This window comes from Ochotona princeps, chromosome 8 (genome assembly GCF_030435755.1).
Source record: "Ochotona princeps isolate mOchPri1 chromosome 8, mOchPri1.hap1, whole genome shotgun sequence".
NCBI classification, from domain to species: domain Eukaryota; kingdom Metazoa; phylum Chordata; class Mammalia; order Lagomorpha; family Ochotonidae; genus Ochotona; species Ochotona princeps.
Window position 1 is genome coordinate 63,956,384 of NC_080839.1, and position 57,762 is coordinate 64,014,145.

The 57,762-nt window shown below is 55.0% G+C and overlaps 1 protein-coding gene across 2 annotated transcripts; it reads right to left on the reverse strand.

Moving 5' to 3' along the window:
* Positions 1-4,953: 4,953 nt before the first annotated feature.
* On the reverse strand, positions 4,954-40,644 carry KCNK3 (potassium two pore domain channel subfamily K member 3). Of its 2 annotated transcripts, XM_058668161.1 has the most exons (3): positions 40,204-40,644; positions 7,771-8,294; positions 4,954-7,557 (listed from the first exon to the last, which is right to left on the reverse strand). In XM_058668161.1, the coding sequence occupies exons 1-3, from the start codon at positions 40,484-40,486 to the stop codon at positions 7,294-7,296; spliced, it is 1,071 nt and encodes a 356-aa protein (XP_058524144.1). In that variant the 5' UTR covers positions 40,487-40,644; the 3' UTR covers positions 4,954-7,293. The 2 variants fall into 2 exon arrangements, with proteins under 2 accessions (XP_058524144.1, XP_004582716.1); XM_004582659.2 differs by having other exon boundaries at positions 4,954-8,294.
* Between the last annotated feature and the right edge of the window lie 17,118 nt (positions 40,645-57,762).

Sequence of the window (57,762 nt, forward strand, 5' to 3'; positions counted from 1 at the left end):
AAGTCAGAGCTACACTTGTACTGGAGTAAAAGGAGCAGAGCAGCCACAGCAGGTGCACAGGCCACAGCTTCGTGCTGGCTATGCCAAGGCGACACACCAGTCAGGGCACACAGATGGGGGGAGGGTAACTCAAGGCCCCTCTAGGCTGCTGCAAACCCAGGGGATGTGGGCTAAAGGCACTGGGGATTGAGAGCCCTTAGATGAGGCTGGGTCCTTGTTAGGTTGTTGGCGATGGTGCCCTTTCCCCTTCAGGGGTACGCCCATGGAGACAGATCAGGATCTAGAACTGGAAGCTGTCCTTGTCTCAATAGAAGGTAGGCATTTATCTGTTGGTGCTGCTACTCCACACGAGGGGATGCCTCGAAATGCGGGGGTCGCGTAAGCAAAGGTAGCCCCCTGCCCGCTCAATGAGGAAAGCTGTTGAGGCAATTCTAGCTCTGGGAGGGGGCTGGGTAGGTGTTTCCCAAGCATGGAGCATAACGGAGGGGTAGGTGTGTTACACCCAGAGGGTCCAAGATGAGCACGGCTTTGGAAGAAAGCTGGCAAGGAGCCAGCTGCATGGTGGCCTGTGGTGGCCAAAAGTGTCCTTGGAGCTTTTTCAGTCCTGGAATTAGGATTAGAATTAGAATTAGGGCAGAATGGGAATTTCTTCTACAAAACATAGGAGAGTACCCAAGTGAAGGCAGAGTACAGCCCCATGCCAGTCTGCTTGCCTCAGTGGTGCATCCCAGGTCTCCCCAGCTGCACCTGGGCCAGTCAGAGCGACCATGTCTCACTCCTTAATGCCAGACGTGGAGCGAGCCAGAGTCTCAGACCAGGTTATTTTGTGATCAGAGATGCCCTTGTGTCCTCCCCCAGGGAAGGGACACAATGAAGGCATCAGTGTGAGGGGTCAGCTGGGGTCGGTGGTGTGATCTTTCCCCCAGGAACCTTCATCTGGAGGTCAGAGGTTGCCCTTACTCCAATGTCCAGGGCTCTGGCAGACCCTGCCTGGGACACAAGTGAAGTGGAGGAAGTCCTGTTTCGTAACGATCTGTGAAGTGTGCATTGCTGTTCTCTGATACAGGGACAGTGTGATACCTGCCTGCTCCCAGGGTTTTGGGCTCTCTGAGCTATCGTCCTGTCCACTGTAAAGCGGAGGTGTTTGTGCCCGCCAGGATCTGTGCTGTCTTGAAGGGTCAAAGGCAAAGTGCTGTTGGAGTGCATTCTTGGCTGGGGTGGAGGTTCCAGAGGTCAACTCCCTCATAATCCCTGCCAGACGGGTGGTGTCTCCCATAAGACCCCATTCCCTGACCAACCCCCCCAACAGCTGGGAGACCAGGACAGGAGTGGCTCCCAGGCTCTGGCAGATGTGGACGTGGTAAATTTCCAGCCTCGAGAGTGACTCAACTCGAGATTAGCGGCTTTCATCTGAAATTAGAGGCAGAGGAGTCAGAGAAGGCTGGGCTCTGACTCCTACGCGTGTGCATGCATGGGTGCCGGGAAGCTGGGAGGTGTGGGTGCCTGTGCCAGCTACCCCGTGATCTTACTCTGTGACCTTGGGCATGCCTGTTCCTCTCTAGGAACTCAAGTTTTTTTTTTTTTTTTTTTCCCATGGAAGAGCTAGGCCAGTGATCTACCAAGTGTGTGTGTGTGACACCCTGCAAATGTGAAGGTGGTGCTGGGGGCTGTGGCCCCAGCCGGGCTTTGCAGGGACCACAGGGAACAGTCTTTGAACCTGAACCCAGCTTTGGGATACAGAGGAAGCTCCTGCTTTGGGCTGCTCCGTCAGAAGCCGTCATGTGTGACGGGTTCCCAGCATCCCCTGCTGCCAGGCCCTTCTGCTCCACTGCTGAGAGACTGTGCACTGCCTCCCTGAGTTCATTCGACCAGTGGAACCTTCCCTGGGGGCAGGACACAGGACAGGTTCTTGGAGACAGCTGCTTCTGCACCCCTCTTTTCCTCCTGGTGGAACAGAAGCCCTGTCTCCTGCCCAACCCTGGGGTGGGTGCAAGACCAGGAGGTGCTGTGTATCTGGGAGCTGGCCTGCTGTTTCTCTTTACTGTCCTGGAGCATGAAAGCTTCAGGTTCTGAGAGGATGCCAACAGATTGAGGGGTCAGCATCTCCCAAAGGTCAATAGCCCAAGGGCTGGACCAATGGTTGGGCTGAGCCCCCAGGGGCTGTGGGCAGACATTGGGTGTGGCTCTTTGCTGTGTTCCGAACTGTTTACCCCTGTAGGGACAGCAATAAACATCAAACACCTCCCTGGGGGATTCCTTGGAGTCTGTTTGTGTGACTTTGCTCCAGGCCATGGATGAGGAAATGAGGGCAAGTGTCAATGCTGGTGTGGCCTTGCTTTACAAACACCACTTGAGAAAGTGAAAGTCACCTTGAACTGGCCGCTGCTGACCCCAGATGTGCTAATGTCTATTAAGGTGGCTTCCAGCTGTTCTGAGAATGGCAGAGGAGGTTGGGCCATGGCCTGTAAGGTCTGGACTTGATTGAGGGGGCCTTAGACATGGTGAACCAATGGGAGCTAAGGCTCAGTTCTGCCCACGACTGTGACCCACAACCTGGAACTCACCTGCAGTGGCAGGAAGTAGCTGGGGTGGGGGAACTGTCACCAGGAGGTGGCCTGAGTCCTGCCCCTGGAGTGAGAGGATGGGTGCCACCATTTCTTGGAAGCTTGACCCTTCGGTCACGGATCCCTCTCGTTTCTTTCAGTTGGCCCACATGGATAGTGTAGTGAGGTAGGCAGTTAGTTCAGGGTCACCAGCTTGGAAGCCACTACCCCCCACCACCTAGGTGTTCCCTCCTGCCCACCTGTGACTCTCATCTATCACTGGCACCTGAAAGGGGGAGGTATTGCATTGTTGTGTAATCACTCCACTCGCAAGCCCCTATAAAGGCTTGTGATAGGGAGAGGCTCACTCACTTGGTCATGTGCCTCCTTCACTCTGGCACTCTTGACTCTTGGCCTCCCCAACACTTGCTTGTTTTCTGGCTTCCCACGGACAGATTCTGAGGACAGGTGGCCCTTGAGCATGGCCCCTGTATGTCTGTATTCCTCACCCGTTCACTGCTTGGGTGGGACAGTGAAGATGTTAATGGTAAGATGCTTGGAATTTCTAATGTGTGCACCTTCAAGTGTTCCAGAAGAGGTGAGGGCCCATCTGGAATGTGGGCAGAAAAGCCAGGGAAAGGTAAATGTCTGGAGCTTTGTAAGTGTGCCCAGGTTACTCATTGCATGTCTCCTAAGATAACTTGTGTTGTTGGGGAAGCTGGAACATAGATCTTCAGCTTAATGGATGGACTTCATTCAGCATAATGACCATTTGTTCCTCCTGTGGTTATGATTAACTGGATTGCCATATAGATTTGTGATTTGCTATTTCTAGTGGGCCCTGTTATCACCAAGCTTGGATAATAAAGACTCATTAATAAACCTTAGATATGTCTGGTGCGATCTTGCTCGCACCCCGCAACAGTAGGAAAGTAGAGAACTGGTCTGCATCTTAGTCTCTAGGCAGCAAACTGTTCGTGGGTCAAGAGCTGAAGTGAAACATGACAAGCCTTGAATAGCAGGGAAGAGAAGGCCACAGGGCTATGGGTGATTTCTCGCATGGTAGATGGGTAGCTAGGTGATGTGCAGACACAGCTGGCTGCTGAGTTGGGGTGTATGATGTGGGTTGACGCTGTGGAGTATGGACGCCTCTGGCTCTCTGACTTGGGGTACAAGGGTCAGCAGTGTGGCTCTCCTGTCTGGCTCTATCCTGGTCTCGCAGGGACATCTCTATATGCTTCAGGTCGCTGAGCTGGGGGCCCCCACTGGGACAGAGGAGGGTGTCCGAGTACTGGCCAACAGGGAGAAGCCTTGTCAGCAGGATTGGGAAGTAGAGTGTGTGTGTGTGTTCTTTCGGATCCCCAGGTCTGGTTCTCGTCCTAGGTCTGCCACTCACAGTATCATCACATGACTCCACCCTCTCTGGGCCTCAGTGAACTGGGCGAGGGGTATAGGAGGTTTCCAGGGATTTCTCAGGTCCTTCTGTCCTGATCAGTTTCAGGGAAGATGTTAAGAAAGTGAATCTTCGGGCCCAACGCAGTAGCCTAGCAGCTAAAGTCCTCGCCTTACACTCGCTAGGATCCCATATGGGCAGTGATTTGTGTCCTGTTGGCTCTTGCTTCCCATCCAGCTCCTTGCCAATGGTCTGGGAAAGCAATGGAGGATGACCCAAAGCCTTAAGACCCTGCACCCACATGGGAGTCTTAGAAGAAACTCATGACTCCTGGCTTCAGATTGGCTTAGCTCTGGCCATTGCAACCACTTGAGAGTGAATCCATAGATGGAAGATCTTTCTCTCTATCTCTCCTCTGTGTACATCTGATTTTCCAATTAAAAAAAAAAAAAGAAGGAAAGAAAATGAATCTTCTGGGCCTGGCCTTATGGCTGAATGGCTAAATACTCACCTTGCAAGCGCTGGCATCCCATACGGGCACTGGTTCATGTCCTGCGTGCCCCACTTCCCATCCAGCTCCCTGCTTGTGGCCTGGGAAAGCAGTGGAGGACAGCCCAAAGCCTTGGGACCCTGCACCCGAGTGGGAGACCTGGAAGAAGCTCCTGGCTCCTGGCTTCAGACAGGCTCAACTCTGGGTGTTGTGACCATTTTGGGAGTAAACCAGCAGATGGAAGATCTTTCTGTCTCTCCTTTTGTCTGTAAATCTGATCTGCCTTTCAAAAAAAATAATCTTTGGCAGATGTCCATGTTGGTCTGCAGGCTTGTCCTGAAGGCCCTAGCTGTAGAGTCTAGCTGGCCGTGAGAGTGTGAGTGAGCCCTCTGGAGTACCTGCAGGCCCCTGGCTGGTGTGGGATGGGGGACAGTATGGATGCCTAGCCCCCGATCCCCCTATCCTCTCCTCTCCCCACCCCAGGCTGCACCATGGGCAGACAGAGACAGAAGCAGCTGAAGCCAGAGCCTGGTCTCCAAGGACAGCATTTATTAGGCGCCATTCTCAATGTGAAGACAGATAGGCAGGGGGAGCTGAGGGGAGGCCGTGGCTGCCACAGCCTAGGGGGCCCAAGGGGCTGCCCGGGTGTGGGTGTGGGGTGTGTCACCCACACATATTGCATATTCTGTGGCAGTGTGCCCAGGCATAAGGCATCGGGGAAGCAGAAAGGCTGCCGGCGATGGGACAGGGTGAGAAGGGGAAGCAGCGGCAGCAGCCTCCCAGGGTCCTGGGGGAGAGCCGGCTGGAACCCGGCCACCTGCCGTGCTCATCCCGGGCTGCTCTGCCTCCTCCTCACCGTCTCTCTGCAACTTTGGTAGTGGCTCCCTCGGGACTGACTGACAGGACTGGACCCCTCGAGGGCAGGGTCACACACAGGACAGAGGTGGTCACACTGCCCACACCCCAACATAAACGAAGGTCCCAGGCACATGAACATTCCCCCGCTCCAGCTCCTCCACACGGAGACAAGACTCACAAGTGTAGGTGGGACAGCTTCCCTCCATGCGGTCCCCCCAAGACTGTAGGACACACACATGGCCAGGGCTGGGACTGGGGCCAGGCCTGGGGCTGGGGAGGGGACAGTGGCTGGAGACCAATCATCTGAGCACCCTGGCCCATGTCCTGCCTGGATGCTAGGGCTAGCCTTGTTCAGAAGCAACCAGGGTTTGATGAGCGGGGCACAGCACTGGGAAGGTGGTCTTGAGGGAGGAAGAGGGGTCCCAGACCACCCTTGGTGCTATCCTGGTCACTGCACCTGATCCAGCTGCACACATTCCTGACCCATCTGCTGTGTTCCCAGGAGGAGCTGCTGATGGGTGAACGGCATCCACGTTCAAACTTCCCACCTGCGTGCAGCTGCACCTTCCTTCCCTAACCCCTTGGCTGGCTGTGGCACCAGGTTGCTGTTCCAGGAGGATATACCCACTGGTTCTCATGGCTGTTCTATTCAGTTCCCAAACACGCAGGGTTCCCCGCTGCCAGCCATTTCCTCTGTAAGATGCAGCCCTGCTAGCCTTGGTCCCTAGGCAGAGCCTCAGAAGCAGCCCAGACCTGGCTTCTGCTTTGGGCAGGTGAAGAGGGAGGCTGCCCCATGATGCCAGGTGCACAGGGTCAGAATTCTGCTTTGAAGAACAGGTCAAACTGGGGGTGGAACACGCTGGTGGCTGGGAACAAGAAGGCTGGGCCAGGTTCCCTTCTGTCTTTTAGGCTACGTAGTTTGCCTTGGGCAGGTCATTCTACCCACCTGGGCCTCAGTGTCCTTATGTGTAAAATGGGGATAAGGACTCCTCCCCTGGAGACTCAATGGGGTTGTGGTGAGTAGGCAGTACAGGGGTTTTGAAAGCTCAAAGTCACTCTGCAGATGTGTTGGGGTCACGGTCAGTAAGTCTGCAGTTTTTGGTTCCAGAATCCTTGGGCAGCATTTGGAAGGCTGCAGTGCCTGTGCCCCCTCAGGAGCATGTGGTGGAGGTCAGGTGCCCATGCCTCCTCCTGCCCTGCTTGGTGTGCCCCCTGGCTGCCTGCCTTCTGTTTGCCCTCTGAGGACCAGCGTCTGGGGCTGTTGGGTTTCCACTTTCTCCTTAATGGGCAAAGCCATGCAAACCTCACAGAGGGGGAGACTGGGAGATGCAGCTGGGGCAGAGGAAAAGGGAGGGGGAAGGGAGGGGGCCCACTGGGACCAGGTTGGGGTGGCCTGGGCAAAAGACACCCTGGCTTTTGGAGCCCAGGAGAGGTGGGAGACCTGGCAGGGCAGAGGTATAAATAGAGATGCAAATGGACTCAGGAACTTGGAGGTCCCTGGGGAGGCAGGGACGGGGTATGGGTGTAGGGGTGGGTCTGGGTACCAGCAGGTGCTGGCTGAGGACTGGGGAGCCTCTTGGTAGATTTCCACAGAAGCAGGCTCTCAGCTACTGCTTCTTCTCCCCAATCCTCCCCACCCCACCCCACCCCACCCCACCCCCCACTCCCAAGCTTCACATTTCTCGGAATCTGCAGGGCTCCCTGCCCTGGCCTTCTGCCAGCAGCCTGGTGCAAGCAGGCACAGTCAAGAGATGAGGGCAGGGGGACAGTGGGGAGGGGGGCACTGCGGGCATCCCACCGAGCCAAGGGCGGCTTGTGAGTGTGTGTGTGTGAGTGTGTGTGTGTGTGTGAGAGTGTGTGTGTGTGTGTGTGTGTAGCTCCTCCCTAGCTTGGAGCCGCTCATGCTTGCCCGCAGGGGACACCCACTCTCCCCCATCTCCACCCTCCAGCCCTGGCCTGCGCTCCCCTGGGTGCTGCCCAGCGCTGCTGCTGCCACCGCCACTGGGCATTCACACCGAGCTCCTGCGCTTCATGAGACTGCGGAAGGTGGACAGGCTGTGCAGGCCGGTAGACACGGAGCTGATGGCGGAGCGCTGCGTGCCGCTGCACAGGCAGCGGTGCGAGGGCGTGTCGCTGTAGCGGCCGCCCATCCCTGGTGACGAATGGCTCTGCTCCACGCACGTGTCGGACGTGGAGAGGTCCCGCGGGATGATCATGGGGATGGAGTACTGCAGCTTCTCGCGACTCTTGTACCACAGGCATGAGCACATGGACTGAAAGTGCAGCACCTCAGCGTACACATTGCGGAAGCCGCCGCCTCCGCCGCCACCGCCCGCAGCTGCCGCTGCCGCCGCCACCGGGGAGGAGGCGGTGTCCATGGTGTGCACGCTGCCACCGCCGCCGCTGCTGCTCCCGCAGCCGCCACCCCCCGCGCCGCCGCCCAAACCTAAGCCCACGCCACCCAGGCAGCCGCCCAGCCCGCCCACCTGCCCGTTGCGCGTGAGCAGCGCGCGGTGCTCGGCGTCGCGCTTCTCGTCCTCGGCGTTCATGGTCATGAAGCGCAGCACCACGAGGTTGAGGAAGGCGCCGATGACCGTAAGGCCCGTGAGGATGTAGACGAAGCTGAAGGCCACGTACTGCGGCTGCGTCTGCAGCGCCTGGTCCTTCTGCAGCGCCACGTAGTCGCCGAAGCCGATGGTGGTGAGCGTGATGAAGCAGTAGTAGTAGGCCTGGAAGAAGGTCCAGCGCTCGTAGTAGGAGAAGGCGGCGGCGCCAATGCACAGCGTGCTCATGCAGGAGAAGAAGCCGATGAGCACCATGTTGGCCATGGACACGTCAGCGCGCCGCATACCCAGCCCCTTCTTGGCGCGGTGCAGCAGGTGGCGCACGAACGTGTTGATGCGCTCGCCCAGGCTCTGGAACATGACCAGCGTGAGTGGGATGCCCAGCAGCGCGTAGAACATGCAGAACACTTTGCCGCCATCCGTACTGGGCGCTGCGTGGCCGTAACCTGCGTGGGAGGAGGGGGGAATGCGGGTGCAAGAGAGAAAAGGAGCACTGAGTGGTTGCCTGTCCCATACCTGTCCAGCCTGGCCACCTTCCCTGCCCCACCCCAGATCTGTCCCCAAGGACACTGGGTTCTTGGGACAACTCCCAAAGGTAGGAAACAAGGAGCAGGGAGGGCTGAGGGCCTGGCCAGAGGCCATGCTGGTTTACAAACAGAGCAAGCCTGTGTTTGAACTTGAGTTTATGGCTGCTCAGACTGAATCATGGGGCTGTTGGGAACTTGGTACAGAGACACAGAGAGCAGGGGAAGGACCCAGAGTCAGCTCGAAGACATGCTTTCCGGCTCAGGGTTGGTTCTGGGCACATCCCCTCTCGCCGCCTGATCTCAGTTTTCTTGACTATAAGGGACGATGTTTGCACTGAGTGGGTTTGGATTTCCAGTGATTTCTCCTGGAGGGAAAAGCAGTGAGGCGGGATGCCAGCCAAGACTCAAGGGGATGATTGGCAGCTGGAGGCCTTGGAGACTGCTTGGGATGCTCCCCAGTGGGAGGGATCGGTGCCTCAGAGTCCTCACTGGCCCTGAGGCTGGGGTCCTGGGCCTGCCCGCATGGGGAGGTGGCATGATGCTGGACAAAGCAAGACCCCTCCTGGTGTTGTCACTGCCATCGGCCTATCTGTTTTCCCTTGTGAGTCAGGCCAGTCACTCAGTGACCTCACATAGCAAGAGTTCAGCAGATGACCCTCGCTGGGAACTCGGAAGCCCTGGGTACAAGCTCTGGTACCATCTGAAGTGGCTGGGTGAGTTTCGGCAAAGCACTTCCCCTTGCTGAACATATGAAGACAATAATGCTGACAGTCTTCCCAATTTCCTTCTTTTCTAAGCCTTATCAAATCTTCACCAAAAGCTGCCTCTCTTGGGCAGTCTTCCTGGGTTTCTCACAGGAAGTCCTCTCTGCCTTGGCTGTGTGGCACTTTGAACCACCAGGGCCAATTTTAGCCCTAGCCCCAGCCCAGACAGCTGAATACTAGTTTGGGGCAGGGGTGGGGTGGGGTGGATACAGTGCTGGATTGTGTCACATTCCCCTCTAGCTTCTTCTTCCACATTGCCAGCCACTCCCAGTTGGGGCATGGGGGACCCAAAACTATGCTTGATGACTTAATTGCAGGGCAGGATGCCCTGTGCTTTGGTGTCTGACCTGAGTTTGGATCCTGGCTTGCCACCATCCAACCATACACATGTTATGCATGTGTGTGTGATTGGGGTGTGTGTGTGTATGTGGATCCTCTCTGCATCTTAGTTCCCAGGTGAGATTAATAGGTAGCACCTGCTTCCCAGCACTCCTGGGGCAGAGCAAGGGAGATGATGTGTGTAAAGCGCTTAGCTAGGGTACATAACAAGTACTCAATCATGCCTCACCATGATTACTAATGGATGGGGTGCCAGGATACTGCTGTGTTTCCAAGAGAGCACCCAGGCACGGGGGCAGCTCAGTTCCAATAAAGCTGGTGTCTCCACCAGCCCAGGGGCATTTGGATCTGGGGACAGCTGTTCAAGGCATGGCAGGCTGCAGACTGCCCTGCCTGTCCCCACAGCGTCCAGCCAGTGGTTGTGCCGCCCTTTACCAGGGGGGCCTGACACAGCTGAGCCATTGAGTCCCTGTGTGTGGGCTGTCTGTGCCCCAGAAGGGTGAGAACAGATTGTACCCACCAGTTCTACCCACCAGCCAGGCCACAACTCACCTCGACAGCTGGGCAGGCCCTGAGCCAGAGTTTGTTTCTTATCCTGTCCTTCTCTGTCCCCAAAGTATGGTCCCTTGGGACTAGGGTTGGGCAGGGTGTAGGGAACGTTGCGGACCTGGCCACAATGACCCTGCATGCTGTGTGGCTTTGGGCAAATCCCTTTCCCTCTCTGGGGGCCTGCTCTATCTGCACTCTGGGGACTGAACTGTGTTAATCCCCACCCTGGCTGCCTGCCAGTGCAGAGCAAGGAAAGACTGGAGGGGCAGAGCGTGGGGAGCCAGTGGGATGGTCAAGGACTTTCCCTGGGATGGGGGAGTGGTCAAGTGGCCATATCCACCATTAGGGCATGGAATTCCTCTCCACCACTGTCAGCACCTTGTACTGTGTGCATGGTAAGCAGAAAACTTCTCTGGGACCCACTACTTCAGGCCTGCCTGCCTCACAGCCCCGTGCCAACTGTGCACTGCCCACAAAGTCCCTGGTTGCTGGCACTCCCATCCATAGATCTGATCGGGCCTGCCCTGATGGATCCCCTAGTGGCTACCATACTGTCCCTCCCTCGCCATGCCTCAGATGTACCTACCACCCTCTTTCCACTGTATTTTCCTTACCACTCTCCTTCTTCCTCTTCTGTCTGGGGCCTGGGCACCCATGGGACCCAGCTTCAGCTGCAAGTGACAGCTGCAGCCCCTGCCCTCCTCCTGCTGAATTCAGAGACTTTTCAAGCCAGTGACACATCCAGGTTTTACCAAAGGCCCTGAACAGAGCCACCGTCTCAGCAGGAATGGAGAAGGTACCTCTGGAGGTCAGCTGTCCCCTAGGATTTGTCCCCTCCTGCCCCCCTCCATGGGCAGAGGCTTAGGAATGATAAGCCAGTGCCCTTCAGAGACGCACTGACGTCATCCCAGGGCCATTGTTATGACTATCCTTGCTTCATAGTTGGGGCCTGAAGCTGGGATTGGGGGAGGGGTGTGCGGGTGGCCAAGGCCACCGGGCCTGTCTGACTCAGAGTTGGCTCCAGTGCCTCAGAGCACGTGCATCACCCTGGAAGGGCAACCAGGGTGGGAAGCTGAGACCCCGAGAGGACAGGCCCCCCCAACTCTGGACACTGTGCCTAAAGCAGAAATAGGACAGCTATGGCCCCAGGGAAGTAGCCCCTCCCCTGTTCACTTCCCCCATAGTGTCACTGGGTGAAAGGGCATGAGGACTTGAGGTACTGCTGACATGGGCACCCAGCCTGCAGGGGCGCCTGCCCGGGTGGAGCTGGTCTCAGGGGGCCCAGGAACTTCTGGGAAGTGAGTGGGACTTTGACAAGAGTTGTTTGCCTGGCCCTCACCACGCAGGGCCTGGGGTTACAAGCAGGAGGACCAAAAGGTTGTGCCTGACTTCTCTGAGTTCGGTCCTGCCTGATCTGCTTGCTCACCCTCTGGAGGAGCGTCTCCAGCAGTAACTGCTTCTCTAACCCCCAACACAGACTTTCTGCTGTCAGTGTTGCAGAGGCAGGCCCCTCATGGCCATGTGGTCCAGTCCTTGCATGGCTCAGATAAAGAAGCAGAGGTCTTGAGGCCGTCTGCTCGAGGCCACAGGGCTGGCAAGTGGCAGAACAAGATGGTCACCCAGGATCGTTGGGCCCAGGGCCAAGGGGCTTAGGTGTACCCAGAGCTGCATCTGTTCAAATCAGGGTTAGCAGCTCCTTCTCCGGAGCCGCTCAGTCAAGGGATGCACTGGCTCTGAGACACCCAGCGTTCACCTGTAGAGGCCAGGTGGATGCAGCTGGATATTCATTATATCAGACCAGCAAGAAAACTGAGGGATGGGACAGGGACCCCTGAATCCTGGCTCCTCTTCCTCCTGGGATCCAGCCATTGCCTGCCAGGGAGCTGTGGGTCTGGGAAGTTCTGGCCTTCCTGCTGACTGGATTTTGTCCTTCCTGGTCAACACACCTACCCGTCCTGAGGCATTCTGTAATGGCTTGGGCTGGCCTGCCTGTTTCCCATTTGTCTCACAGGCCTGCTGATCTCCTGCCCCTGGCCTAGCTGGCCACAGGCTAGTGGAGGAGCTTGGAGGAGCAGGAGAGCTAGGGATCTGCCTTGACCCTGACCCTGATCTTAATTGGCTTTGGGTCTTGGCTAGTCCCTGTCCCCTGTCTGGCTCAGAGGTGTGGCAAGGCTGAGCAGGACAGCAGGACTTTCCTTTCCTCCCACCGCTCTGCAGGCCTTGTGCGATCCTCCCCGTCTCTCCTCCCACTAGCGGTCAACATTTTCAAAGGTTTTCATATGAAGTATGAGAGGTTGATGGATACAGAGTGATTATTACATAGAGCTGGCACTAACCAGATCATTGCTAAAGCCACAATTCATTTACATCCTTATCAGAATTAAGAATACATCTGCTGATCAGAACTGCTGATTAGCATAGCACAATCAATTTTGTGAGTGAATTAAGTTACTGTTGGACGTGGGAAACCCTGAAAACAGAAGGGAATATCTGCAGTTGAAGAGCGTAGATCAGGCCATAGGCTCCTAAGCAGCTCTTCTTGGAACAGATCCTTTATTCCCCCTGTGCCTCAGTTTCCGCAGGGATATACTCACTTCACTCAGTTGCTATGGGATTTGATGAGTTGGCAGATTTAAAAGGCTTTGTGGGGCTGGCATTGTGGTGCAGCTGGTTAAGCAGCTGTTGCAATGCTGGCATCCTTTAGGGACGCTGGTTCAAGTCCCATCTGTTCCACTTCCCATCCAGCACCCTGCTAACAAGCCTGGGAAAGCAGCAGAAGACAACCCAAGCGCTTGGTCCCCTGCCATCCACATGGGAGATCTGGAAGAAGCTTCTGGCTCCTGGCTTTGGCCTGATCCAGCCCAGCAACCATTTGGGGAGTGAGCCAGCAGCTGGAAGATCTTTATCTTTTCCTCTCTCTTTGTAATGCTGCCTTTCAAGGAAATAAAATGAATTTTTAGGAAGGATCAGCTTTTGGATTTAAAAAAGGCTTTGGTCATTGTGATCAATAAATATTTATAATTAACATGAACATTTGGGGGACATTCCAGTGGAGATGTTAATTGAAATCCCTTTCAGCAGGGACATTCTGCTATCAGTGTTTCCCAGGCTTGGTGTCTTGGGGTTCTGGCCAGCTGCATAGAATATAACTTACTGTGGAGTGAGGAAAGGGTTGCTTGCTTGAAGTAAACTGAGAAAAGGCTGCCGTCCACAGGGTTCACTATGTGACAGAAGCATAAACTTTCTCAGGCAGCCACAGGCAAGGCCGGGCAAAGCTGGGAGCTGGTTGGACCATCAGCCCCCTTCCTCACATTGTTGGGGCAGTACTCCTGTGTATCCTTCTGGCCTCCCAGGCCACCCTCCCGGGTCTCACACCTGGCCCTGCTGCACACCCTTGTCTCCCCATAGACCCGTTATCTAGTGTAAACATGGCCTGGCTAATATTTGTCCTGGGGGGAGGATGCAGGAGGCGACCTGTGACCCGAGGCACCCACAGGTGGTGAGCTTCCTGCTGATGAAGGGGGGAGTCTGGCCTTGGGGTGCTGCCTGGGCCTTGGAGGTGCAGTCAGAGAGGAGTGTGGGCTCCAGTGAGAGGCTGCAAAATGCAGTCACTCTAAGAGGAGGCCGAGAGCTCCTATTATGGGGTAAAAGGTGGGCAGGTGTGAACCGCGGACCCCTTCGGGTCTGAGGGGCCTGAGGCAACGGCAGGGGGCAGAGGGGAGGGAGGCTTGAGATGTGGGACCAGTGGCTCTGGCCAGCCCTGCTGTGGCACTGAAGGCTGATGGGTGGAAGGAAGCTGTAGCCTGTGTCCGCGTCCCCTGGGAGGGGGTGCCACCAGCCTGGCAGAGCTGGGAAGATGGCATAGATTCTCTTCATCCATCCTGGGAGGTCCATGCAGACACTGCCTGCTCCAACAGGCTCGCTCCCACATGCATCTCTCCAGACCTCCTGCCATGCTCTGAACCCCTGGAAGTGGAGTCCCCTCCCATGTGTTGTCCAAGGCCTGGTGGGGTGACTGTGACTATGATGAGAAAAACATGCCCTCAGATACCACCATCAATACTAGAGCCCTTGGCATGGCCTTGTGGCCCCTTGCAAATGAGATCCACTTTCGAGGCCCCAGAAGGGATCCCCCGGCCCCCCGACCTGGCCAAGCCTAGAGCTAGGCCTGGGAAACCATGCGGGGGCCCATGGAGCTGGGCTGGGGGTGGGGCCAGCATGAAGAATCGTCTGGAGTTTGTCCCCTGCAGGCCAGAGCTGTGGGGAAGGACAGCTCCGAAGGCTGGACCCACCCGCCTCTGTCCTTCTTCTTTTCCAAGCCTCTCTTCCCATCTCCCCCTCTTTTTTCTCTTCCCTACATCTCACCTCAGCCCTACCCTCATGAGCTCCTACTTTCCCCCTCTAGCCTCTCCCTCAGAACTGCCTCCCACCCACAGGTGCCCTAGTGGAAGGCTGGCCCCAGCACGCCCCTCCCTCACTCTCCCCAGGCCTGCGTGGGATGGGAGCTGGAGGGGAGGGTGCTGGTGTCATGGAAAATCCCCACGGCAGCCAAGGTCAGTGTTTGCAGATGGGGTCTGGCCTGGAGCCAGGCCTGCCTCCCCGGCCAGCTCCCTCCGGCCGGCTCCCTCTGGCCTGTCTCAGAGGCCAGCTTTGTGCAGAGGCCCTGGGGGGCACCCTGGGCTGCTGGGGGTGGGCTGGGGTGGGGGTGGGCTGGGAGCTGGGGCCGCAGGAGCCTTCCATCCAGGAATTCCAGGGGCAGATGTTGTTCAAGTCACTCATTGTACGGATGGGCAAACCGAGGCCCAGAGAGGCACAGACGGGACTGGAATCCAGCACCTTCTGGGCTCAGTCACGTTTACTGCCTCCTGCTGTGGATGGGCGCATCCTACCCCCATTCTGATTGGCCAAGGAGTAGTGGAGGCAAGTTATACCCTTTTGTTCAATCCAGAGCTGGCTGGAGCCTGGGCTAGACTTGAGCTTGGTGCAGTGACCAGGAGAAGCAGACCCAGATGTGCAAAACTAAGGTCCCTGCCCTCCAAACCTTTTCTGTTTGGGAGTAAATCAGATGGGCTTGATCAGTGGAAGCCTGAGGACTTTAATGCCCCATTCTAAAGAAAAGGTTATTTTTACCCGGATGAGTCAAATGCAAGGTAAAGGTGACACATGCGTTAGGTTGAAAAAGGGTTGGAGGGAACTTCAGCTGCGGTATCAGGGAGGACTTCTCAGAGGAGGTGACAACACTTTCCCTGAGCATTGCAGCTCAGGGTTCTGATGAGGGGGGAGTTGCCAGTCAGGATACCATGCTAGAAAGACACCTGGGACATTAGGGGCAGAGGAAGCAGATGACATTGGGTGGCAGTGGGGACCAACAGATGTGCCAGAAGTGCATTGAGAGGTGCCTGTCCCCCCTGAGTCTGCTGTGCCACTTCTGGGAACGTGTGCTGGGAAAACCTCAGGGGTGCGAACAAAGGTTTCTGGACAAGGATGTCTACAGCAGTATTGTCATTGTGAAAAGTTGAAAATGGTCCAAGTGATCACCAAGCAGGGCTGGGTGACACAGGCTACCATGACAGTACTGTTCTTGGGGAACCCCTCAGTAGCAGGGAAAAGCACCACGTGGTGTAAAATTAAGGGGTTTGGCATAGTACTTCCTGTAAATGCATGCATACAGGACCAGCATGGTGGCATCAGCAGGTTAATCCTCCACATGTCAGTGCCAGCATCCCGTGTGGGTACCTGTTTTGTCCCGATTGCTACACTTCCTGATCCAGCTCTCTGCTGTGGCCTGTGAGAGCAGCAGGGATTGGCCTGGGTCCTTGGCCCCTGCAAGAATGGGAGGCCTGGAAGAAGGTCCTGGCTCCTGGCTTTGGAATGGTCCAGCCCTGGTCTATGTGGCCATCTGGGGAGTGAACCAGCAGGGAGAAGATCTCCCTATCTCCCCCCGGCCTTCTAACTTTCCAAGTAAGATGAATAAATCCTTTTTTAAAAATGTGTGTAAATCACACACATGTATATAGCAGGAAAGACACTAGAAAGTGCCCGAAGTTAGTTTCTCTGTAGTTTTTGTTTTTCTTTTCATAAAACCTGTAACACTCAATAAAACAATCTATGTCTACTGTAAGTAGAAAATGATGACATGACAAACTTCCCCCCACTCCAAAAATCCCAGTGTTCTTGAACCAGAAAGCTCAACTGAAGTGCAATGGAGGTTGGGAAGATGGACAAGGGCTAAATTCTGAGAGGATTTGGGGGTAAGCTTAGAAGTAAACATCCTCTGTGAGGGGCAGTGGGAAGCCACTGGAAGGGCCTAATAAGGGAGGACCAGCTCAAAAGGGCATGGAGCTGTCCCAGCTGCCCTGGGCAGAGGGGATGGCAGTGGGAGGTGGGAGGCAGGTCTGTCCATCCAGGGGCGTGGGGATGGTCAGGCCTGAAGAAGGGAGAAGTGGAGAATTCAAGAGTTCAGGAGGGCAGGGGGTGGGCAGGGTGCATGCACAGTGCACCTGCAAAAACTATTGCTTTTGTGGGTGAAACCAGGTCATGCAGAGCAGGGTTTTTGCCCCTTTTTCTTCTTAAATATGTCCCCCATGGTCAGAAAGGTGCTTGGCAAAGAACTGGGGCATAAGAAATCCCTATGGAAGGAGCAAATTAAGAAGAGGGGTGCATTCACGTGAATCTGAGGCTCGAATGGAGTGGAGCAAGAGAGGAAGGCTGTGATGGAGGGTGAGGCCTGGCTGGCGGTAGCTCTGCTGTGGGTAGGGGTAACCCTGACCCAGATCCAGTGGTTTCTGTTTCAGGCCCCAGGTGCCAGGTGAGTCTAGTGCCAGGACCCAGGCACGTAAGGATTTTTGTGTCTTCAGAACAGCTGGAGAGGGTGCCCAGGAACTGGGAATACCCAGCCAAAAGGGTTTGGTGGAGTTTTAATTAAGTGAATCCTCCCCTACCCCCCAAGGGCAGCCTGGCATTGAAAGTGGACACGGCCCTCCTGGTGGAAGACTGGAGTACCCACCCACCCTGCCACTCCCTGGCTTTTAAGGGATGCATCTGTAACGCTAGCCTGGGACTGGGCCCCCCTCTTGCTCTGTCTCCTCCCTTTATGGCCATGGAGGAAAGACAAGGCAGAGCTGGGTTGGTGCTTCCTTGGTGGGTTCCCCAGAGGAGGACCAACTGCTGTCTGTTGGTCCTGTCATGTCTCAGTGGCCAGGCCAGATGTAGGTCCACAGCCTGGCTGTGCCAGATCCCATCTTGCAGGCAATGCTACAGGGACGGGATGGGGTCCAGGGGCTTGCAGGTGCACAAGCAGAAAGAACATCTGACCAGGAGTGCAGAGTTCTAGCTCCCAACCCAGCTCCAGGTCAGGGGGTCAGCAAAAATGCTTTGTCAAGGACCACACGGTTCAATATTTAAGGCTTCCTAGGTCTTAGGATAGTCTTCTGCAACTACTCAGCTCTGAAATGAAACCAAGAAAACAGCCACAGGTTTCCCATAAACAAATAAACATAGCTATGTTCCAAACTTTATTGGTAAAATTGGTGGGCTAAATTTAATCAGTAGACTCTAGGTCTTTTTCATTTTCTTTCTTTCTTTCTTTCTTTCTTTCTTTCTTTCTTTCTTTCTTTCTTTCTTTCTTTCTTTCTCTCCTCCTTCCTTTCTTTTTTTTTTTTAAGATTTACTTTATTTTTATTGGAAAGTCAGATATACAGAGAGGAGGAGAGACAGAGAGAAAGATCTTCTATCTGCTGATTCACTCCCCAAGCAGCCGCAATGACTGGAGCTGTGCCTATCCGAAGCCAGGAGCCCGGAGCCTCTTCTGGTGCAAGGTCCTAAGGCTTTGGGCCATCCTCTACTGCTTTTCCAGGCCACAAGAAGGGAGCTGGATGGGAAGCAGGGTGCTGTGATTAGAACTGGCGTCCATGTGGGATTCTGGTGCTTGCAAGGCAAGGATTTTAGTTGTGATGCCTCTATGCCGCGCCGGGCCCACTAGGTCTTTCTTTAAACCGTGTATGCTTCCTGAGACTAGATTTTGTTGTCCATCAAATGTGATGCTATAAGGTACTCAGGGGACTAGTGTGGTGGTGGTCAACAGGCTAATCCTCCATACTGCAGCACGAGGATCCTATACGGGCACCAGTTTGTGTCCTAGCTGCTCCACTTCCTATCCACCTCTCTGCTTATGGCCTGGGAAAATTGTAAAGGATGGCCCAAGTCCTTGGGACCCTGCACACACGTGGGAGACATGGAAGAAGTTCCTGGTTCATGGCTTCAGATCGGCTCAGCTCTGGCTGTTGCATCTCTTTGGGGAGTGAGCCAGTAGATGGAAGATCCTCTCTCTCTCTCTCTCCTTCTGTCTGTAAATCTGAATGTCAAATAAAAAATTAAATAAATCTTAAAAAAAAAAAGTTCCCTGTCCTTCTTTGGAAAGTTCTGTTTTGGGATCTGATCCATCCCTAGCTCCTCCCCCTGTTTCATGCGCCATGCACACATAGGCCTTGAGGGGAGGGCTGCATTTGGTGTAGGCCCAGGCCCTCACCTGCCTGTAGAATTGGGAGGGCCCATTTCCACGTTTATGTGGAATTACTCATTTATTTTTCCTGCCCGACAGGTTTCTGCTTCTCCATTAAAACCCATCTGCAATCACCTCTTCTCTGAAGCCTTCCCTGATTTCACCCACCTACAGAAAGCAAGGGTTCCCAGGCCCTTTTGTTCAGTCCTCCATCTTCAGACCCTCAGCTGTGAGATCAGCAGATGTGCTGAGCCCTTACTATAATCTCTGCTCTAAGTTCTCAAATAATAATATTCATTCTTGTTATTTTATATATCACTTAAAATATCTGTGAATTCGATTGTTTGAGCTTACACACAATCTTGTAGAGGCAGGGCTACTGTTATTCCAGATTAACAGATGTGGAAACTGAGGCACAAGATATAGTTCATCTTAGTCCTTTAGTTCTAGACTAGAAATTCTGAGGCAGTTTTCTTTCCACTGTACTTGGTCTGGGTGGGAGTCAGAAGACCTGGGGGTGGGATACTGTGGTGACATCAGCCAAGACCCTGCCTCTCTCTGGAGGCCATTCATGGCCTTCTAGGAGGCTGGGCCTTTGGGGGTGGGTCCCTGTCCCCCTGCCCCAGGAACAAGTGGAGAGAGCAGGATTTTCAGTGGTAGCCCAGAGACAAAGGGTCCCCAGGGGACTGCCAGATGCCCTGGACAAAGCTCTGGGCCTTGAGTGCTCATGGGACCGCAGTCCTGCCGGCACCTAGCACATTGAGCAGAAAGGCACTGGCCTGGCAGGAGGGTGAGGACCCTAGTCCACTTACTCCTGAGCGGTACAGAGCTTTCAGCTGAAGTGCTGGGGTAGTCGGAGCCAACTCTGCAGAGATAAAATTCTGCCCCATCCCCATCCCCACCCCAGGCACCTTCCTGCCCCCAGGGCCCTGTGGAGTCAGGGAGTGGCAGGATCCACATGCTGACTGCTGAGCCCTAAGGAGCCCCTCACACCCCTTCCTCCACCCAATCTTGGAGTCTAGCTTCTGCGGCCTCAAGTGCCTGCTTTGTTGTGCCGCCTTGCAGCTGCTTCCTCATTCTGGTCCTGTTTGTCCTCCCCTGCTTCTCTGTGCACTCCGAGGCTCCTGAGGACAGAGGGCCTGGCACACAGCGGGTGACAGTGAGGCTGTGGCTGCCACCAGCAGTCACAGTACATAGCATCTGTGCGCCAGGAGCCGTTCTAGAGGCCCTGTCCACATGATTGTAGGTAATCGTCACGACCATTTTAGGAGACAATTTTCATCTCCATCTCAGAGAAGGGAAAACGGAGACATAAAAGCTCTGTTAGCTCATCCAAGTGCCCGCAGTTGGTCAACAGCTGAGTCTGGATCCAAGTTCAGGTCTATCACCTTGCAGAGCCCAAGCAATGGTAGCAGAGCAGACGCTGAATTCTGGTGGCCAGGTGCCCTAGGGAGGCTGAGCAGAGAGGATGGGGGATTTGGTCCAGGTCACAATGGTATGTGGCAGAGCTGGGCCTTCTGAGCTCATGTCCTCTTGTCTTCCTTCCTCCTCCTGGGGACCATCAGGATCTCTGGACTGGGGTTAGGGAATCAGGGTCCATGATCCTTCAAAGCAGAACCTGGTGAGTTACTTGTACCTTTGCAGGTTGTTCTGGGGAAGTGGTGGTGTGGGGGAGAGCAGGTGGACAGGTACTCATCCCAGCTACAGGTCTTCCTCCTCCTGGCATGGCATGACTATACACTGGATCTCCATGGGGGGACGCTGTTCCTTCCACTTGCCTGAGCCAGCTAGAGGTCAGCCAGGTCCAGAAGTGGATAGGCACTTGCCCTGGCAGAGGGGACTGTGTGCTTTGGGGAGCCTGAGTCAGAGGCAGGGGCCCTTTGAGACTGCAGCACTTGGCAGATCTCAAGAATTTCAGCTGAAAAATCAGGAAGCAAAGAGGGCTTCATTCCCTCTTAGCTTGTCTTCATTAATTAATTAACTGAGCCAACATTGCTTAAGCATCTACTCCCCCATGCCAAGACCTGGGCTGAGTGCTAGGAGCTGCTGCTGAGATGTAGTAGCTGGACTTCACCTTCTGGGGACAGAGAGAGCCTGGCAGGCTGGTGGACAAGAGCTAAGGCCATGCCAGGGGCCATCCAGTGAAGGTAGCACTGTGGGACCCCTCTCCCCAAGACCCAGGACAGGGAGTTGGAAGGTACAGCAAGGGTGCCAATCGCTTGGCTGGGAGCTGGATGTTCACTGCTCCCAACCCTTGACACTGGGACGTGGAGTTCAAGGTTGGTGTAAGCAGGAGGCTGGTGTGCAGGGCCACTACACCCTGATGGTCACCATGGATTGTTCAAGGTTCATGTCCAAGGCCATCCTCTCTCGCTGCCTCTTTCCTGTCATTTGGTTTGTCTGTGCTGCCCTTTTGTTAGTTTTTTAAAAAATCAACTTGATTTTAGAACAGTTTTAGATATATAGAAATGTTGTGGGGAGCTCCCTTTTCTGAGCTCAGCTCCTGTTCCATGAGGAGGTCACACCAGCCTTAGTGTTACCTCCCTTCCTCCTCCAACTGCCTTCTCCCAAGGAGCCTGCCTCCTGTTCTGGGCTGGGAACACGCACTTCTGCAGCCACGTGACCTCTCTGGCAGATGCTGGCTGTGCACAGTGAAATTTGGTGAGCAATGTTCCTTCTGTTGCATCTGCCTGTGCAGTGTGGGGAGTTGAGGGCTGTTAGCATGGGGCAGCTGGGCCATGGACAAGCCTTTTGAGAGTGACCAGGACGCAGGTCTGGTCTCCTAAGGGGGAGGTCCTGGCCTCCTATCCTTTCACCCACGCAGTTGAGGCTGGGGCTGCAGGTGGGAGTCTGAGGACAGTGTCAGAAGGAAAGAAAGAGGAGGACATGCCCCCCACTCCAGAGCCAGGCCTGGGCCTTCTCTGCTCTTTCCGTCTCTGCTGACCATGGTCATGGCATCAGGTGACCCTGCCACCACCCTCACATGGACTGGCTTCTCTCCCGACTGTGACCCTCAAAATGAAAATCTGAGCATCCAGGCATCCCTGGGACTATTCCATCTGTCGAAAGAGTGTGACAGAAGCTTAGTGGGTATCATGCAAGACCACCACAAGCCCCTCAGGGCAGTCTCCAGCCTTATAACCAGTACTGCTCAGCATACTGGTGAGGGTGAAGGTGTTGTCTCCAGAGGCCAGCCCTTGCTTTTAGCCAGGGTGATGGTGGTAGAGGGGGCAGCCCCGGAGGTTCCCTGTAGGGACTTCTGAGCACTGGAGGCCCATCAGGTGTGGTCGTGGCTGGGTGTCTACCCCTTTCCTTCTCTCTGCAACAAACCCAGTTGAGGCTGGGCATGGGCCAAACCAGTCAGGTTTTCTCTGCTAGGAGCTGGGCTAAAGGTTGAAGTGTGGGGTCAGCTTGGGGCAGCTGAGTAGCAAGGTTGCAAAGAGTAGGGTCCTGGCGAGGAGCAACATGAGTCATAGTCACGTTCACACCAGAGTTCTGGGGAACAGAAGCAGACAGGGATGGGGCAATGCAGAGACAGAGATACCAGGGAGGAGAGGTCTGGCCTTCTGCCTGCTGGTCTCTGGCACTGGCTGGTTAGTGTCATTCCATTTCTGGGATTCTATCTTCCTGCCCTCGTCCAAAGGGGCATCATGTCCTAGGTAAGCTCCTACGTATCCTATCCTAGAGGTGTCCAACCTCTGGTTGCAGGAGAGATGTGTCTGGAGAGTTAATTCCAGCTGCAGCCCCATGTAGATCCCTAAGTGGTGGTGAGGCCCTTGACAACTGGAAATGATGGAGCCTGAACAAGCTGGGATACACCTCAGTTCTGGGCTCCTCTTCCCAGACGTATGTCTTCTTCTACCTTCCTGAGATCAGGAACCAGAACCTGTGGGTGTGTGGTCTAGCCTGTGTGCACACGATCTATGATCAGACCACCTACATTGCTGACTCCTGTGCAAAAAAAAAAAAAAAAAGCCAAAAACTCCACAGAGTAATGATGGAGATGTGGGGGACATGACCACTGGCTCTGAGAGTTCTGAAGCAAGAATAGGCAGGCCCTACACCCCTAATCAGCAAGATGTAACTGCAGAAGATGTGATGAATCTGCACCCCTCAGCAACCTTTAGAGTAAGAGTCTGAAATCTTGGAGAGGGGAATGAAATGGGACAGGTAAGTAGCTAGCTTAGGATTATGAGCTGAAAGCCACATCTGCCTGTTCCTTATAAATCCCACCTGCCTATCTGCCTATCAAATGATGTCCTGCTCCTCACCTGGAACTTTGGGGCATGATCATGAAACCATTTCCCTTCCCAGGCTCCTATGAAGTTTGGTAATGCAGAGGGGACAATCTCTGTCTTCCCACACACACACAGGATAGAAGGCAGAAACATTTTTCTTCCTCCCAACTTTCCCATCCCATGCCACTCCCTCCCAAATATGCCCCACATGTATCTCTGATCTCCTCACCTTCAAAATAAACTTTAATAATAATAATAATAATAATAATAATAATAACAATAATAAATACATGGTGACAAAGCACTTCATACATATTGGGCACATGGAGAGTCTCAGAAAGCAGGAGCTGACTCTCATAGTGCAAAAACATTTTTGAATCCCACGCATCATACTTTTCATAATAAGCATTTTCTATAAAATTCTTGCAGATCTCTTATATGTACAGATCTCAACAACTTTTGGCCACAAAATCAACCTAGTTTTTAGTTCCATTTGCCACAAACTTTTGGATGTCCTCTGTTAGTTTCAGAGGTGTGGCTCTGGGCTGGCACTCTCCCGTTAGCACTCTTCTTGCTTGGTTCCTGGAGCCCATACCTGCTGGCTGATCATCCTCAACCTGACCTGCTTACAACCCGACTATCCTTTCCTGTGTGCCAAAGTGTCCCAGGACCTTACCTCTAAGCACCTCCTTATGGGTCTGTGGCTACCTGGAGTGCTCTCCCTCATCTTTCCTGTCTGCCCCTAATAGCTTGTCTGCTTGCCTTGAGTTACTCTCCCTCTCCTCTGACTAAAAGGATGGCCTTTTTTCTGCCCTCACCACCCTGAACTTGGTCTATTCCTTTGTAACACTGACCCACTTTGTCCACTGCCCACCCAACACACACTGAAGCCAGAGCCTCAACGGGCCACTCGGCCCACTGGCCCTGGTCCATCACCTGCTCCCATACTGCTTCCTGGTCATGGCTCATGGCTTAGACAGCTCTGGGCTACAGGGAATTTGGAAGCAGCTGCTGGCAGATATGTGCTGGCAGATACGACACAAAGCTTTGCTTAGGCACAGCACCCTCCCCAGGGCTGAGGGGCTCAGATGGTGGCACTTGGAGAAGGACATCAGGTTACAGGGACTTCAGCCTGGGGGCCGCTGCTGTGAGTTCCTCTCCCTCTGAGTGAGCTTGGGGACATGTCCCTCCCCTGCCCTTCCAACACACACACGTGCGTACTCTGACCAACACCAACCTTGGCTATCCTCAACAGCGGACTTTTGGCATGGCTCTCTTCAAGGCGGGACTGTTCCCTAGAAGGTCCAATAAGCACAAAAAACCCCTCCCCAGCCCTGCTCTCCTTCCCTCCCTTGTGGAATGAGCTGTCGACTGCAATAGTGGTCACAGTCCCTGACAGGCTGCACGCAGGTGGACAGAACAGGGAGGCTGGAGAGTCGGCCTCAATAAGGGAGCTGTTCCCTGTTGTTCCCACAAGTCTTGCCCTTAGGCCAGCCACAGGATGAGTTCTCCCCACTTCCATCTTCGCTCCCTCCAGCCCAAGTGGATACAGACTGCTCATGGAGACTCAAGTTGCAGTGCTCTCCATGGAAACTCTGCTGGAAATGATCCCTGGGCAAAGGGAAGTGACTGACACCTCTGCTGCATCTTCTGTGTCTGTCCGCTGGGAGGGTCAGCACCCAGCTGCTTCCATCCTCAGGGACATGGCCCTCCCGTGGAGGAGAGAGACAGTTGCCTGTGCCCAGACCTGGCTGGCCCTCCTCTCCTGACCTCTAACCTGCCAACCTTCCCATTGATTCCCACATGCTCCTGACCCTTCTGTCCAGTTCGCTGTGACAGTGGCTGGGCCAGGGTCTAATGAGAGAGTGACGTGCTGGCTCACGTGGCCTGTAGAGGGTGCCTAGCTATGCACTGGTGTCTCAAGCTTTCTTTTTATGGTGCCAATAGCTCCAGGCTGGGCAGCGTCCCCAGGGCCCAGGCAATCTCCTTCAGGGGCCCAGCTCTTTCCAGCTGCTGCCTAGGGTGGTGTTGTGCCCCTCCTGGCCCTCCCCGTGCCACCGCCCCCCCCTCCCCCCGCCCCGCCACAGGCCCCAGGCGGATTTAGGCAGCCTGGCTTGGTCTGCACTTGACTTTATTCAGATGATTAAGTACTTCTGTCACCCTCCTTCTCTCCAGTTCAAAACAATACTCGCTGACATTTATACACGCTTACTACGTGCCCGGCGCTGCTCTGAGCGGGCTAATATATGTACTGTGTTGAACACTCTAACAGCCCTGTTCAGTGCAGACTATTATTAACCCCATTTACAGATGCAGGAGCTGAGCCACAAAGAGGTCAAGTGCTTGTTCAAGGTCACACAGCAAGTACATGTAGAGTGGGGTTTTCCACTGCTCCCCCGGTGCAACTGAGCCTGGGGCAGTCATTTCCCTCAGCTCCACAGTCCAGCCAGATAATGGGAAGGTAGGTGGGCAGGGGACAGGAGATGAGGGCAGAGGAGCCTCTCAAAGACTGAGGTGGGGGTCTTGGCTCCAAGTGTGGGGTTCCCCTGGAGCAACTCACAATAGTCCTTGATGTGTGTGTGCTGACAGTGAAAGAGGCAAGTTACTATCGTTCACAGACAGGGGTGGCCTGGCCAAGGTCATGGGAGGATGTGGGAAAGGCCTAGCTGGGAAGTAGGAATCTCCTGGGGGACTTCCTGGTCCACCTGCTCATCCAGGCCGGACCCTAGCTTTCTCTGCCGCAGGAACCGCACCCACTTGCCTTCAGGCATCCAGGGAGGGGGTTGCTGAATGCTTGCTCTCAGCGGGGGCACCATGGGAGGTGCAGTTTGTCCCACTCCTCTCCTGTCTCACACTGGCACTGGCACCTGGGAAGGGCAGCCGGCCGGCCTTGTGCCAGAGTTACTTTAAAAATAAACCAGGGAAGAAGGAGGCATAAAAATATCCTCCGGGGTTGTGTAAGGTGCTAATTACTACTCCAACCCCTGTCAGGGGCCCCCGTGGTATCTGGATGCGGGGTCCCCTCATCTCCTGCTGCTGCCTGCTGGGAAATGGTTACCAGGATCTGCCTCTGGGGGCAGACAGGCCTTCAGAATCCTGAGAATCCAGGCTGGAGGTGGCTGTGAGGACCCTGGGTGCCTGGATGGAGAGGCAGAACAGGAAAGGGGCATCCAGGTTGGGCAGAGCAGGGGTTTGGTCTGGCAGGCAGGGGATGGTTCAGGTGCTCTAGCTGCTTCCGCAGGTGCCCTCTCCACCCTACCTTGTCTCTAAGTCCTGCTCATGACTTCCCGCCAGAATAATCCTGGTCCACTGCCTTCTCCAAAGTGTGTGAGCTGGGGGCGACAGCCAGACAGATGACCTTGCCACTTCTGACACCCCATCCAGGACTCCTGCCCACCGGGTCTTGTCTATACCGTGCCTGGAGGAACAATGTGGAGGTGATTCTTGACCCATCAGGTGTGTGTGGTCCTCCTGGCCGCCCCCTCTTGACTGTCTCCTGGGCATCCCTAGACCCTCCAGGCAGGGCTACATTTCAATCCTCTTGGAAGCTCTTGCAGCCACCCCTTCCCCCCTCCCTCTGGGGAAGGGGGTGGGAGAAGATCCCACAGAGACAGCGAGGGAGAGAGGGAGAGGCATGGGCCAAGCCCAGGATGGAGCTGAGGACAGAGGAGCAGGGATCAAAGAGAAGAACTTTCCCAGAGGAAGGCGGCAGAGGCCACAAGCGGTGGGAGAGAACACATCAAAGAACTAGGATGAAGGGGGTTGGGTGGGCGGGGAAGGAGCTGTGGACCGGGAGGTGGGTGGGACTGATGGTTGCAGGGGTCAGGGGAGCTGCTAGAGCAAGAGTCACATGGACTGGGTGCCCTGGCCCATGACCTGTGTAGGTAGGAGGTATAATGATCACTACCTCCTGAACTTTGTAGGTTGGTGAAAGTGCTGTGAAAGATCTGGAAACAGAAGGAGCTGTGGTATTGCTTGTCCTCTGCTGGAATCTGATCACTCTCTTTCCCAGCAGGTCCAACAGTGCAAAAAACCCCTCCCCAGCCCTGCCCTCCTTCCTTTCCTCGTGGAATGAGCTGTTGACTGCGACAGTGTTCACGGTCTCTGTCTCCAGTGGTGACCATGTTGTCACATTCACTGGGGGTTTCTCTGTGGTCAGTGGACTTGACTTCCAAGTGGCTGTCATCACAAGCTGACTGCTCCCTTCGTTGCACCACTCCTCCTGACCCCTGGGCTGCTTTCTTCCCATCTCCTCCCTCGCTCGGGCTTCCGGTGTGGGGGGAAGGGCTGGGCGTTCTGGCCTTCTCATCAACACCGTCTTACTCAGCACCTGACTCAGTATCATTTCTATCTGATAACCTCGCAGCTTAAATCTCAGCTCCGGCTTCTCCCTTGTGCTTTAGACTTGCCTCTAGATCCAGCATCCTGGGCTGGTGATAAGCACTTCATGACACTGCATGTCTACAACAGGAGTCTCAAATCTTCACCACACCTGTTCTCCAGGTTTCATTTCTCATCCAGTAGGTCTTCATCATCCAGCCAAACCTCAGGACTAGGACCCTCTCTCTGTCTCCTTCCCATAGATCTCTCTCTTACTCCTCTCCCCAGCATGTGCATCTAGCCTCCTTCAGCAAGCCCATACACTCGATTTCAAAATCAGAGCCTCGATCCACCGGCACCCTCCACCTCCCGGCCATTCTCTCTGGGAGTTTCTAACGGCCTGGCTGCTCTCCCTCCCTGTTTTTGTTTGTGCCATAACCACCTGCCTTCCACAGAGCAGCCTGAGCAACTGGGGACAAATTGAAGCCCTATGAATATCACAGGCCTGCTTAGGACCCTCCAAAGACTCCATGATCTGACTGTGCACCCCCAGCCCCAGTTCCAAGTTGTGAGGGTGATTACAGGCCGAGCCTTGGGGACACTGGGGAAGGGATTGGGATGGGGAGGCATATCCTCATGGGGGGAGGAGGGCTCCAGGGAGCTGCTTTGCCTGTTCAGCTGTGCCTTCTCTGTACCAGGACGTAGGTCCTCAGCAGAAACGCTGCGGTGTTGGGCTTCTCCAGGGCTATGAGAAAACCATTGGTGTTGTTTATAGGCTGCCCAGTGTATGGGGTTGTGTTCCAGAAGCCTGAACAAATGAACACAAGGGACAGAATCAAGTGCAGATCCTGAACATGGCGGCTCAAGTCCAGCAGGCTGCAGCCCTGCTGTATTTCCTCTGTCCCTGCCTCCATTTCCCTGCCTGCAAGGCTCCCTCCCCACATAGCTACAGAGCAGGCTACCTGGTGGCCCTGTGACCCTGGCCACCCAGCTCTTCTCCTCCCCCTCTGATCGCTCTCTGCCACATTCCCCTGTTGTCCTGTCTTTTGGGCCTCTCTTCCCACTGAACTGGTGCTGCCTACTCAGAACCATGTAATTGCATTTACTGCCCATCTCCTTCTTCAGAGGTAGGCCCCAGCTGGGGGGTGGGTTGGAGGGAACGGTGACTGTTTTGCTTCCCCCTTAAGTCCCAGGGGGCCTGTGCCTGATCCAGAAGAGATGCTTTGGTGGGGGAAGCCAGTGGAGGAAAGAGTGTGAGAGCAGAGTTGGGGGCTCTAAGGCCTGGCCCCGTCCCCACCCCAGGGCTCCCTTCCTTTTGTAGAAGAGGACTGTGCTGAAGGACTCCAGGGCTAAAGCACCACATTTGCATCCTGAACGTGCCCTACACCAGGTTCTGCAATAGGCACCTACTCCGTACCCAGGGGCACTCTGAGATGCCATACCATGCTAACCCACAGCCCTTCAGAGAGGCCCAGCAGGCCACTGGTGTGGGCAGAGCTGGTTGAAGGCTGGTCCATGAACAGAGAGTCAGTCCCCTGGGCCCTGGCAAGCCCAGCGCCAGACAGCTGGACTGGCTGTCAAATCGCTCATCCTGGGCCAGCTCAGGCCCAGGAGGGTTTTGTCTGCTGCCTCGCTCCAGTCTCTACTTTCCCACCACCCCCATCGGAAGGCGCCTGCTGGGGTCAGCCTGCTCTGGGCCCCAGTGCTACAGCCAGGCCCTGCTGTGGGAGCTGCCACGGGGAGCAGGCTGCCCTTCCGGCAGGGTGGTTCCCGCATTCCAGCTGTCCCAAGGGCTGGGGCCCTGAACTTGTTCAGCTGATAAGCCGGACCTTGGCCCCAAGCAGAAATGCTGTCTTTCCAGAAAGGGGTGACTGGGAGGTCCTGGATGGAGCTCTGGCCACAGAGGAAGTCTGTCCATGGTCCGTTAAGTATGGGGTGAAGTGGGGACAGGGGCAGCATCCCGAGGCTGGGGAGCTGGTGTGCTGCTCAGGGTGGAGGGATACTGGCAGGGGCTAGGGAGATCTGAAGTGCAAGGGGCTTTAGGCCCTGGTAGCTCAGTCCCTCAAGGACAATGCAGAGACCAGGCAAGCCCTGCCCCAGGCCTCGCAGAGGAAATAGTACAGGGGTGCTTATACCCTACTTAGCTCAGCTGCACTCAGCCAAGTCACCCATTGGTCACAGAAACCCTGTTGGCACAGGCTAGGAGCATCTGGGAGATGAACGTTCAGGTCTGTGGGCCCAAAGAAGGTGGCAGCTCCGGGTTACCCCCACTGGCTTTGCCTGGAGGTGAACCAAGGACAAGAAGTGCTCCCATTCTGGATTCCTAGGGGCTTGCTCTGACCCTGGCAGACTAAAACCCATGACCAAGAGCCATGCTGAGGCATGGACTGCTCCGGCCCAGCCTGACCAGGAGGGGTCTCCTGCTCCTGTGGCCCCCTTTCCCTGTCTGGCCTGGTTGGAGGGCAGGCACAGAGCTAGAGCCACGAAAGCAGGAGATGGCTAACGGCCTGATTCCAGGGTCCTTCTGAGTTCCTTTCCCTGGGCGGGGAGGATATGGCTTCCCGAGGAGGGCTGTTCACTTGATCCCAGTATCTGCCACCTGGCTCACCCCGAGAGCACTGGGCATCAGCACAGCCTCCTTCCATGTTTCTGAGATGCCAAAAGAACCCAGAAAGAAAATGTTAGCAGCTGGCAGCTGGCCGGGGCTCCCTACAGCATCGTGCTGATCCTAATAAGCTCTTGTCTCCCCTGTGGATCCCACACCTGGCTGCAAATTTCCCCCAATCTGGGCAGTCCTCAAACTGCAAAGCCTCCTGGCCTTGCCCCAGTCCTCATGAATGAACCTTGGGGGCAGAGCCCTGATACCGCCTGCTCCGACTTCATAGAAGTGTTGCATGGCAGGGGTCGTCTCACATACCTCCCCACCACCCAGGAGCAGGTGAACTGCCCAACTCACCCCCACAAAGCCTTTCTTGGGAACTGTCACTCTGCTCCCATTGCTATTTCAGGTTGCCACCCCAGGCAGTAGGCTGGTGCTGACCATTACATAAAACTGAGCCCAATGCTGAGCCCATCCCCATATTCCTGCGGCTAACACTGGCTATTTTGCTATGTTGCTAATAGCCACACCGGGGGAGACTCAGCTCCAGCCATGTACCAGGACCAGGGCAGCTTTGTTCCAATGAGAAGGGCCAGGTTTAAGGCTGAAAGGGTTTATGACTGTGGAAACTGAGGCAGGCCCCGCGAGGACTGGCTGCTTCGCTGTGGGTCTCATCTGTCAGGAACAGACAGGACGGAGCTGCTTGTTTCCCGGATGCCACCTGTATTTTGTTGGTGCCAGGTCCAAGGGAGCTCCCTTGCCCAACCCTGCTCTCTCCAGGTTAGCTCTGTCCCTTGCAAAAAGTTTGGGTCCCTCGAGAAGCCCCTGGAGGTGGCTGGAAGACTGGAGTGTAGCCAGCCCTCTGGGCACTTCTGAGCTGGTTCTTGCCTGTGCATTCCTGCCCGACTTTGGAGCCTGGAGCAGAAGTCAGGGAAATGGCATTTGGTCTGGGAAGGTATGGGTTGGCCAGCAGGAGCATGGTGTGGTGTGACAGCAGTTTCTCTTCCAGTTCAGCACCACCTCAAGGGCTCCCGCACATGCCTGAGAGGTGAACTTTGGCCTCGAAAAGGAAGTGGGAAAGCTCCCTGGGGGATTAGCTGACCAGAGTGAGGGTCAGGTGACCACAGCTCCTGGCTTCAGCGTGGGTCACAGGAGTACCTGCGGTTCAACTGGGGTCACGGGGTACCCATGGGCTCAACTGAGGTCATGAGATCCCCTACAGTGTCAACCAGGGCCACAAGGCACCTACTTCCTTGGCTGGGGTTGGAGGCACCCAGAGGTCAGGCTGTAGACAGCTTGGGCCTGTCCCTATCCTCCTTCCTGTGCCCATCAACTCAAGTCTACCTGTGAAAGTCCAGACCCCTCCAGGATCTGCTCCTGGCCACCTCTTCCCAAGCACCCTTAGGTTGTCATACTGCCCCTTGCCCTAGAAGCTCTCTCTGCCAACTGCTGCCTACTGAAGTCCTCACTCCCCACTACAGCCTGCCTCAAGTTCTACATGGCCCCAGGAAGCCTCTTAGGCCCCCCATTTGGATCCAGTGTCTGTGAATTTGGCATGGATACCATGCAACCTGTTTCTTTCAGGGTCCCCCAAGCCCCATGGCTGTTTGGGAAACATCCAGGTTCTCACTTGTCTTGGTGCCCTGTATAGTACCTGGCATGGAACTCTCCTGAGAGACACTAATTTTTGGTGAATTGAACAGAACTGAAGGCTAAAGCCAATTTTCAATTTGAAAGGGGTGTGTATGTGCGAGGGGTGGGTGTTGGGGGTCCCAGAACACTTCTAATTTCATGCTGAGTATGTCCACTTCCCAGCCTGTCTCCATAAAGATCAAGACATCTAAGCATCTCCAGGCTAGAAAGAATCTAGAAAACCATTGACTGCCTCCCAGTTGGCTACCTAGGCAGCAAATGGGGATCTTTTCAATGTGTCCACTTGGTAGGCCAAGCCCAAGTGGATGAAATACTAATCTAGTGGTCGTGTTGTAGATGTTGGTAATATCCATAATCAGTTGGTGCTAAGTAAGGGAGAACAGGGTGAGCCCTAGAACGTTCTCCAATGGTAATCTACTGAACTTGTCCTGGGTGAGTTTGATTCAATCAGCTGAGAGGCCTCCAGTGGCTCTGGCTCACACTGTGGGGAGCCCGAGGCTGCCCCTCTTGAAATTTTTGGATTTGCTTGGCCAAACCCATCCTCTCCCTCCAACCCTAGTTGCATTATGTTTTGTAGTAAAGTCTCTGACTAACTCTACTTCTCTAGTTGAACCGGATTGATCCAGGTGGCATCTGCAGCATGTCCGGTTGGTGCTGCTTGCATTCCTCCAGAGGTGGGGAGCTCACCACCACCTGAGGCAGCACAGGATATCTTTGGTTAATTCTGACTTGCACTGTGGACCAAATTAACCTGGCTGTGGACTCTATGGGTTCAACCCTATGGGCTGTCTCAGGACAAGACCGTCATTACAGCTCACAGTAGCCCAACAAGTCTGTGGTCATAGGGTTTCTGTTCCCCATGACTGTCAAGTGTCCCACCTTTGACCCACTGTTCTTCTAACCGATGCTTTGTGCTATCACTTCCATTCCACCTCGTCACCTGTAACAGGTAGTCCTTGGACCATGAGCCTGGGACCCCTTCCGGGCCTCTAATGTCTTCATCCTGGCCCATTCCTGGGAAGCCTTGTTTGGAAAGAAGCAATAAACTTGGGCTGCTGATTCCAATGTGGGCTGGAGGCTGTATCAACCTTGGGCCTCTGGGCAGAACTGGGGCGTGCATGTGGGTGGATCCCCCAAATTCACACACTGGATTCTAATTAGGTCATGATGGTGGAGCGCTTGCAAATGGGATTGGTGCCCAGAAAGGAGGAGAAAGGAGCTCGCTCCCTCCCAGTTCCCCATGTCCCCCACTCTGCTCTCATGTGAGGACACAGCAAGAAGATGGCCCCTTATAAACCAAGAAGACAGACCCTGCCAGACACTGGAAGTGCTGGCACCTGATCTTGGTCTTCTTGGGCTTCGTGGGCTGTGTAAGCTGCCTAGGTTGCTGTTATTCTATGGTTATGGGTGCCCAGGTGGCCAAGTCAGGCAGGGGCTCAGGTCCCCACTCTGACCTTTACTCTCCGGCCATCAGGCCCCGGTGGACAGGTGTTCTGTTCGCCAGCTTCCCTGTCTCTCCTTCCCCTGCCATCCCCACCCCACAGGCTGGCTACACTACACAGCCCCATTTGGCTCCACAGCTGATCCCTGGGGCAAGATGCAGCCTGGCCCCAGCCCCAGGGAAGGAAGGGTCTGCAGCTCCTAGGCCCCCAGCTCCAACATCTCCACTATCAGATTCTTATGGCTTTTTCCAGTTCTAAGAGATCTTGTTCTTAATCCCATCATTCACACCTTGTGGTTATCCCCACAAGCCAAGTCTCCAGGTTCTTTCAAATTCTTGTCATCTGATTTGTGAACTGTGGATCAACAGCCTTAGAGTCCCATGTCCTGTTGTGAGGTGGGCAAGAGGAGATGGCTTAGAAATGCAGATTTCCTGGCCTGATCCTGGATTCCCCAGTTTCCCCAGTTTCTCTCCCAGAGTGCTTGTTTCCTCTGTGCAGCTGGCCAGATGACTGCCGTCTGCCTCTGCCACGGTCATGGCCGAAGCAGTAGGCAAGCTCTTAGGTGACAGAGAGCCTAGCTCCAGCACCAGGCCAGGCTCATGTTCCCGAAGGGGAGGAGCCTTTAGGAAGAGTGGGGCTAGGATCCAAGTTGCAGCCTGGAGGGGGTCCCAGGGTTCCAGCCTGGCAGAGGCCACCGTTCACTGAGGGACCCTCCTCAGCCACAGTGGAGGCCAGTTCTGCTACATGGTAAGGTGAAGGTGTGAGTTAGGGCATTGGCTTGGGGCTAGACAATTCCAGGTGAAGGGTGGGTTCTTCAAGGCTGTCTGAGCACAGCAAAGGCGTGGGCCAAGGCAGCTGGCCACCCTGTACTGCCACAAGAGACATCTGTCATGTGGATCTTGGAGGGCCAGAGGCCAGTGGAGGGATCGGGGAACAGGGCTCTGAGCCCGACTCAGATGATAACCTAAGTGTGACCTCGAGCAAGTCTCTGGTTTAATTTGGAATTCTGGTGACTGTGCTGTAAACACCAGGGTTGGAGCAAAAGCTCACAATGCCTCCTGGACCCCCTGCCCCATCAACTGCTCTGGGGCTGAAACCCTAAAGCCAGGTATTGGCGGAGGGCACTTTGGAGACCCAGGTGCCTGTCTGGCATTATTTGTGGCATTGACACAGAGAGAAATGCAGGAAGTTCCATGGCAACATGCACCCTCTAGGCCTTCATGGAAGTCCTGGCCTGCTACTGACAAGTTAGTAGAGTCCTGGGTAAATTCCCTGCCCTTTCTGAACTTCCCTTTCCTTGCCATCCAGGTGATCCCTCCCACCCCACTCTCCTCCAACCTGTACTGGACCGGAAGTTGACCGGCAGGGGTGTCCCAGCTGAGTTTCACCTGTAGCGACAATGGTTTGTTCCGGGGCTGCTGCCTGGCTGCAGGGAAATCACTTCTACATTAGAAAAAAATTACTAAATCAACTCACAGACTCACCGTTTGTGCTGCCAGCTGAAAGCTGTTTTTAGTGGTGATTTGCACTACATTCATCTGTGATTGTTTATGTTTTCTTTGGAAATACTTATTGTGTTTGTCCTGTCCCCCTGCGGCCAGGCGCGTGTCTTCTATTTTTGTTCTAGTGTCGCTCCCACTCCCTCCGGGCCTCTAGCCCTAGCCCCCTCCTATGATGTCTGGGAACTGGACTTGCAGGCAGGAGGGCAGGCTTCTGGACAACGACCCCTGGTCGCACACACCCACTTTGTGGAGGAGGAAGTTGAGAGTGCTGCTGGGGGACCAGTTATCATGCTGAGCACATGAGCACTTTCACTCTTGGTTCCAGTCCTATGCCTGTGTGCCTCACTGTTCTTGGCTAGTTTTCCTAGGGTCTGCCTGCCTGGAGGTAGAGGCTCTGTTCCCTAGCTTAGAGGTCAGGCCGACTCCAGCGACAGGATACCTAAAGCAGGGAGTGGGGCAGGGAGATGAGAGGGCAGGAATGAGGCAGCCTCAAGGTCTATCCAGGCCACCATCTCTAACTGCTGGGAAAGACCTGGGTTGGTTGTGGTTGCAGCAGTCCTTGGGGATACTGCAGGTCCCTCCTATCACATGAGCCCTCATGGAGACAGGAACTAGGATTGCAGGCCTTTCTTGCCATGGTCCCATTGAATCCTGGTGGGGGCAGATACTATGATTTGCATTCTGTAGGTGATGATAAAACAAAGTCTCAGGTTTTACAATACCTTGTCCCAGGTTATACAGCAGGCGTTAATGGGGTACGAGCATGAATAACAGATGTAGGTGAACCCCAGAGCTCTGGGTTCCGGGCCAGGGCCTCACCTGCAGCAAAAGCCTGTGGGGTCAGAGCTGAGCGGCTGGTCATTCAAGGCGGGATGGGAGAGGGGAGGAAATGCTGGCTTAGAGTGGGCACTGGGACTTTTTCAAGGCAACCCTCCTTACCAGAGGGCTGAAGAAGACAGCTCAGTATTGTGAGAAGCTACCAGAGGAATTCCTGGTTAAAAAAAAAAATGGGGGCCTGGTGGCGTGGCCTAGTGGCTAGGGTCCTCGCCTTGGATGCGCCAGGATCCCATATGGTAGCCGGTTCTGATCCCGGCAGCTCCACTTCCTCTCTATCTCTCCTCCTCCTCTCTGTATATCTGACTTTGTAATAAAAATAAAATAAATCTTTTAAAAAAAATGGGTGGGGGTATGAAGGAGTAAGCTGGGGTGCTAGAGAGAATGCCTGCATGGGAACCTGGAGGCCTGGGCTCTTACAGTGGCTGATGCTGTTCTTACTGGGTGACCCTGAGCAAGCTGCTCACTGCTCTGGGCTTTTGATGATGGTTACTAGCTCCTCTGGGGGTGTTGGCGGTGCACATTCCCTGTCTTCTCAGAAAGATGTCCAATGGATAGCTTTCCTCAAGTGCCACCAAACCTGGATTCTCTGCAACAGGGTTTCCAGGCCATGTGGGGAGCTGTGCAGGCTGTGCTCAGCTGGGCACAGGGCAGCTGCTGCGGGAAGAACAGGCCTCCTGCCCTGGCTCTGTCAGTGAGATGATGGCCTGGTCGCTCGTTGCCTTAGAGCCACAGGATTCCCGGGAGCTGTGGTGGGAAAACCAGCACCTGTGAGTCCGTGCCAGTTCTGGTGCCCGGCACAGCTCCAACACGTGGTGTGGATTGGGCAGGGAGCCAAGGTGCAGGGAAGTGGCAGGTGGCTGGGATTGGCGGGAGCCACAGGCCCTCTCCTCTGGGGGAGCAGGCAGCTTTGCCAGGGGCAAAGCTTTGGACTCTTTGATCCCTGAGGTACCACTCCAGCTCTGGGTGGCAAGTGTGAAGTGGAGTGAGAACTGGTAAGAAATGCAGAGTATGGGAGTCTGGGTGGCTATCACCCTTGCCAACCCTAGTGCCATAGGTGAGGCACTGAGACTGAGCCCAAGGGTCTCTTCTGGGTAGTGAGAATAGTGAGGGTTGTGGTAAAGGACTGGCAGTCAACGAGGGCACACAAAAGAGGAGCTAGGAGATGGCTTGGCAAAGAATGGATAGTAGGGGTCAGAAGGGTTGTAGCCCCATGGGTTTAACCCCACCTGTGATGCTAGCATCCTATCTGAGCACCAATTTGAGTCGCAGATGTTCTACTTCCAATCTAGTTCCATACTAATGGGAAAGCAGAGGATGGCATAAGTGCTTGCATTCCTGCCACCCATGTGGGAGAACTGTATGGAGTTCCTAGCTCCTGGCCTCAGTCTGGCCCAGACCTTGCTGCTGTGGCCTTTTAGGGAGCAAGCCAGCAGACAGAAGCTCTCTCTCTTTGTCTCTCCCTCTCTCTGTAGCTCTGCCTTTCAAATAATATCTCAAAAAGACAGACAATAGGCAGTAACTGCTGTTATCACTGTGGCTGCTAATGAAAATAATAAATAAGGAGGCACCTGGAGCGAAGAAGTGGAGAGTGAGGTATGGCTGTCGCATCCAACCACATTGCTCCAACGTGTGGCTCCGTTCTCCACTCTGTAAGAGGCAGAGGTTGTGCCAGCTGATCTCCGAGCCCCTCCTGCTCCGACAGCCCCTGAGCTATGAATAGATGGGGCTGGGGCCCTGGAGGAGTTAAGTGACTCAACAGCTTACAAGGGTTAGGTTTTCCAAGAAATGAGTTTGTGTTTGGTGAACTTGGAGTACAACGAAGGAAGATTTTCCTGGCTGGGAAGTCAGGGACAAGTGGACTGAAGGAAGCCCTGCCACAGTGGAGATGGTTACTAACAGGTGAATTACTAAGGCCAACTGTCCTTAGTCAGGGTTGCCCTTGTGTGTCCTGCACACCGGCATTCCCTAGCACATCTTGGCTCTGCCAGACCAAGCCCAGCTGTGTCTGGGCTTCACAGCACATGGAAGCCAGGGAAGCAGCCCAGAGCCAAGCAGGGAGAGAGAGAGAGAGCTCTTGGCTTGGAGTTGGAGAACCCCATTGCCAGCCCTGACCCCATTGTATCCCAGCTGGGAGATACTGTGATGGGGAGGCTCTTGCCCCACTCCAGGCCTCCCCACCTTTGTCTGGATGCTAGCCTGGTGACTCCCCTCTGTTGTGAGGTCTAAGGCTTGGGACCGGGGATGAGAGCACTGTAGGCACAAAGGGGCTAAACCAATGGGACACTCAGGCGGGGTTCCATCCTGACAGGACTCCCGGGTCTCAAAAGGAGGGGCCCTTTCAGGTCCCAAAGGGGTCAGATGGACAGGGGCTGTTTGCTTCAGGGTCAGATCAGTAACATCAATCAGACTTAAGGTCCCTTCCAAGTATCTGTTCATAGCCCTGGCTGATTTATTTTTTCCTCAGAGCAGAGTCCTTCTGCACAGCTTCGGGCTAAGTGGCACCATTGAAGGGGTAGGTGACCCAAAGCCAGGGATGGTTCAGAGTGGGCAATGTCCAACTGGGAGCCACTACCCCACCCCCTGCATCCTCCAGATATAGGGGAGCCTGATGTTGGCTCTTGCCATGTACTTAAAACGAGTCATTGAAAAGGCACCCCACCTGCATCCATACACTTCTTTTAGCATCTCCTTTGTTGGGGACACCAAGCACTTGGGGAAATAGCAGAGATGGAGGAGTCAGGCAGTGCCCTCTCTATTCTGCCCACCTTCAGCCCATCTCTAAGTGCTCATGACAGGCCACTGGGTGCTGTGCCCAGGAAGGGAGTCCCAGGGCCTGGGCCACGTGGAGGTTAGTTATTGTGTGATTAAAGAGACACAGCACATCCCTGAAAATGTAAATAACTGTTCCAAAGCGCCTGCACTGTCTCAGGCAGGTTGTCCTGACACTAAGTCCTCTCCAACTGCCCTAGGAGGTTTCAAAGGAAGAGAGGATTTGTGTGGGACTTAGACGGTTGGTTTGGACAAGATAAACAGTGGACCGAGGATAAGGTGCACCCGACAAGCATATGTAAGGTGTGCTTGGGGGGACAGCCTGGCCACGGGAGAGGCAGAAGGGAAAAGTGAAGTCAGACACAAAGGTTGGAGCCAGGGATGCAGGTCCTTAAAATCGGGGACAAGAAGTGTGGACCATAGGAGGGGGATGGGGAGCCACTGGGTGCTTCTGAGAACAGAACTGGTCTGGTGAGAGCTGTGTTTGGGGAGATTCTTTCTAGCAGTGTCCTTCAGGGGTAAGCTGGCCTGGTTGAGGGAATGAGGCTAGAGGCAAGGAGGCTGCTATGGAGCTGGGGGCAATGGTATGAAGACGAGAAGGGCAAGGAGCAAGGGCTTGACAAGTGGGAAGAGGGAGACAGAAGGTGGGAGGATGTCCACTCTGATTCTCCATGCATTCGGCCAGCTCTGGGAACCCTGGCAGGTGGCAGTAGGGTGCCAGAGGGAAGGGGACCCAGGACCAAACGTGTCCCTGGTCCTTTTCAGGGAAGCAACCATCTCTCTGGGAAGACCTGGGTGAGATCATAGTATCCTAAATTCACAGTATCGGCAGGACCCAGAGGTGCCCTATCCACACCTAGGGCCCCTTCTCTTGCTCTTTTTCCAAGCGATGCTCCTGAAACTACAAGGCACAGCTCCCTGTGCCGCCCCCTCCTACCCCCTAGACAGCAGCAGAGCTTTGGAACAAAGTCCTGCAGTGGTCAGACTGCAGGCACAGTGGCCAGCCCTGCCTTCTACCCGCTCCACGCCTGTTGACTCCCAGGAAAACACTGCCATCTTGTCATGGGCCATGCCAAATGGCAAGGAGCCCCTAGAGGCTCAGCCAAGACAGGGAGGGGAGAAGGAGCGGGAAAGAGGGCGGACATAGCTCCTGGAGGCATCTCAAAGGGCCCTGGGGGAAGGTGGGTTTCCCATCTCAGAATCCAAGCACGTCAGGGCTAGGAGGTGTCCTTGAGATCCAGTTGGCCAACCTCCCCCTGTCTGGAGGTGAGCCTGAGACCGGCACAGGGAAAGGGACCCGTCCAAGGTCACACAGTGGCATAGTGATGGGGCTAGGTGTGGGGGGTCCTGGGGGTCTCAGGAGCAGGTGCAGTGTTTGCTCTTGTCTGGACACACTGGACAGCATCTTCAAGAGTCTGGCTAGGGACCCCTTTGCTGGACACTCGTCTGTGTGCTGTACCCGAGTATGTGTGCTTGTGCTTATGTTGTCACAGAGTCTGGGTGAGCATGTGGCCTGGTTTGGGGCCATTGCTGTGAGGTGACTGTTTTGCAGATACCGGGAGAGGAGAAGGCTGGTTGAGGCTGGATTTGGCTTCCGGCATTGGCTCAGCTTCTCTAAGAAAATTACAGGCACTGGTTGTTGGTGACTAAAGTCCTCCTGGACCTGGGCACAGGCGCGCACACACAACCCGGGCAACACACACACACACACACACACACACACACACACACACACCCCGCACCACACGGAGGACACACGCGCGCACACACCCTGAGAAGCACTCACAACCCCTGGGGACAGGGGGTATTTCTGGTGCCCAGAATGCCGCTGAGCGAGCGTCCGGGTAGGGCGTCAGCCCGCCTCCCTGGAGCCCCGCAGGTGTGGACGCGCCGGGGTGCGGAGCCCACGCCGAGGAGCTACGCAGAGCAGCGGCGCGCTCCCTGCCGCTCACGCCCAGAGCCCGGCTCCGGGGCCGGCGCGGCCACACCCCTCCTTCCCTAGTCTCTGCCAGCCCGGCCTGCCCCCTCTCACACACTTCACAGTCCCCTGGGGAACCTGGCGCGGCCTGGCAGGGCCAAGTTAGGGCTGGCCCGGCTGGAGGGGCCGGTCCTGAGCCAAGAATCGCCGCCTCCCCCTAGTCCCGAGCCCAGCGGAGAGGACCCGCTGGGCTGAGCCCTGGCTCCTGGGGGCGCGGGGCGGGGGTGGGTGGCCAGCTTCTCTCCGGGGACCCAGTCTTCGCCGCCGGCGCCCAACCCGTGTCCGCACCCCCCTACCCCTCGTTGTCTCCCCTTTGCCCCCGCCAAGCGAATAGTTACCGATGGTGGTGATGACGGTGATGGCGAAGTAGAAGGAGCCGGCGAAACGCCACTGTACGCCGGCCTTGTGCGGCTTGAGGCGCAGCACGACGCGTTCGAGCTCCTCATAGCCGCCCAGGCTGAGGTTGTAGCGTGCCCGCAGCTCCTGCTGCCGCCGCTCCAGCCGCTGCCGCTCCACCATCTCGGGCTCGGACTCGAGCGCGTCGAAGACCGCGGCGCCCACCAGCAGGTAGGTAAAGGTGCACACGATGAGAGCCAGCGTGCGCACGTTCTGCCGCTTCATCGTGGCGCCCGGGCCGCCGCCGGCCCCCCGGCGCCCCCGGCCCGCGCCCCGGCCGCCGCTGCTGCTGCCCCACAGGCGGCCTGGGGCATGGCTGCGCTCGGCTCTCGGCGCCCACTGCGCGCCCGCGGCCACCGCCGCCGCCGCGGAGCTGTCCCTTCAGCACCACCCACCGCCCTCCTCCGCCAGCCCCGCGCCCGCCCCCGCCCCGGGCCCGCAGGCCGCCTCCTCCCGCCAGCCCTCCCGCCCAGCCAAATAAGGACTGGGGAGACGGCCGAGGGAGGGAGGGCGGGGCGGCGAGCGGGAGAGCCTGGGCCGGACAGGGGAGGTGGCAAAAGGGAGAAAAGAGAGAGAGAAAGCGGGAGGGAGAGAGGGCGAATTGGAGGGAGACATGGGGGAGGGGAGGGGAGAGAGAGAGAGCGCGCCAGCCGGAGGCAGAGATAACTAGTGGCAGATCGAGGCCCCGGGAAGAGACCCCATTGCAGAGAGACCCCGAGGTGGATGGACAGACACAGAAGTACCAGAAGCAGGCAGCAACACACAGAAGGGAAGTTGAAGCACAAAGAACAGCTTGAGTGGGAAAGAGGAGGGGAGACAGAGAGAGAAGGAGACGCTGTGTCGGAGAGCAAGAGGTAAACTGATAACACAGAATAAGATGGTGAATCAAGGAAGGAGAAGGAGCAGCAGAGTGGGCCTTCCTCCCCACCCCCAACATCTGTCCGACTGGCAGGGGCCTTGGCCTGGCTGTACGCATGGAGGAACTGAGGCACAGGGAGGCGCAGTGACAGCCAAGGGCAGGCAGTGAAGCAGGGACAGCCCTGGGACTCCGCCAAGCTTTCCTTCCTCCTGGCCCTTGCTCCCTGCCCTGTGCCAGGCCCTGGCTGTCCTAAGGAGAGGCAGGCCCGGCTGCAGAACTGTGCGCACATGAGCGACGCCCAGGGGACAGTCTGGCTCTGGGGAGCAGTCAGCACAGCTCCTGGAAAAGGATGAGAAGGCACAGCTTGGGCTCCTGGGGCCCCCTGCTCTGCCCCTCAAGGGCCCTGCAGAATGGCCTGCGTCAGTGTACCCAGGCCGAGCTTGGGCTGGGTTGCCAGGGCCAGCCTTGGACACCAGCTTGGGGTGTCCCCACAGGGCTGGGATCTGGCTGGAATAGAGAAGGTGGGATTCGGCTAGAGACACACACTGGCCCACTCCTTGTCTTTTTGCTTCTCCACTCACCAGCGAGGTGACTGTGCTGGTGATAAAGGAAGGGTCCTGGGACTTGAGGCGAGGTGTCGCTGCCTTTCCTGGCACCTGCCATCTTTATGCCTTGGAGGATGCCTTGGCAGATGTTCCCATAGGACTTGCTCAGCTCCAGGCTTGGATGTGCTGGTTGAGCAGAATGTTTGGAATTTGAGTTCTGGTGCCAAGGAGGGCCAGAGTCCTGCACGGGACCCTGGCATGCAGCCACACAGAAAGACACAGAAGAGGCCCCAGGGTCCCTGGCCCACGTGGCAGCCATCCCGGGCTGACTTGCTGCTGTTAGTTGCTGCACTCTGTCCACAGCACCATTCATTCCCCCAACTATTTGTTCACTGCAAATGTTTATCAAACATCTGTTGTGTGTCAGGCCACACACAGTTAAGTTCATTATTCCTGGTCCTTACCACAATCCTGAAACATGCGTATGGTTATGCCTGTTTGGTAGGTGGAGAAACTGAGGCAGAATACTACCCAAGGCACTCAGCTGGGACGAGGCTGCTCTCGGTCTGCCTCAAGCCCAGGCTCATCTCCATGGCTTCTTGAAATTTCATTCAACTCTGCAGCCTCTCCTCAGCTGCCTGCTTTAAGGGGGTCAGAGAAGACTGCCTGGGTACAGCTTGGGTGATATGAGGCTCTTCAAAAGCTCCTGTTTCCTGAGGGCTCATCTCTGGTCAGAGCCTGATGGAAGAGCCCTGAATTCATAGCAGCTGTTCTCCCAGAAAGGAAGATCTTTGCTCTTTTGCAGACACACTTCCTGGTCTTGCCCTCTGACCATGAACTTGGCCAAGGGAAAGCTTTTCCCCTTGATCTTCTCTGGAAGAAACTTGCTGGCTTTTGCATCTTAGTTTCTGTGCACTTCTGATGTTGTGGTTCTGAGCCATAAAGTCCCCAGAAACCAGTTCCCCCCAAAGCCTGTGTAGATGAGCAAGTGGCTTGCCAGATTTGGTTTGCGGGGTGAAAAAGTATGAGGCCAGGGTCCACTTGCTTTTGGCCAAGCCAGACTTCAGTGCATACAAAAGGGGATATCACAAGAGGTGGAGTTTTGAAAAAGGGAAAAGGAACCCTGTCTTTAGGGGTAAGTCATCTATTATTGATCGTGATGAAGTTTGTTTTCACAGCACTTCAGACCTGGAAGGACCTTTAGATGTCACCAGCCAAGCCGTGTCATGTTACAGATGAGGAAACCAAGGCTCGGCAAGCAGGGACAGGGCTGCCCAAGGGCACACAGTGAGTGAGGGGAGACCCAGACACATGCCCCTGGCTGCGGGGTTTCCTGTAGCATCATTATGTGTAGGGTGAGAGCACCCAGCAGGTAGGAGCAGTTGATACACAGCCACAATGGCCTTGGAGCTTAGGGGCGCCGGGGACTCCTCCCCTTCCTTCTCTTCTGTAGGGAGTTACGGTGATGGAGCCCAGCGGGTTCCTGTTGAGACTTCTAAAACCCCTTTGGACTTGCAGGTAGGAGTCCTCTCCTCTCATCCCCAAGATGATGGGATGCCTCAGACCCAGCAGGCCACCCTACTTCCTGCTATCCAAGACCCCTTGCACCTGCTCCTGATTATGTAGTCCATTGTGGTGCTCAAGCCAGCCTCTCCTCCCTGGGCCTCAGCTTGCACTTCCCCACGGAGGAATTTGGCTCAGCACATGTTTGCCCTTCATGCAGATCATTCAATTGCCTGGCTTGCTTATGCCTCTGTGTCCCAAGTTCTTGTCTGGACCCGTGGGGACACAGAAACATCACAGTTTGAGCTTTTTTGGACTCTCGTGTGTGAGGAAAGAGATGCTCACAGAGTGAAGATCAGTTGTGCAGCATCATTGTCACTAGTCTCTCCATGATGCTTGAGACATTAGGCACGATTCTTTGCCTGCTGGATCTTCCACTTCTTTCCTCACTAAGTTCTGAACACATCCAAGTACTTTCATGTATCATGTGGTTCATGTCCTCAGGCATGCTGGTGCCTCCTGTTCTCTCCCACCTGATGTCTGTCAAACCCTTTATCTGAGCTTAAGACAAGCTCCACAAGGAATTCCTCAGTGACCTCCTGTCAAACTACGGACTCCTTGGTGTTTCCACTCAAGGTTTGGCTCAGCAAGTGTTCACCCCATCCACACTTCAACCAAGCAGGTGTTTCTGCCTGGTAAATTCACTGGTCCTTTCATATTCATCTTCCTTGTTGCTGTGTTCATGCCCCTAGGGTGGAGACCTGTACTGCTCCTAGTCTTCTCATGGTGCTTCACACAGCAGAGCTGCTCCCTGTGTTGCTTTGGGTACCAAGGTCATAAGGGAAGGAAGGACTTCGAGAATCCCACACCCGCTGAGTTAGAGAACAGCAGAGGGTTACAGATGGCAGGCAGAGAAAACCCGGGAATTTTCTGCCGCGATACTGTAGGCAGACACATTGCAAGCTGCCCAGTTTAGGGGAAGAGGATAAAGGTGGATATATGGGACTAGTGTTTGGACATAGAAGATTTAAGTGCTTGTCAGCAACATTGGTATGCCATCTGAGTTCCAGTTGGAGTCCAGGCTGTTCCTCTTTTGATCCAGCTCCATATTAAAGATTCTAGGAAAGTGGCAGAGGATGGCCTGCCTGCTTTGACCCATGCCACCCATGTTGGGAACCCAGATGGCGTTCTAGGCTTTGGCTTGGTCTAGCCCTCTCTGTGGTCATTGGAGGAGTGAACAGTGGATGGAAGAGCTCTCTTTCTCTCTCCTGTTTTCTCTGTAGGTCTGCTTTTCAAATGAAATCTCTTTTTAAATACTTAAAAAGAGAGAGAGATGTGTCTGAATGCCTGAGGCAACATGTTGTGTATATCATGCAAAGAGAGAAAACTGAACCGGAAGTCCAGAGGCCTGGAGCTTGGTGTCAGTGCTGCCCCCAAACACCAACTAGCTGGGCGGATTTGGGACCCTCAAGTGACCTTTTCTATAGGTTGGGAGCATAGGGTCCTTCCCCTTCTGGCCTTCTGACCACCTAGGCTCTTCCACAAGGCCAAGAAGGAGAAGGGCCCAGGCACCTGCATGCTTGCTGATTCCAGTCCATTTTAGTGGCAGTTGGACTAGAAGGTAGGGGTAGACCCCTGTAATGGGAGAGAAAGGGCTGACTCAGAGGGTCGAATCCTGCCTTCACTCATCACGAGCCAAACTGGAGCTCCTGTGAGAGCCTGCTGCATCCTGCCTGGACCTGACCGTGCAGCTCCTGCAGGTCTCTGTCCCCCATAGCCCTCGGCATAGCAGCTGGCCCAGAGAAAGGGCTCTGCAGTAGTCTCTGTTTATGTCAGTCGGCTTGGCTTTTGAGAGAGGGGGTTGGGTCTCAGGGCCCTGGGTCACTGTAGGAAGAAGTGGTCAGAGCCAGGACCTCTATGTCAGGCCTGAGATGAGGGGAGGTAGGCCCAGGAACTGCTGCAGAAAGATGGCCGGCGGCTGGCACTGAGCCCTGTACCGGGCAACTGCAGCTTCAGGCTGCTGCGTGATGAAGCTGTGGGGGGCCCTGGGTACAGACTGGGCCACATCTTGGTAGTCTCTGTGGGGAGAGAGCTTCACAGAGCATTCCCGGCCCCAGGGCAGCTGCTGTTTGCTTAACATCCCAGACCTAGATCAAACACAAAGAGGCAACTGTTAACAGAGTCACGCTGCTCTGCAGGCTACAGGGGCTGTGAGCCTGGACACCTGGCCCTGCTCTGAGTCCTGCCCCACCTGAGCTGTGTGAGTCAGCCAACAAGCTGCTTGTCTCTGAGCCACAGGAGAGGCCACCAAACTAAAAAATCTGGGAGACATTGGATTTGGTTCTCCCAACACAGCAAGGGAGGCGTAGTGGCCTTCCGGGGCTGCTCTGGGCTCAGGGCTGGCTCTGTGATGTGTCTGTTATAGCAGGAAGTCCCACCCCATGCCTGTCTCCGACTCCCAACATCATGTAGACACTTTCCCCAGAGAGACACCTGTGCCAATGCCAGGCTCATTGTGACCCAGGATGAGCACCCTGATCTGCAGGGCACCATCCCCGGGACATTCCTGCTGTGTGTCACTAGAAGATGCCATTTGTCCTCAGCTGGTTTTCATTCTCCTCCCCAACCTGGCATTACTCACCAGCCTGATGTGCTCTGTGCTCATCTGCCTCACACCTGCCCCTCCTTTCCTTTCCTTCCCCTGCCTCGCCCCCAGGTGTGCAGGGGTACTGGCAGATGCTGACAATTCTGGGCACTTGGGCAGGCCAGCAGGTGATGAGAGCGAGGCCAGGCCTGGGAGTAGAGCAGCCTGGTGTGTGTGTGTGCTTACGTGTGTGTGCACGTATGTCTGTGTGTGTAGCAGGCTGTGAGTCTGAGAGTCCTGCTTCAGTTCTGGTCTCTTTTCCCCCCTTCCTTTATCTCTCAGCCATCCATATATCCCCTTCCACACATATTCTTCTCTGAATATGGCCAAAGATCACTGAATAATTCAAGCTACAGAAATATTAGATCACCCAGTGCCCAGGAGGCAGGTAAAGCTTGGCAAGGGCACCTGTATGCCTCCCAGCATGCAGGGAAGGGCTGGGATTGGAGCCTGGCTTTCTTGACCTCCCAGTCCTTAACAACAAGAAAAGTTCTTTAAAGTCACCCCTTAGCCTCCACTCCACCCACTGCAAGACTTGAGACCATGTATGCTGGGGCTACTGCAGGGATGCTGCCATTGGCCTGTGGCCTTTGTCCCCTGACCAGCATGATCAGGGGGGGTGTGGGGTGGGGAAGTGAACCCAAAGATGGAGTCAGCAGTCTCCCAAACCTTGCCATCCTTCTCTGCAGGTTTATGGCTTCTTAGAAGCCGGCAGAGGCAGCCTGTACTTAGCACCAAGCACAATAATTACAATCGCACTTGCAATGATTAATCAGCTGGCGAGAATTGAGTGGTGCCCGCGGGTGTGCATGGCAGTGTGTGTGCGTGTGTGTGTGTGAGAGAGAGAGAGAGAGAGCGAGCAAGCAGAGGAGCACACACTCTGCTCCTGATGAGTGGGTTGTGGTAACTTCCCCTTGGCAAAGGGGCTTGTTGACGGCCACAGTGCCCCTTGGGTAGCGTCATGTTGTATCTTGGTGTGTGGTGGTGGTTTCTATTGACTGAGGAATCATGGCTTCTGTGGTCCTGGCTCCTGGGCTCCGGACTGTGCTGGGATGAAGGAGTTGACAAGCAGAAGCAGATTCCTGACCTGTCACCTAGATTGACAAGGATTCCTGCTGGCCCACTGTTCAAGACACCACCGAGAGAACTTGAGTCGCTCAGCTTGAAGGAAAGATGCGGCAGACACGTGAGCAGTTACACAAGGACAGATTGGTTTTGCTCTGCGAGTCAATGAAGGGGCCTGGGCAGGTTGGTGTTGGGTGGCAGGGAAGGAAGAGATGCAGCACTCTCCAGGCCCACAGAGAAGGACCAGCTGCCAGGGCTGGTAGGGAACCCCTAGTCAAGGGTGGTAAGCAAGCAAGACTTGCCTGATCCCTTGGGTTGTGGCTATTGGTGGAAGGTCCTGGGAGGTAGTGCAGTGGTAGGGCTGCATGGGCTGTCTTTCGGGCTTGACTGTTGAATGTGCTGCCTTCAGGGCTGCTCTAGATGCCCTCTGGCTCTCTTGGGCTCTGTCCAGCACTTAGGGAGCAGTCTGTCTTTGCAAGGCTCTTTGTCCCTCCAACCTGGGAATGCTGCCATCCACTGGCCCCAGGCCACGAAAAGGGTTGCATCTGGAGCTCTCCTCCCTGAAGCCCCACACAGCACCTCCTCCTCCCAGCTCCTCCCAAGCCAAGCCCAAAGCCCACGCCAGGTACCCTGCACAGGCACAGGTGTTGGGGTAAGGGTCTGATGGGCCCTGGGACTCCAGCAGGGGAACAGGCCTCTGGCAGGCTAATTACTGGGAGCTGATTCTATTAAGCAGATAGCTCACTCCCGGCAAAGCAATTACATCTAATCAGCCCCTTGCAGCCGTCCAAGGGGACAACCGCTTGAGCCAGACACATGCGTGAGACGGAGCATCAAGGCAGCCTGTGGGCCGGGCCTGCAGACTGGTCTGAGGCCAGGGGCTGCCCAGAAGGTGGTCCTCTGAGTCTCCTGCAGGCTGGATAGGTCTCAGGCCCAGGCCCAGGGAATGACTCAAAATCTTTGTTTTGCTGCCAAGGAGCTGAACTTCGCAGAGCTGTGCTTCAGTTTCTCTACCTGTCAAGCAAATGAGGTGGATCAGAGGGTTCATCCCAAGCTTGAACTTATAGTCTACCTGGTGCCCTCTGGTTTGAATTCTCAGCTAGGTTCAAGGGAGCTGCCCAAGCTAGAGACAGTCGTCTGAGATCTCCAAACATGGACGTGCATCAAACATAACCCAATTATTCAGGTCATGGTTCTATAAAGAACTTAGTGCATTAAATGGTACATTAAAATATACAGGTGCCTGGTTGATGTTTTTTTTCTCTTTCTCTAGGAATGTTTTGAAATATGTATTCCTTGTGTCTCCTACCCATGTTCCCTAAGGTCCCAAATCAGTCCTGACTTTTTTTTTTAAACCACGATTTAAGGTCTTCTGGGTATCACATTTATCTGGGAAGCTGGGTCATGTTAGACTTTGGACACGTGGGGAGGGGGTGGTTCCTGGGCCTAAGGGAGGGATGGGCAGGATGAGACATAGGTGATGCCTGGCCTTGGCAGCGTGAGTTCCTTGCACACAGGCTCTCAGGAAAAGCTTCTGAGAAATGGTTTTTGGTCACTGTTGGGACACAGAGCATAGTCTAAATCTCAGTCCTTTCCAACACCAAAGGCTGAGGGCTCTGGGCCAAGGCCAGGCAATGGATATGACCCAAATTCTCCAGAGCAAGGGACCACTGGGCAGGAGACCTGGGCGGTTCCTGGCTGGGAGATCTCGGGCAGGCCTTGGTTCTCCTCTGAGCCCTAATTCCCTTCTCTGTTCCCTGACCCCACCTCAGCTTTTCTAACGAAGGGGAGGCTTGACAGCTGGGGCCCCAGGGCTCACTGCTGGAAATCATTCTCTCGTTTGGGGGTTCATGGTGGTTGCCCCATGAGCATACAGTAAGGCTCCTGCTGGCCGCGCCCATGCCTTTAGCCTGATGCTTTGGACCATTTTCACAAGAGGACCCCTAGTGCTGCTTGGCAGCTAGTGGCCCTGGCTAGGCCATGCATAGCCTTTGCGAGGAGCTGGGGAGGAGACATGAGAAGTTACCTGGACTCAGAGACTGGAGTTGAGGAGAACTGGCTTTGTTGGATGGGGCTTGGGAGAGAGGAAAAGGGGAGGAGGGATGTGGGTGCTGGAGCACAGAGGGAGGCAGGCCAGCATCATCCTGCTCCTGGGCACCCAACACTAACTGTTTGCCAAGAGAGGGACGGGCAGATGCCACTTTGCTCCTCACTGTATTCTGGGAGTCAAAGGAGAGACAGCAGGAAAAGCTGCAATGCTGCTCAGAGGCAGGAGAACACACAGGGGCAGAGGTGGGACACTGTCAAATGGTGGCTAGGCCTGGTGTGATCCGCCCAGCCCACTTCCCCCGGTCTCCTTCCCACTGCTCTCTCTAAGGCTCTCTGCACCTGCTGTGTTGTGCTCTTTGCAGTTCCTCCCAATGCACTAGGCTTTATCTTGTCCTGATGCCAGAATGCACATTCTGCGAGATCCATTGGCGAGTGTACTTAGTGCTCCCCCTCCCCAGCTTGGGGTTACAGATGAGGAAACAGAGAAAAATTCGTCTGCACTCTTAAAGTTAAGCCGACGGCAGAGCCAAGCTCCAAACCCAGGGCAGTCCGCTGCTGTGTTTTCCCTCTCTGCCACGGTGACGGAGGGCAGAGCCGGGCAACAACAGGCAAACAAAACAGAAGATGCTATCAGCCGTGGGCCTGGCACAGAGCTCACACTCAGAAAAACACCAGTGGCAGGGATGACTGAGGCGCTTAGAGCCGCAGACCTGGGAAAGGCTGGGACCCATCACCTGGTTTTACCCCTGGAGGTACAGAAGAAACTGGACTCAGAGAAGAAAAGAAGAGTATTGCTGTGGGTGACACTGACCACCTGCAGCTGGCAAAGAGGCTGGAAGAGAGGGATGTTGATGGGCACACTGGGGACCCAACCAGGGTGGAGAGGAAGGAGGGAGGGAGAGGCTGAGTTGGCCTGCATGGTTCCAGGCCCCATCCCTGGCAGGGACCCACAGAGGCCTTCTGTGCTTCTGTGAAGGGAGGGAGGACTTTGGGGCTTTGAGCTGGGAGCCCTGGGTTGGGGAAGGGCAGGGTCCTCAAGGACTTGAAGGAGGGGCATGGACCATGCACAAAAACAAGGGTTGGTCATGGCTCTGAGTTGCCATGGGGAGGCCCAAGGTCAGTGGCTCTGGGCTGTGCAGGTGTCAAATGCTCCGAAGATGGCACATGCTGTGCAGCCTGCAGGTGCCTGGGGAGAGGATCTGTGGAGAGACAGCGAGCGGGCACGAGGACCCAGGACTGGAGAAGTGGAAGAAGTGACGTAGCTCAGGGATGACATGAGCAGCAGAAAGGGCTGTAGCCTGCTGGACCCAAAGGACAGATGGGCAGATGGCTACCAGGGGCACAGGGATGTCCTCTGATAATTTGATACTGTCCTGGGCAGGGGTTGAGCCAAAGCCTAGAGGCAGGAAAGGAAATGCCCTGCAGGTTCCTGCTGTTTTTCTGGCACCTAACTGTAAGCCTTTTAGATAATCGAGTGGCCACAGGCCTCCTGGCCAGTCAAGTCTGCCACATTCCTCCAGAGCAGGTTTAGGGGGCAGCAGGAGGCTGGGCCAGGGACAGGCTATAGGTTGACCTTGTCCTTCCCCTGATCCTAGCCCAGCTTAGATGACTAAGGGGGCTTGGGAAGATCAAGCAAAACAAGTATGCAAAAGTACAGGCGTCAGGACTGGCATGTGGTGCAGGTCTCTGTCACCACTTTTCTCCTGGGTCAGGGCTGCCCAGAGCATCCTCAAGTCACAGACCAACCTGAGGCTTGGGATTCTGCTGCAGATAGGGGCTCCCTGGGCCTGGCCTGAGAGCAGTGGGCTGTAACAGAGCTCAGCTGATGGGACTTCTGCAACAAGTGCCCAAGAAGATGTCACCTGGTTCATTTGGAAGGACCCAGAGAAGGAAAGACTGGGGGGCCCATGCGAGGACGCCACTGGGCTTGGTGAAACTCAGACCCCACTGCTGGGATTCCCAGATTTCTCTAGTTTCCAGAAACATCTCTGCTTGGCAAAGTGTTGATGCGGTTCCAGGCAGTGGTCAAGGCAGCAGGTGGTAGAAGACACAGGTTGGTCTTGACCCTGGGAGATCTGGAGGAACTGGAACCTGCTTTTTGCTTGTGGTCAGAATTTCTGGGGACCCTCCCTGCACTGGGCAGGCAGCCTTCTGCAAAGCAAAGTCATTCCTGGGAATCCCAGGGAGTTGCTGATGGCTCCAATGCAGCATGACCCCTGGGACCTGCCTGGGGGCATTCAAATGGCCACACTATCACTGATAACCCCAGAAATGCACCCTTGTGTTTGCCCCAAACATGGGCTTGAGAGCACATCCAGGACATGCATGGCCCCATGCGTGGCCCCACACATGGCCCGTTTTCACAAGGAGGCAGAATGGCTCCCGTTTCATCCAGACAAATCCACGTGGGAGGCCAGATTCCTGGCTTACTCGCCACTACAAAGTACGGTCTGTGCACCTTCCTCAGCTCTAAGACCCACTCCCAGTCTCGGCTGCCAGGCAGCTCCCTGAACACCTGCTGATCTGGAAGTTCTGTTTCACCATCCAGCACTTGGGCTTTTGGGCTGCACCAACCCTGTGTCCCAGAGTGGGCTGAGGGATAGCCAAGAAAGACTGGACCTCTGTTTAGAGAGGGGAAACGAGGCAGGGAGCTGCCCCAAGCCAAGGCTGGGTGCTGGACATCCTGTGGCCAGATCTGGCCTGAAAGGCCAGGAGCTGTGAGGACAGGCTGCAGGCTGAGCAGTGCTGTTCCGTTTTGCTTAAGCTCCCAGCTGGGACTGAGAACACCAAATCCTCTTTGAATAAAACAGAAAAGGGCTTAAAAAAATCAAGACATTAACCTTCTGAAACAGGACACCCCCCCACCCCTACCCAGAGATTAACTTCTTCCCTAAGCACTTTTTTTTTTCCGTTTCTATAAACATCTTAATTCTTGCTGACATCATGGCCAGCCTGGATTAAAGAGGAGTGGAAAGACCGATGGTTTGGTCTCAGCCGTGCCTGCACACGTGTGTGGATGTGTGTGCACACAGATGTCTGGGTTTGAGTACACACATTTGGAGCAGCAGGGAGAAGAGCTGAAGGGCTGGGCTTCACATCCAGCTCGGGCAGTGGCTCCCTGCCTCAGTTTCCCCATTCGTCAAGTGGGTACTGCAACAGCCAATTCCAAGGCTCTTGTCTAGCCCACCTTTTGGAGGTTGTTCCTGCTGCCTAGGGGAAGTCGCCCTTTGCCTGTTTCCCTCTTCTCTTCCCTCTCCTCTGGCTCCTCTCTGTTTCTCCCAGCATCCCTCTGACGACCCTCAGGTCCGCATAGGAAGCATGTGCGTGGCCAGGACTACGTCAACAGCCCTTGTGACTCTGCTGTAAGCATACAGTTCAGCAGAGAGCACTTGCAGATGACTGGGCACTCCATGGCTGCTTCCCTAAGCCCATTTTGGTTCTGCTGTCTGCTTCTTTTCAACTCACCTAGACTCTCTCACCTGTGCCAGGGGTCAGGCTCCCTTCATTGGTCATTGAAGAATCCAGGTGGAAGTTTGGGAGTTTCAGGTTCCCCTTGAATGGCTCTCTGCACTTTCAGGGTGATCTGGATCTCCCATGTTGTTGGCATGGCCATGGAGAACTGGCTCTGCCTCCTTCTACAGGCCAGCTGGGAAGTGCACCTGCTGCGCTCAGGTGCCCGAGCCAGCCGGCCGTGCTGTTTTCGGCTTGGCTTCCACAGGAACCCATCTGCCAGCTCCTTCATCAGTCTCTCTCCCAAGAAGTTCCCGGCGTGTTCCTCTCACCCTCACCCTCCTGCCCCGAAAGCAGCATGCACAGTTATACCTGAGACCAATTCCATCCTGGTGCTCAACATCTGTCTAGGCTTCAGGAGGACAGCAACGTATAGGAAGGACTACTAGAGAGCAAGAGAGGAAATATATTCTACCTGCTGGTTCACTTCCCAAGTTGCAACAGCTGTGTCTGTGCCAGACTGAAGCCACAATCCAGGAATTCCACATAGGTGACAGAAGCTTCCCAAGCCCTTGGGCCATCATTGACTGTCTTTTGGGAGCATTAGCAGGAAGCTGTATCTCAAGTGGAGCAGCTGGGATTTGAAGTGGAATTCTGACATGGAATGCCCACAGTGTAAGCTGTACCACAGCGCCAACCCTGGGGGAATCTGTTTTCTTGCATATTATATTTATATATTTAATATTTAATACTTGCACATTATATTTATGTATTTATATATATAAATGATATTTCAGAGGATTCCTTCCAACTCACCTGAGCAGACCCAGCACTCTCTGCCAAGTCTGGACATAGAATTCTCTAACAAAGTTTCCTGCTGCTCTGGGTAGGTACCTGGCCCTCCCTGAAAGTTGTCCCCTTCCTCTCAGACACCGCACCCTTGAAGCACAGAACTGAGTATCTTTTTAAACCTGCAGCTGATCTGCTAACAGCATTGCCCCTGCCGAGCAGCTGGGTTCACTTGCGGTGGCATCAGTGCCTGCTGCAAATCACTTCACACCGAGCCCAGGTCTCAAGGCCAGCTGTGGTCATTCACAGCTTTGGTGGATACTGGAGAGGAAGGCTGTGGTGGGTTAGCGCTGGCTCATCTATAATCAGGAGAGTGGTGCTGGGTCCATTGCAGTCTGGTTCCAGCTGCAATTGGGGATGTGGAAATCTTTTTTGGCTTTCCTTTTGGTTAACATTGTTTCAGTGATGCTCTGCAGAACCATGGCCCCTTGAAGCGCTCTGCAAAAGATAGAATCCTGTGCTTGGATGCCACAGGGAATTCAGCATGACTCTGAGTTAATTATCATCGTCAAGCGAGAAAGTGATGCTCAGCATTCAAACTTGAAAAGTACACATTCGAAGGACCCTGGCTTGTCCATAAAACTTTCTGTTGTGGGATCAGAGGCAGAGAAACCAGGGATGACACCCTAAAGCCACACTGTGGTATTGGTCCCAGGAAGTTCCTATAGCTGCATGCACTCCAGCTTGGAGACCAGCTCCACCAGCACTGGCTGCTATTGTGGAACCATGACCCTCAGCACAGCCTCTGAAAACGAACTATTGTTGCCACCACCACTGGCATGCAGAGTCCTGCCTGGTTCCTGCTTCTTCATATCACTGACTTTGGACTCAGAGCCCAGGGAAGTGCTTCTGGCTAGTGGGGGTGAGATCGTGTGCCTGTCCCCTAGCTGCAAGAGAAGCTGGAACAATGTGGCAGGCCCCTTGTAGCTTCTGTCCTGGGAGACAGCCTCTGCTTCCAAACACAGGGAACACTCTCCAACACAAGAAGGAACAGCAGAAAGGCAAGGGTTCTTTTCCCCGGGATCCTTGGCTGCCACCCCCCCGCCCGGTAGCCCACCATGCACTGGGATAGGGACTTTCTGGCTTTCAGTACTGTTGGCTTTGGTGCTGGGTACTTCCTTGTTTCGGGGGCATCCTATCCTATGTCTTGTAGGATGAATGGCAGCCTTTGGGCCTCTTCCCCTCTAGATCCTGGTAACATCTTCCTAGTTGTGACAACTACAAATGTCCAAAGGCAATGCCAAATGTCCCCTGGGAGACAAATTTTACCCCTGATGGAGAACTGTCATTTAGGAGCTCTGAGGGAAATTTGCAGTGAATTTGAGGGACAGGAATGATTTAAATCACTTTCCCAAGCTTATTTGACCATAAAAAAGTTTGGCTTCTTTTCCCCTCTAGTATTCTTTGACTTTTTTTTCCCCACAAAACTTTGAAGAATGTTAGGCTGCCACCTGGGGAACTGGCTCTAGGGATTTCAAGTGGAGAAGAGGTTGCACAGATGTAAAATAGCATTCTAGATTTTTCTATCATTGCCTTCCTCACCTGCCTACCTTTCTGGCCAGGCTAAGGATCTGGCTATGTGAAGGGTCAAGCGCTGGGGTGTTAGCTTTGACCCTGCGACAAGGTCCATGGGAGGAGTCTGCAGAATGTCATTCTGTATGGAGAATGGGGTTTTTCATCCTGGCTGTGAACTTGCATTGCAGGCTCAGGGACTGCCCTAGCCACCAGGAACATGGCCTTGGAATAAACCTCCTGCTGGCGGCTGCCCATACCGTTGGTCTCCAAGTTGTGCAGCATGAGGGGTTATCCCCAAACCCATGACTGGCTTTGACCTGAAATGAGCTGCTGCTATTAGGCCCAAAGAAAACGAGCAAGGGGAGATCCACTCTGGGGCTTGTCCTGTGACCCCTCAGTGTCCTCATGTGGAGGGTTCAGCCCTCACAGTCTTCTTCTCTTTTGAACTCCCTCCTGTGGCTTTGAGTGTGATGGTGACCTTGACTCTTTTTTTTTTTTTAAAGATTTATTTATTTTCATTACAAAGTCAGATATACAGAGAGGAGGAGAGACAGAGAGGAAGATCTTCCGTCCGATGATTCACTCCCCAAGTGAGCGCAACGGGCCAGTGCGCGCCGATCCGAAGCCGAGAACCAGGAACCTCTTCCAGGTCTCCCACGCGGGCGCAGGGTCCCAATGCATTGGGCCGTCCTGCACTGCTTTCCCAGGCCACAAGCAGGGAGCTGGATGGGAAGTGGAGCTGCCGGGATTAGAATCGGTGCCCATATGGGATCCCGGCACATTCAAGGCGAGGACTTTAGCCGCTAGGCCATGCTGCCGGGCCCGGTGACCTTGACTTTTAACCTTGAGAAACAGGCACAGTGTCAAGGTGAGACAAACCTGTGTCTCACCCACTTTGGGTGTGTCACTCTTCTCTCTGAACTTCAAGTTTCTCACCTCGCCTCTGGAAATTTCTCCAAGTGCTTTGCTTCTCCTACTTTTTAGGGTTCTGTGTTTCCAAATTTGACCAACCACCCCCGGGTGATAGAAGGTGGCATTTCCTGCAGCCTCCAGGAAGAATTGGGGTCCCCTAGGTTCTGGCCCCAAGGGTACATTTCCATGGGGTTGGGGTGATAACAGAAGTGGAGGGGAAAAGACTTGAAAATGCCTTGGATCCCAACCAGCCAGAGGATGCGCCAGTGGAAAATTTCTGCTGTGTGTCAGAGGCCCACCTGGAGCGGGTGACAGCCGGCCAGATGCACAGGCCCCACCGCATGTTTAGACAGCCCCTTCCTGCCCCGGTCATAAGTCCCCATGGTCCTCACCACTGCTCCTTCTGGAAAAGTGGGGCGGGGGTTCCTCACACGGGCTCCAGGAAACTTGCTGGGGCTCAGGGTCTACAGCACGGACTTGGGAGTGGTGCAGGGAGCTTGGATGGGAGGAGGAGGGCAGCAGGAGGCCATGGCTTTGTCCTGAGTCCAGCTCTAGGGCTCAGGAATATCTGTGGGTTGCGTCCCCTCTCTGGGCTCTAGGTCCCTCCCATTTGTGCCACCTAAGAGGTGTAGTTGGACATTTGCTGAGTTCTCATCAACACCGACATCTTTGAGGGGCAGAATCCTACAGCATTATAAGGCCAGGAGCAGCCCTGAACAGCTGCCCTTGGAGACCTGGGGTTGTCCACTGAGGAGGGCAGCCAAGCCCTGTTGCTAACTCTGGAACTAAAGACTCCACCACGGTTTTGCTGTGGTAGAGCAGGGGTAGAGCCAATAGACCTGGTGGCAGTTGAGGAAAACTACAGGTCTCACAGTGCAGTACGTGCCCAGCACTAGGGGGGCATGTCCTTGCATCTAAAACTCTACTACCACCAGGCCACATGCGGGGCATGGACAGCTTCTGTCATTGAGGTTCTCGTGGCTGAGGTGAGAGTGGACCTCGGGCCTTGGCACAGATCCCAAACTCACAGCCTCAGCTGTCTGAGGCCAGGGCCTGGGCATTAGGAGCCCTGGTCAGAGTTGAGTACTCTGGTCAACAAAGGCCTGTGATTCCCCATCTGTTGCATGTTAGATGGGTGCTCACTATACCTGGGAGGGGATCAGAGTCAAAGAGAACAAAGGCCATAACCCGGGGAGTCCCTGGATAGATGCTGCCTGCCCTGATGGCCTCCCTCCCACCGCCCTGCTGATCGCCTCTTCAGAACAGGTTCCCACAGATAGCATTTCCTCCTTCTTCCATGAATGTCAGACTCCCGGGGCCACCCCAGCTTCTCTGCATCTCCAGCCTGTGTCTTCTGGATCCCTCTGCCTGTGCATACTCAACAGCGCTCTGGGATGACCTGGCACACCTGCCAGGGCTGCCTCGCTTTGCCTAAGGCTTGCTCAGCCACTGGCCCAGCCCCTGGCCCAGCCAACCCTTGTTTCTTCCCTTCCTTCTGTCTGGGACCTGAGTTCATGCTCTGTCCTGCCTGGGTGCTCAGAGAGACTTGGTCCCTTTGCAAAGCCCAAACCTGCCATTCTCCATCCAGGTCAAGGCCGTGCTCCATCAAACCTGGAGTTTCTGCCCAGAGCACTGGCTCCTGGAAAACTGTCCCACCTAGGACGAGGGCATCCCTTCCTCTGGGCATGCCTTTCCCACTTCTGAGTTCTGTGGGTTCTCCACATGTTCAATCACCTTGCAATCCTCCTGACGCCTGTGAGAATCAATGTCAACACAAGCATGACCAGCATCCATCCAGGGCACTGCCGCATGGCAACAGATGGCAATGCATGCACAGGTACGAATGTGTGTCCATATTCTCACCTGGGAACTCATAGGATCAACTGGTGGGCATGGCCGCAGAGACAGGTCTCATCCTGGCTATGGTCAGGCTCTGTGCCTGCCTCTTTTAAAGGCCCTCAAATGCCTTCTGTCTCATGGTCAAAGTCATCCCCAGGCCAAGAGAGTGCAAGTCCTAGGAGGGTAGTCGAGTATCTTCCTCATGCTGCCACAGAGCAGGGGTGTGGTTTTCAGGAACCCCAGGCCATGCTGCACAGCTCCTCCCACGAAA

Coding starts and splice junctions, on each gene's coding strand:
- KCNK3 (XM_004582659.2), bottom strand. CDS start 40,486: ATGAAGCGGCAGAACGTGCGCACGCTGGCTCTCATCGTGTGCACCTTT. Junction 8,295..40,203: donor CACCGTCATCACCACCATCG/GTAACTATTCGC, acceptor CCTCCCACGCAG/GTTACGGCCACGCAGCGCCC.